This window comes from Cimex lectularius, unplaced genomic scaffold, assembly GCF_000648675.2.
Source record: "Cimex lectularius strain Harlan isolate CLEC.00 unplaced genomic scaffold, Clec_2.1 scaffold43, whole genome shotgun sequence".
NCBI classification, from domain to species: Eukaryota; Metazoa; Arthropoda; class Insecta; order Hemiptera; family Cimicidae; genus Cimex; species Cimex lectularius.
The window spans coordinates 956,595-1,028,683 of NW_019392661.1; the positions used below are offsets into that span (position 1 = coordinate 956,595).

Genomic DNA, 72,089 nt, shown 5'->3' on the forward strand with positions numbered 1-72,089 from the left:
GCAACTGACATTGTTTCAATTTAACGAATATATGTAGGATGTGGAAAAAGTGAATTTATGCAATGCAAAATATATTTTTTTTATGTTCAATCAAAGTATTTCTACTCCCAGCCCCTGAAGATGATCTGAATAAAGATCGAAACGTTGGCACGATAAAGAAAATGTTTTTCTGAAACCTACATCACACCAGACCGCATCTCACGATTTGTAAATAAATATCGATTAACGGTCACTAATCACCATACAAATATCAAAATATTTTCGAATAATTATTTTTATATTAATATTTCTTAATTGGAGTCTCACTTAACACAGATTCTCCCACAGTTGTTATACCCTTCACGATTTCTTCAATTGACTCAGCTTACTCAGTTTGCCCCGTTGGAAGTAAATCGCCTGAAATGAGAAAACGCGTGTCTGTGATGAACAGTGACAAATTTCCAATTGCCCTGAACCCAAGTCGGGTAGGGGAAGGCGAATATCTAGCCGATTGGATTTTATCTCTGGTTTTGTCATTCAAGGCAGAGCAACCGGGTCGTACGAACCGTCAACGAATCACTGAGTGAGTAGATTTTATTTTGACGACAATCGACATACACATGACAATGTTCCATATCCGACATGGCCTACGTGTTTCCTCGGTAGCTTGGAAGTTTCCGGTATATCCTCGATATTTGTTAGGAAGTCTGTGCAGTATTTAACTGTCTCGATTTTGATTTATTCCACTGATAATCGAGAAGGACTGACCGGCAGGTTCATCACCCAGTAGACCTGAAAAACAAATATCACAATTTTTTCCGATCAAAATTTTAATTTAAAAATTTATAAATTGCGATGGTGAGTGCCAGTTATGACGAAATTAGTCGATTTTATTTTCACTACATACATAACAATGTTCCACTGAGGTAAAATCTGACAGGTCGATTTCTCGGTAGTTCCAGCTTCCGATCTTCTGGTCCGTATATCCTCGCTGTTTTTGGCGTATCAGGTCAATATTTTGTCAGTATGTCTCGACTTTGATTTATTGTGGGAACAAGGATAGGCGGATCGGGATGATTCGGCTCAGCATCACTCAGCTCACTTGAAAAAAGAATCTCTCACATTCCTATCAAAAGTTTTATTTAAAAAAAAATGAATAAATTGTGTTACCCCAATGGTGGCGAAATTAGTCGATTTTATTTTCACTACATACATATAACAATGTTACACTGAGGTCATATCTGACAGCATGTGTTTTTCTTTAGTAATTTGGCGGTTTCTGGTCAATCTGGTCCGTATATCCTTGCTTTTTTTGACCTGTCAGGTCTATACAGTATTTTGTCAGTCGATAGAAGGATACACAGAGCAAACAGTTCGCTTTGTTAAGACTAAATTATATGCAATCGGGTAAGAGTGTGTTTATTTATTTATTTTTAATAGATTCTATCGTAAATTTACAATCTATTTGTTTCCAGACAATTTCGATCTAATTTGCATTAACAAAAAAAAAGTAATACTAGGTGAAAGTCATGCTTAAGAATCCTCATGCTATTCAACCCTCTCGGGAAAGATTTAAGAATACAATAGTTTTCGGACATACATTATTTTCTCATCCCAAAATTTATCTATTCTAATTTAGTTTCAACACATTTTATTCAATAATGTCAATAAAACTCGAATAATCTGGATCTCGGTACGGTCTGGATGAAAAAAACAAGTTCAACTGTTATCAGCCAAGATTTCCTCCTATGTGAAGGTCATCGTCAGGGTGAATCAATCTTAAAGATGTTTACAAATTGACAAAATGAAGTTTTTAACGGATGGTTTCCAATTTCTTTGGGGATAGACTTAGTCCCTATATTACCAAGGACTGTAATATTGGTTGAAAGCTTTGCATATAACATTTTCTTTTATCCAGACCATACGAGATCAGATTATTCGTGAGTAAAACAGTGATCGATATATTTAACAATTTAAACAATAAAACTGGTCAAAAACAATTGATTCACAATTCAAGATCTTTATCGAATAGTTTAGAGAAAAAATTCTGTTTACAAATACGCTTAAATTTAATTAACTTGATAACGTATAATTATTTTTGTTGTTATATTGATATCAAATTTTTCTCCCCTGATCCAATTCTCTGACACATTTACAGGACTGGCAGGATGTTTCCTGTTTTCCGACCCGGTGAATACAATTGTTCCTTTGAAAGAAATGTCACTGGTCGTTTTGTAATTTTGAAAAGAACGGATCGTTTTCATGAATGAGAGGACTTTATACACTTTTGTCCACTGTTTCAATAAAAAGCACAAAGCCTATTGAAACGAGGTGTTCAAATTTTTGTACCTCCTCCTACTATTTATCGGAAATTACTTAGAATAGCCTGAATTTTCTATTTGAATTTACCGCATACTTTACTAGTAATTGTCTCTCTTTTAAATTTATCTAGGCACGATGAAATTTTTTAACTTTTAAATAAATAATTCGTGCAAATATATAAAATATAATTTGACGCTTGGGATCCCCCTGGTCGTGTCAGAGTTCGTAGGAATTTTCAACAAATACAAACTTGCATAACAGACCTGAAAATGATGTCATAACATTAAACATCGTGTTTATGAGATGAAATCATTTAAAAACAACAGAATAATAGTTAAGAGCAAACAAAAGGACAAAAATCATCCGTTATTTTATAATCCTGATTTAGAAAATTGAAGAAATGAGAAAAGGAGTAGCTTCTGTACAAATTTCAATTAATTGAGGTTTTTAGTTGAGATAAAAAAGTCAGTGACACGAGCGGGATTCGAACCCACGTTCGAAATTCAAAATTCAAAAGGTGGGGTTGAGATGGGAAGTTAGTGTCGGAGTGGATCGAAGTCACGATAGCTCAAGTGGTTGAGCTGCGGCGTATCTAGCCGAAGGTCGTGGGTTCGAATCCCGCTCGAGACACTGACTTTTTTAACTCAACTAAAAACCTTAATTAATTGAAAGATATTAATTGGTCAAGCGGACCACGAAAACTAGTGAATTTAATTGTGTACATCGTTGTATAAATTCTTATTCACATCTTACATGTATTTGTATATGTTTATAAATCTCCAGCCCTGAAGATGATCTCAAGAAAGTTCGAAACGCTGGCACGAAAAAGAAAGTGTTTTTCTAAACGTACATCATACCAGAGTAAGGGATGGTTAGGACACCATCTCACGATCTCTAAAAAATGGTAACTGGTTTTAATTTTCGTTCCACAAGTTATCTAGCAATTAATTAAGGTTTTTATTTGAGATCAAAAAGTCAGTGTCACGAGCGGGATTCGAACCCACGATCTTCGGCTGATACGCCGCTGCTCTAATACTTGAGCTATCGTGACCTCGATCCACTCGGACACTAACCTCCCATCTCAAAATTCAAAAGGTGAGGTTGAGATGGGAAGTTAGTGTCCGAGTGGATCGAGGTCACGATAGCTCAAGTGGTAGAGCAGCGGCGTATCTAGCCGAAGATCGTGGGTTCGAATCCCACCCGTGACACTGACTTTTTTACCTCAATTAAAAACCTTAATTAATTGAAATATATTAATTGGTCAAGCGGACCACGAAAAGAGTGAATTTAACAGTTATCTAGTTTGTCAGTAATCGAGTAAAACTGCTTTTTTATTTTTATTTTTTTTACGTGTTCGGAACGAAAAACCTGCCCTCGCTCGGGTGAGCGGCCACTTATCCTTGATTATTCAGGCTGTTAAGGTTAGTGATTAGTACAACAAAATACAATAAAAAAAGCATAAAATAATTATAGCAATATAATACAATAGAACAGTTATGCGATTATTCACTACAACTGAGTAATACAATAAAAAATACAATGCACGATTAAAAAATATTATATCAAAAAATACATATTACACAATATTAACCCCAATAAAACAACATTAGTACTGAAAAGTACTATAACTGTAACTGCAAGGCGGAGAGTACACAACGACCGATTTCCAGCGCCGGCCCTCATCCATCATATTTTAATTACTTGTTTATCGCTAGTTTGATAATTTTCCGATAAATTTGAGCTAAAGGCTTTCGTTTAAGACAGCAAAAACGAAAATCCGTAGCTCGGTCCGGCCTTTAATTTCGACCAGCTTTTCGGGCATTCACAATTTTTTGTAAAGATATGGTACGTATACGTATTGTTTTCTTCTGGTCTCAACATTGACACTATGGCCAACATTGCTCCTGGAAGACGCGGGTTAATAGAATCCATCTGACACTTAATATGACGAATGGAGGAGTGAAGGGGGTCTCGGGGTCGTAGGTTTTCAGGATGGGAATGTGTTCATAAGATTTGGGCAGTAGTGTTATGAATTAATCAAAAAGTTTGGTTTGGAACTTTTGCAAGCTAGAACGGATCAGTCCTTGACAATTGTTTTGACAATTTGTCTGACGACTGTTGTTTGGAAGGGCAGCGGCGTACCTAGCCGAAGATCGTGGGTTCGAATCCCGCTCGTGACACTGACATTTTTATCTCAACTAAAAACCTTAATTAATTGAAAGATATTAATTGGACAAGCGGACCACGAAATTAATGAATTCAATTAGGGTTAGCGTTAAAATCGGGTTAAGTTTATTTTCTTCCATTTCAGCCTCTGTCTGAAGTACCGTTTTGACGTTCTATAATTTTTCTTGGTTCATTTATTAACGTACTAGTGTTCAACGTTTTCAACTTTAAGGTGTTTGTTGTTTGACCTTTGTTTTAAATGATCAATTATGATAGAAATCGACAATACGTTTCAACAAATAAAAGACAAAACCAACATAAAAACATCCGTCGGAGCGAGAAAGCGAACATCGCAGAACACAAAGAAGATGGAAAGTACTACGCACTGATATCCACTTTTTAACGAAAGACTCTCGAGTAAATGGTACCTCGATTCCGCATGTAAAAGACACATCGAATGATTCTTGGATGGAAGACGTGGTCCAAGAAATAAAAAAATAAACGTGGTTGAAGAACGAAGACACCTCATGTCTCAAGGAAGCGGAACAGTCAGAGTTCAAACCAAACTGGACCCGAATACATCGGTGAAACTGAAGCTTGAAGACGATCCTCGTACCGAAGATATGCGACAATTTACTTTCAATACCAAGGCTAGTAAACAAAGGAAATACAGTGATTTTGGATATATCAGGTGCACAAGTGCACTCTGTGTGTGGCCAATTAATATGCAGAGGTGGATAGGAGGACAATTTGTTTTCAATGACAATGACAAAAGACCAAACGAAGAAAAGAAAGAAAAATTGAAACTTCAGATGAAGAAAAAATACGATAAAGGCAGATCCAGAACCCACTAATAGTTATGATACTTGGACTATTCGAGGTAAATAAAGGATTGAGAATAAATGATTCTAATGACCAGAATGAGACATCGATAGAAGGGGAAACAACAAATGAAGAAGAACAAGAACTATGAGAAGAAGAAGGTGGGGAATTTATATCCATCGAATGAACCATATACCAACAACCTCAATCAAGGCCAAAGCGTCCACGGCAAAAAGACTACATGTCTACTGTGAAAGATATGCCTGCTCAAGAGTCGAAGAATTGGGACAATGCAATGTTTTAAGAGATGAAGAACGTGGAGGCAATGAAAGTTTGGCAAGATGTACCGAGACGAGTAGGACAAAAAACAATGGGCATAGAGGTTAAGAAAAATAGAAGGGTAACCAATACAAGCTCGACTTGTTGCTGTTGGTTGCGGTCAGAAGCCAGGAATTACAATCTTTCATACAGCCCAGTGATAAAATATGCGTTCTTAAGAATGCTATTGGCAATGGCAATTAAAAGAAAATGAACGAGACATCATTACGATGTAAAATTACCTGAACTCATCTCGACAATCCGGTTTACTGAATTTGATAAAGTTAAAAACAATAAAGTTTTGAAAGAAGAAAAAGGTCTACCGCAATCAGGGAGATGTTGTTATGCAAAACAGCCAAATTTTGGAACAAAATGGTTTTGAGAAATTGAAATCTGATCATGTATTTTCATCAAAAGGGAAAACATCTTAATTATGGTTTATTTGGATGATTTCATACTGGGAAGCACAGATGTGGAAAATTAATTGAAATTGTGAAAAAGCCTGATAATTCTTTTATAGCAATCACCTGTGATTAAAATATCGTTGGCTTTTTTTGTCCTTACCGTTTTGTATGAGTGTTTTATCTGTGAACAAACAAGTTGCACGCACGTTAGTTCAAATTACTCTTGATAACAAAATTATCTCCTTGATTTCTGACTGTTTGAAAGCTATTTTACAACCTAAGCCAGGCGCTTTACAAGGCAAAGTTTGCCATCTAAGCAAATTTGTCAAATAATTAAAAAAAGAATAAAGAAACCTAGCAAGATTGTAAAAACTGTCATTAGAAATGCATCCAAGGCAAAGATTTTTATTTTAAGTATGAAGATCAAGCTTTTGAATAAAGTCAAAATCATATTTTTTCAGGTTAGAAGTAACAACCACTTTTTCACTCACGTACGCTCTGGATCAAGGTATAATCTTGAAGAAAAAAGCAAATTCAGTTAGTTGTTACTGCCAAGCTTTCAACCTATTTTAAGGTCATCATCAGTGCAAAACAATTTTAGATATGTACAGATTGACATAAGTTTTTTTAAGAAATCTCTTAGGGAAATTTGAGATCGCCTGTAGAAAAAAAAATTCTTCAAGACCATAAATTGATCCAGTGTTCGTGAAAATCATCTTTGCTTAGTAATTTTGTTTCTTTATACAAGAAACTTTTAATAAATCCCATAAACTGATAAAAACGTGGTCTTGTGTTGAACTTAAAAACGTTTACCCAAGATCGATAACGTTAAATTTTATTTTTCATTAAACAACCATTAGAACGGTTATCGTGTCTTTTAGGAAAGACCTTGCATCAGATTTTCCCGATATTAAATTAAATTAAGCAATCCGTGATTCGAGTAACATTGCTTCTTTTATGGGGAAAAAACAATTAAAAAATTTAATTTAACATTTACACTTTATCTGCGAGTTGTGATTACTTTTATGATTATATTTTTTCCTGCGTAAAAGAACAGATATGTTATATAAGGAACTATACCAGATAGATTTCTTTTTCCTTTTTTTAAAGAAACAGAACAAAAAAATAGTCGAGAGGATAAAATTACAGATCATCTAATAATTAAAAGACACAGAATCTCAAATTGAGGAAACCAACAAAAGAAAGAGTAAATTTAGCTGTACACAGTAATGAAGACGAAGAAGGAGAAAACATTTTAAAAAATTCGTATTTGTCACACTGAGGATACAGAAAATTTAATGGACTCTTATTACAAATAAAATTTACTAATATGAATTGAATGAATGAACGAATAACTAACTATTGACTTCATCAGCAATCGGGCTATAAAGGGAAACAATCCCTGAGTTAAAATGGTTAAATTTGTTCCTCAAAAATGAAAAAAAAAGTTCTTAAAAATACACCAGGATAAGGAATCCGCAAAGATTTTCCAAAGGAGGTTTTCAAATAGGGGAAAGAACTTAGCCAACAGAAGTTGACAGAAAGATTTTAAAGGTCCCATAATTGCAAAAAAGATAGAATCATCAGACTCAAATAAAACACCAACCATTGAAATGAATGGTTTAATACGTAAAACAAAACCATGGAAAATAATAAACTGATTGCAGGACGAGAAACACCAACAGCGTAATAGAACAATACAAACAAGAATCAGAGAACAATTTCAACGACCTTAAAGTGTAAAAAAATTGAACACTAGAACATTAAAAACTTAATTCGGAGGTACCAACGAAGGAAAACAGAAAGCACAGAGCAACAAAAACATCGACTTTAAAGTGGGAAACAATGAACCCTAGAACATTAATACTCTAGAGAATCTAGATGAGGAAATAAAATGGAATTATGGATTGTTTAGGAAAATTTCAAATTGGGACATTAGAATTATTATATTTTTTATGGAATAAAAACTGTTGGGATCAAGGGTGACTTGACAAAGATCATGTCGCACAGTTTACATTCGTTTATTAACAGAAGATTAGACAAGATTTACACGTGTTCAACCATAAGACTAAATTCACTAATATTTCGTGGTCCGCTTGACCAATTAATATCTTTCAATTAATTAAGGTTTTTAGTTGAGATAAAAAAGTCAATGGCACGAGCGGGATTCGAACCCAAGACATTCGGCCAGATACGCCGCTGCTCTACCACTTGAACTATCGTGACCTCAATCCCCTCGGACACTAACTTCCCATCTCAACTCCACCTTTTGAATTTTCCCTCCTTTTTGCCATTTTTCATCGAAGTCACGATAGCTCAAGTGGTAGAGAACTCTAATGGATTTAATAAGCAAAATGAAGTACACTTCACTAAAGCTCTCCGTGGCCATTTCATTTGTTGCCGAAAATCAAATAGATTACACGACATTTGAAAAATGGCAAAAAGGAGGGAAAACTTAAAAGGTGGGGTTGAGATAGAAAGTTAGTGTCCGAGTGGATCGAAGTCACAATAGCTCAAATGGTTGAGCTGCGGCGTATCTGGCCGAAGGTCGTGGGTTCGAATCCCGCTCGTGACACTGACTTTTTTATCTCAACTAAAAACCTTAATTAATTGAAAGATATTAATTGGTCAAGCGGACCATGAAACCTAATAGATTGTAATTAATAATTATTGCTTACCGAAGCGCAAGCCTCATAGGTTTTGCCCAATTACTTCCTAAATTCTCCAACAACTCCCCAAAAAGCTATTATTTTCCTCAACTATCTTTATAATTGTATATTCCACACTACCCATTCTCCTTTACTCTGGAAATATACGACACAATCCTGTTCCTGAGACCAGGCAAACCAGTTCAAAAAGTTTCATCGTATCGTCGAATTAAACATATCAAAATTATTTGAAAAAATTCTTCTTAAAAGACTGCTATCAAAATTAAATTCCTCTAACTTCTTTCAAATTATCAGTTTGGCTTTCAGTCTCAGCCATTCCACAGCCCAAGTTTTGCGTTGTAGACCGCATATCTTTCTTCTTTTCGTACAAAGAATATTGTATGGGAACCATTCTTGATGTGGCTCAAGCCGACTGCATTCCAAAGTTTCCAAATACCCTGTACTTAATCCTCCGCTCTTATGTGTCAGAACTGTTCTTTCGGGTCCGACAAGGATCAATTACTCGGACTATGCTCTTTGGCTGCAGGAGTACCGCAGGGCAGAGTGCTTGGTCCAATCGTTTATACCGACTATCCACCACTCGACATGCATCCTTTGCCGATGGCACAGGTTGCTTCGGAAGATCTTTTCGTGCTGGAGATCAATGAATCAATGCGTCCATGTCACATTTACTACGAAGCAAATCTCTTATAATCTACTACGACAATGTTCCTATTCACAAATCTGACTACGTGGGGTTCCTAGTCTCACGCTTGCCATATAGTACAGTCTGCTCTACAAATTTATTGGACAAATCCACGCTATCGTAAAAAAAAAACTCGCAACGCGCCAATACAACAGATTTGGGCATACAGTATAGAACCGCTAACATCCTTCAACGTCTCCAGTTCTTTCGGTTTAAAGATTTTGTAAATGCTCCTTATTGCGTCTCCACAACGATCTTAAAATCTGATTTAACCAAAAATTTCTCAAGTTCCACAACTCTCCCTTCACCGCAAGTCCAGCCCAAATCTTGTCCAACAGACCCCATACCTACAATCCATAAGGCGTCTCAAGAAGAAATGGCCCCGCGTCCTTCTTTCTGAAGAATAGGTAGTGAAGCTCTATTAGAGAAGTAAATGGAAGAGTATATTTATACATATGTCTAAGTATCCTCAAATTACATATTGTACTTAGAAATTTTCAGATTATAATGAAATATGTATAGAAAATCTTTTTTCATTCATCCATTCAATATAAACCAGAATTGAGAATGAGTTTCCTCTATCGGTATATTTGGGTATAATGATGGTAATGATCAATGCGATGAAAAGTGTACAGAAAAATGCAAGCATTAGATTAATTAAGTTAATTAATTAATTAAAAAATAATTAATTTTTTAAATGAGTTTATAGGGGACCTTTTTTTGTTTGACTGACGTTTTCCCAACAAAATAGCACTTTATATATTATTTCTTTGGTGAAAAATTGATTTTGAACAGGAAACAGTTGGACAAAGTTGGTCAGTCAATAAGTCAATAGTGGCTAAAGCCCGCCGCGAATGCAACCTCCCATAGAAGGCGGTCGTTATCAGTGGATCATTAGTGGTCAATTCTTTTCCGTCTCCCTTTGTTGCTGATCTGTTTGTTTACATTTGCTAAGTCTCTGTTTTGAAAATGACTCTCAATGTCGCCAATTATTTCGCTGGGTCTTTATCATCTTCAGTAGGTTTTCACTGAATTTTTTCCTCGATTCTATTACTGACAATTTAAATTCCAGGGCGAAGACGAGAGACCACTGCTGGAAAGTATGTCCCAAGGGGCGAGCACGGCTAATTTGGTGGAAGGAGGCACCAAATACCCCCAGTTTCTAGCTACATTTATAGGTATCTTGGACTTTACTTTAAAATGGATCTTAGCGAATAATCATCGCATATTACAGCCACGATTGGAGGTTTTTCGATGGGAACAATGCTTGCCTGGTCTTCTCCTGTTCAAGAGTGCATCGAAAGTGGAAAGTATGGATTTCCTACTTCAGTGCTTGAGTTCTCCCTTATTGGCGCTTTTCTCAGCATCGGTGCGATGGTGGGTGCTCTGGGCTGCAGTTCTGTGTGTAATTACATTGGAAGGAAGAAAACTATGATTTCGCTGGTGTGCCCTGCTGTTGTCGGTTCCGGGCTGATACTCTGGGCACAAAATGTATGTAATCGCTTTATCAGTTTGAAAGATTGCGTGACCGATTTTGAACTTTTAAGCCGCCGATGATGATGGCCGGACGTGTAATTGTAGGCATACCTGTCGGAGCTTACTCCATGGTGTGCCCTCTCTACACCAATGAAATCAGCCAGATTTCCATCCGAGGCATTTTGGGAATATTCTTTCAGCTCCAAGTCACAATTGGAATTTTATTCGTGTACATTTTAGGTTTGATTGTGAGTATTTTTATTTAAACCATTAGTCTATTAATTTTTTTGCTTAATTAAAATATGTCATTCAGCATGCTGGAAATATAGAAAAATTGAAAAACACTGTTTAGAAGATGTCCATGTAAGTCAAAGATGCCAAAGTCTTTTACGAATTAAACAATTTCCAAGTGGTGTCAGTTGTTCAGATGCTTTAATGTATTCATGTAGAGTATTACAAACCAACTCATTATTCTGCTAATTGTAGGTATGTTATTTTTTATTTTCTTCTAGAAAAACCCATTTCTACTTACATTAATCATCTCAGCATTTCCCATACTGCTGGCAGTTCTCATGTGTTTCATGCCAGAAACTCCTTACTATCTGTTAATGACAGGCAGGGAAAACGCTGCAAGAAACTCATTGCAATGGCTCCGTGGTGCAGACTACAATATCAACAGTGAATTGACTATGATGAAAGAGAATATTGACAAGGTTAGCTATAACATGTCTCCAACGCCAAGGTGGAACAAAATCAAATTTGTTTTTTTAACATCCTAGGCGAAGCAGGAAAGATCGAGTTTTAGAAAAGCATTTATGACACGAGCAGCCAAAAGAGGACTAATTATTGGTATTGGTGTTATGTTTCTGCAGCAGTTCAGCGGTATCAATGCTGTCATATTTTATACCAATAGCATTTTCAAGGTAAGGTTTTTTGAAGGTATTTTTAACGACGTGCAAAGAATTCAATATTCATTCTCATTCCTAAACCTCACAACCTCCTAACTGCATATACTCCAACATACCCATCAGCTATTCTTCCTATGATGTCTATAATTCTCTAAAGACTCCTTTTAAAACATTTAAAACCATCTCAGATTTACATAAAATCATTTCTTCTCACTCATTCAGCTTCTGTCTCCATCATTGCAAGATTCAGCAAGGTTTCCGAGTTGTTGGCACTCTTTCACTCTAGAGAACGATTGGGTGATTTCTTGCATATAGCACAAACTTTCGATAGGGCACCCAGACATCCTTTACAACAGTGGTTCTCAAAGTGGTCCCTCCGGACCCCCAGGGTCCCTGGTATCATTCAGGGGGTTCGTGGAAAATTAAAATTGATTTGGAAATCGTGAGATGTGATCTGGTGTGACATAGGTTTTAGAAAAACTTTTCTTTATCGTTCCAACATTTTGACCTTTAAATTCACTAATTTCGTGGTCCGCTTGACCAATTAATACATTACAATTAATTAAGGTTTTTAGTTGAGATAAAAAAGTCAGTGGCACGATAGCTCAGGTGGTAGAGCAGCGGCGTATCTAGCCGAAGATCGTGGGTTCGAATCCCGCTCGTGCCATTGACTTTTTTATCTCAACTAAATTAATTGTTTTGACCTTTATTGAGATCATCTTCAGGGCCTGGGATTTATAAATATTGTTTAAATTTTACATATAGGATGTGAAAAAGAAATGAATTTATATAGTGCTAAAATTTTTAGATTCAATCAAAGTATTTGTACTTACTCAAAGTGTTTGTTTTCTGTTTAGATGTGTAAACTTGTGTGTTGTGTTGAGAGTGCCAGTGAGATATTGATGTTTTAGGTTTATATATGAACCAAAGATTTGAAGACATTCTGCACTTGGATATTCCCAACTGGGTGTTGAACCCTTTTGCGCATGGACAAACTCAGTTCCCAAACAGATGAATCCATACTAATACAGTAGCAGCTTATTGAAATATCCACAAATTAGGAACTTAAACCAATGTTTGAACAAGGATACCACAAATTCTGGTTACAAAAACAGATCCCAATTTTATATCCTGGGTTATTGTGCAGAAATTGTTGACTGCTTTTCCATCTTCCTATTTGGTATTCAGTGCCGTTATGAATCACAAAAAATGAAATGAAACCAACTAGAAATTAGTGCTTGTGGAAATTTGCGGTTGCTACTCACATACATTGAGCTGGAAATATATACACTCATAATAACTCATCATTAAATTCACTAATTTTGTGGTCCGCTTGACCAATTAATATATTACAATTAATTAAGGTTTTTAAATTCACTAATTTTGTGGTCCGCTTGACCAATTAATATATTACAATTAATTAAGGTTTTTAGTTGAGATAAAAAAGTCATTGGCATGAGCAGGATTCGAACCCACGATCTTCGGCTAGATACGCCGCTGCTCTACCACTTGAGCTAACGTCCCATCTCAACCCCACCTTTTGAATTTTCCCTCCTTTTTTTGTGGGTTCTAATCCCGCTCGTGCCATTGACTTTTTTATCTCAACTAAAAACCTTAATTAATTGTAATATATTAATTGGTCAAGCGGACCACGAAATTAGTGAATTTAATGATTTAAACTGAAGTATACTTCACTAAAGCTCTCCGTGGCTATTTCATTTGTCGTCGAGAATCCAATCCGATTACACGTCATTCGAAAAATGGCAAAAAGGAGGGAAAATTCAAAAGGTGGGGTTGAGATGGGAAGTTAGCTCAAGTGGTAGAACAGCGGCGTATCTAGCCGAAGATCATGGGTTCGAATCCCGCTCGTGCCGTTCAGTTTTTTATCTCAACTAAAAACCTTAATTAATTGTAATAACTCATCATGTTCATCCAAGTCATTAATTTTTATATATTTTATTTTAAACAAAAGTAATTATTGTAATTATATAAATATTATAATAAATATAATTTATATATATTTATAATTTCAATAAATACTTCTTCACCAAAATGTTTTTTTTTTTAATTTGTAATTTTTATACTATGTATTTGTGATGCTTTTTCAATTGGGGGGTCTATGGGCAATTTTTGACTATAAAAAAGGGTCCACGGGTCCAAAAAGTTTGGGAACCACTGCTTTAGAAACTTAACACAGCAACTAACTGCTGCTAAATTCAGAGTGAGGTGCAGCAACAAATAGATATCAGACCAATACAATCGTGTCCCACAAGGGAACATTCTTGGTCCCGTACAATTTATACTGTTAACTTTATACATCTCATTACCAGCTTTGCAGATGGCCGCAATTCCTTCTTTTAGTCTCGCCCTCCACTTTACACCAACACATTCCACTTTCAGATATTTAGGACTATACCTAGAGAACAGACTGACTGGGAATCCTACACATATAACCACTTAATAGAAGACTGGTCAACTATGAAGACTTTTATAATCAAAATCTGTTTTAATTGTCAAAACCCAACTAACACTGCACAAATCATTATTGTGACCACTTTGGATGTATAGAGTGTGGTTTGACAGACCTCCAATATCCAGCATTTCTAATCATTCATCAAAGCTCCTTCACTATCCACAACGACCTCAACAAAACTTTTGTCGATGAACTGATCCGTTCAAGCTGTCAAAAGTACCATAACAAGCTTTCGATTCACTATTGTCGAAGACTTATTTACATTTCTCATCCAGAAAAGACACTATGTCGTCTTAAATGACACTACGCTTGAGACCTCCCCACCTATCAATTTCATTGAATTGATCCTCTGACGCTTCTAAAAGTTCAACATCGAGCTTACAATCCATTTTAACCCTACTGCCGAAGCCCTATATACACTTTCATCCCGAGAAACCACCGTTATTCAAAAATTCTTAAGGCCATAATTACAATATTTTGTATTTAGATTTTTAATACTAATAGTACTTTTATTTTAGCAAATGGTTATTTATTTATTGTGTAATTATTGTTTTTGTTTTAGTCTGCTGGTTCAACATTAGATGATTCGATCTCTTCAATTATTGTGGGATTCATGAGTGTTGTCGCGACAGCAATTGCAACTTTATTTATTGAAAGACTGGGAAGAAAACCTCTTATGTTTATATCATGTCTTGTAATGGCATTGTCATCCGCTGTACTCGGAATCTATTTCTACATTCAGACAGTAAATCACGAGCTGGCTGAAAAGATTTCGTTTATCCCCTTGATCATCGTGTGCGTATTCATAATCGTGTTTTCGCTCGGTCTTGGGCCAATACCGTGGGTGATACTCGCTGAAATCTTCCCTTCAAACATCAAAGGGATAGCATCGTCGATTTCATGTCTGACAAACTGGATGTTCGCGTTTATTGTAATCCTGTCGTTCCAGTCAGTCAAGGTGGCCATTGGTGAAGATTGGACTTTTTGGATTTTTTCCTCCATCATGATCCTCGGCTGCATCTTTGTCATTTTCGTAATTCCAGAAACAAAAGGAAAAAGTATAGATGTGGTTCAGAAGGAACTCGGTGGCGCTGATATTTCTACGAACCACTCACAGAACAACAGAACGGATTCTGGAAGGAGAAAATTCTAAAGTGACAGCAATAAAGTCAAAACTGCTGTGCAAACAATTTTTTTCTCTAAAAAAACTTTCTTATGCTATTTATTTTGAATGAGGAAACTTAGTGCCAAAAATGTGTAATAAGGATGTTTATATGCTCATTGTTATCATATCGTGTAAAGTGTTAACTGGATGTTTTCAATTGTGAAGCTCGGTATAGGTTTTAAGCATTTTTTAATTGTCAATTAAGTAAATAATAATTGTCACAATTAAGATTTTAAATTTAATACTGAATTGACTGCAATTTTTAGCTTATTGATATTTAATTTATAAATATAGTCCAACATTAAAAATTTAAATTAATTTTAAAATATTGACAAAAATAACTGTTTGCAATGAATTTTTTTTTCATTAATTTTGTTATGACTTGCAATGAGACAAAATCTTGTGATATTTTGGTATTTATTTTGTTCATTCATGATTCATAATTGTTATATTTTTTATTTTGGATTAAACTGTATATTTTGTAATATGTGCGTTAAAATATCCAAACGCAACAATTTTAATAATTTTACAATCATTATTGATACAATTTAAATTGTAAATAACTAAATAAATATCGGTTAACATTACAATTGAATAAACTCTTTCCCAGAAAAATTATTTTAGTTTATTTACATGAATGTTATTCTGTCATAAAAACTAGAGATTGTGATATTGTTTTGGTGTATTGTCAAATTGATTGTCATTAATAATTATTATATTTTAAATTATGTAAATCTTTTATAAATTTATTTATTTATTTTTTCCAATTTTAAACAAAAAGGAAGGGATGGATAAAAATTTAATTTGTAAATGAAAAAAATAAAAAATGGTAATGAATTAACTTTATTTCAGAAATGAATATCCGGTTTTTGTTAAATGGATATTTTTATGATTAAAACAATGTGATATTATTTTCTTGTATATATTGTTTATTTATTTATGTTTATTTATATAAATAAATTGGTTTATTTAATTTGAATTATTTTTGTCAAATTTGGTTTTCGATGTTTTTTTTTTCAAGAAAAATGCAAAAAACCCCAAAAAATCTAAAAACATTTTATTGTCTTTTTTGATGGAAAAGGCTCGTAGGAAAAGGGTTTTTTTTAAAGAAAAACGCAAAAAATCGAAAAAAATTGTATTGTCTTTTTCGATGTAAAAGGCTCATAGTACTTTTTTTTTTTCAAGAAAAACGCAAAAAAAAACCCAAAAAATGGAAAAATTTGTCATTGTCTTTTTTGATGTAAAAGGCTCGTAGGGCACACTTTTTTTTCCAAGAAAAACCCCCAAAAATAGAAAAAAAATGTATTGTCTTTTTTGATGTAAAATTTATACTCACTTTTTTTTCAAGAAAACCCCCCCAAAAAATTGACATTTTTATAATTATTCGATGAAAAAGGCTTGTAGGACTTTTTTTTTCCAAGAAAACCCCCAAAAAAATTTTTTATTTTTTCGATGTAAAAGGCTCATAGGACACGTTTTTTTCAAGAAAAATGCAACCCCCCCCCCAAAAAAAAATGTATTGTCTTTTTTTATGTAAAATTTACACTCATAGGACACGTTTTTTAATGTTTTTTTCAAGGAAAACCCCCAAAAAATTGAATTTTTTAATTATTCAATGAAAAAGGCTTGTAGGACACTTTTTTCCCAAGAAAACCCCCCAAAAAAATTTTTTATTTTTTCGATGTAAAAGGCTCATAGGACAAGTTTTTTTCAAGAAAAATGCAAACCCCCCCTAAAATATATATATATATATATCACTTTAAATCAACTTTCATACTTAAATCATTAAATCTAAAATANTATATATATATTGCCTTTTTTGATGTAAAATTTACACTTGGACATGTTTTTTCAAGAAAAACGCAAAAAAAACCAAAAAATTGTTATTGTCTTTTTCGATGTAAAAGGCTTGTAGGACACTTTTTTTTCAAGAAAAACAAAAAAAAAAAAACTCCAAAAAATTGAAATTTTTTTTATTGTCTTTCGATGTAAAAGGCTCCGTAGGACACATTTTTTTAAAAAGTAAAACGCAAAAAACCCCAAACAATCGGAAAAAATTTTATTGTCTTTTTCGATGTAAAAGGCTCATAGGACACGTAAATTTGCCCATACATGATTTTTTAAATAACTATATTTCGTAACATAACAATAAGGATGTTTACTGAAAAAAATGACACAATTAAATAAAATGAAAATATTTTGCTTTACATCAAGCTACAATGGCCTCTGTAGTATTTTGTAACATTATGCCCATGGTAATGCGGTTCCATGAGTGCCAGGGGTTATCGAGGTGGTGTATAGATTCCAAAAATAAATAAATAAAAATAAAATTGGTTGGAATTACTTAAACTCAAACAATATTCTGAAACTACATAAATTCATACATTTTTTAAACTGCCTACTACCATTAACTCATCCTCCTTATGCCATTTGGCTATGTTACATTTTAGCAACATCTTTTTAAACCTACCTTGACATACCTTCTTTTTTTTTATCTACCTACTTCGGCACAGTTCAATCATTTGTTTTCTTCCCCTTCAGACCAGCTGTTGCCATTAATAATGCGATATAACGAGAATGTCAGAAGAGAGAATGAGTCAATATGGGCTGTAATTTTAAAGATTCAGATCAGTCAATGGATTAAAGACCAATAGAAATAGTATTGGAAGGCATACAAGGGTTTTAAAAATAAATAAGAAATTGAAAACTTGAAAATGGTCATTTTTATTGACTCATCCCAATAGATTAATCTTTATTTGATAAATATTAAATAATTTCTTTTTGCCAAATGTTCACATTGCCTGTAGAAAATTATCTAGAATTATTCACAGATGAACCGATGTGTTTTAGAAGAAAATCCCCCTCATTCTTCTCCCCATTCCTTGTCTATCGTATAAAAGATTAAATTTGTTAACTAATTGGTTCATATCGTTACATCCTTTTGTTATCGTCCCGAGGTAGGTCATAAGTCCTACATCATTACATTGCTGAAATATCAAAAACGGTTATTACACTCAGAATAAGACAACACGTATTAATGATAATTACATTGTAGAAATCTGTGTGGAATCGTGGGCTCTGGACAACGGGCAGTCTATGACTCAACGAGTAGGCTTCTCTAAGTACGTCATGGTTTCTAGGCAGCTGTCCTGACTCGACTGCTCTAAGGTATTCAAGGACAAGTTTGACTCGAGAGTGTAGCATTTTTATGGCTGAATGTTGGGCACTCAAATGTTCAGCAACTACAAAATAATTCATTTTCTATTTAAATTATAATAATCCATATTTGATAATTAGAAAATTCAAAGGGATTGTTAACATATTGACTAATGTTCACTTCTTGTGATACGAGAACTTGTAGTTTGATAATTCCATTGGTCTATCAGAAACATTTCACCTCATTGCCATATTCAATGCATGGCATCAAGGATATAAGGCAAGGAGAGGTAAGCACAAAAACCCACCATAGAAAATGGCAAGTAGCTGAAATCCGCCTGATTGACCAAAATTATCAAACACAAATAAAGCCTTTTATAATATATGGTTAGGGATGGTATATATATTAACAAGGGCATAAAAGTCAATTTTTAATTTATTCTCATACTAACAATAAATAAGTTGTAAGTGTATTACCTAAAGAGCTTTCACTAGCATCATTGCTCGACATTCTTGCTACATGGTCGACTCCAATTCTCTCGGCTTCTTCAGTCGCCAATGTGTAATGCAGCTCGACAAAGAGCATGGTAGCCTCGCCATCAACCAAATCGATAACCGATTCGTATAGGGTAACTGGTAGATCTGAATGCCTTGCCTGGGGGTTGAGCTTTAAGAAAACTGGACTTTCGTTTATTTCACAGATTTGCTTATGCACTTTGATATCGCTGTCTTCCGGGCCTTCGCCAGTTGTGTACCAACCCAGGAAGTCCAGTTCGGAAAAAACTTGTTTAACTAGAAAATAATAAAATAAATATTATTTTCATACTAAAGTATATTATATTTTAAAGTAGTTAAGAAAACTTACATTGTTCTTCTTTTGTGTTGTAGTATTCTCTGTCTATTATTATATCATTTCCAATTTTTGAAAACATGAGTTCAAATGAATTCATTAATTCTATATTCCTTCCCTTCTGTTTTCCAATTAGAGCTCCAATTACTAGAAAGGAAACTTGATTATTAAAATAAAATATTAATAATTACCAACTGCAAAACCAATTGCAATTGTACAGTATGTTTAAGTTTTAAATTTTTAACAAATTAATAATGGTATTACAGTGTCTGCAATATTTTATAGGTGGCATTGATTCTGAATTTAGCCCAAAGATTAATTTACTTCTAGTTAGAGACCTGTGACTTACGTTGAGCAGATCAGCATTTGCCTTCCCATCACTGAAATTCCTCTGTTACCCTCCTTCCATCCACCACCAGTTGGTCCATGTTAATACAGCATCTAGCTTGGTTATTTTTTCTTATGTCAACATAGAAACAACATTCTCCTTCTTTCTAAGGGTAGGTCATGTTTACAAAATATCCAGATCCTTTAAGTTTATTTTTACTGCTCAAAACCTCTCTTACTGAGCCTTTGACTTTTTTCTGATGTAAAAACTTTAATTTTTCCTTGCACATTAATGCCTAACACCTCTGTACATAACTGTTCCACATCTTGAGATGTATTTATTCTATTTGGCCATCTTTAATATTATTTTTTCTAACGTGACATTCTAAAAGATCGAGCCTCCTGTTTTTTTTAAATTTTTTTTTTAAATTATATTTTGGTTCTCCTTTTTTAGAACTTTCCATTTTTTTGGTTTCATCTCTGATTTTTTTCTCTTTTTAAGTCTTTAATATAGTTCTTTAGTTTGTTAATGTTCTCCTTTTTTAGACAAGTTCATTGGTTCAATAGCTCCATTTTTTGGTCAAATCCTGATTCTCCATTACTTTCTCAATTTTTTTTTTGGCAGTGTTTTGGCAAGACTAAGATATGATCTCGTTAGTTTAGGTATAGGTTTTCTGCTTTCTTGTGTGTAAGAGCTTTTAAATTAGTACATCTCTCATTGATTTTAACATTAAACGTCGATACAAAAATAAACAAGTAATAATTTAAGTAGACAGGATTTGCGACCCCTCTGCTAAAGTTCAACGTGAAAATCAACATTTATACCATGTTTTAACAGTTACAGACACAGACACTATCTTAACTCAGTCACTTCATTAATCAAAACTAATTGTATGCAATATTTTTAAATAAATTATTGCATAGAAAAGAGGAAAAACTAGTTTTCATGCAAATTTTAATGACAAATTGTTTCTGTTCCCTTTTGTTATTAACATTAAGCACAAACTGACTTATACTAAGTCTCATATCAGTCCTACTCCGTTTAATTGCTGTGTCGTGCATAAATAAAAAAAAAGTGATAAGGCATATGAACACCATCATCATCCCTGTTAATGTGACCACCACTTCAACTTGTCAATCAATGACTTAAAACACTGGTAGTGTACTTATCTATGTACACTTTCCATTTAAACTGGAAGTGTTATATTTTAACTTCTTTTTCTTTCTGAGCGTTGTTGTTAATATCGAAAGTTACACATAAGTAGCAATGTCACGGGCCACAAAACCAGATTCCTCTCTGTTAAAAGGGGATTTTTATCACCTAAAAATTTCAAGAAAACACAGGAACCAAAAATTAAATAAAAGAAAACAAGAAAGCCCTCACCATAAATTTATTAAGAAAAATAAAACCAACAAAAATAAAACTCTCTCCTTTCTATAAAAATCAAACTCAAAATTAATAAAAATTGAAAATAATTTGACCAGCCTTATTAGATGATTTCAGCTGTTGTTTGCCCAACCATGTCTTGATTACATCTGCCTCTCGGGGCTTATTGTTTTTCTTACCGCCCCCACAACCACGCCTCAGCCTCCCGGCACAGAACGTTTCATCCTGTCGCCCAAAAGTGCATTTTCGTACATAGCATACATAGAAAAACACCTCTTATATGTCAATTCATTTATTCTTACGAACTAATTGCACTAATTAAAATTTAAAAATTTTAGTTGAAGTTATCCTATTAATAACAGATCTAATCATACAAACGCAAATATTCAAGGAATAATAATGTTAACCATTAATTATTAAAAAAAATAAAAGTAAATAAAACCTCAAGGAATCATTGCAAGCACATTACAAACTATGGTAATCAATGCATTAAATTTACCCAATACTAACAGGAATAAGAGTAAGAATGTGAAGAAAATCTAAAACCCAGGACTTGGTTTATTTCAAATTGTAAGAGCCGGTGTAAAAATCCAGTGAGCTAATCATTATTTTAGCATGAGTAGAAATAAAATGTAATAAAACAAAAATGACCATTTATTATTTTTTTTCCGCTTAAGGAATGAGGTTGTTCCAAAAGGTTAAAAGTCTGTAAAGGTTGAGTCTATCCATTTTAAAAATACTTTGATTTGGTTTGTCGATTCAAAACTTTTTTTTCTTTTAACAAAGCCTGGTTCTGCTGAGAGACTAATCCTTGGATTTTTCTTGATCAAGAGCACTGTTGATAGGTGGCCCTCGATAAACCAGACTTATAGAAGAAGGGTCATCCTCATCCCATTAAGAATAGGCCATGCGAGGTTTACACAGAGACATTTATTTGGGTCAAAGCCTGTGTATGTTTCCGGCATGTATTGAAAGGTTGCTCGAGTGCAATTCCTTGGCTACATACAGTGCATAGGAATGCCACCCATCATTAGAATCATGCTTGAGCACGGCAGTGAGTGAATATGGAAATAAGTTAGAATGTATTTTAGAGTGAGTGAGAGTGTGAATAGTTTAGGAACTGATTGTGTTGGGGGCCGAAATGATCTAGTTGATAGCCCCTAGAGTCCAACATTGGTGGTTGGACACACAAGACCGAATTGTAAACACTCGGGGTGGCTAGAAATAGTTAGGGGTGGGTGATTCTTGAGGCCTGCCAGTAATTTATTGTAAATTACAAAAGCAATTGCCGGTGGGCTGTGAGAAAGGATACGCTCAACTCTGTACTCGTATATGTGTATACATGTGTGTGCAGATTTGATATAAATCAGTAATCAGTAAGCTCACTGGATAACAGGAGCAGGTTGTCACATTAGTCATAAAACCAATAAATCTGATTTTTCAGACAATGAACTAATCAATTTTTATATCTTTGATTTTCTTAAATATTTAAAATTTTATTACACAATTCCAGTTCCATTTTCACTAATAACACCTCCTTCCAGCAACTCCATTCACTCTAATTACATAATCCATACTCAAACTCCATCTCTTGACCTAATGTCTGCTCCAAGATTTTTAAATATATTTTAATTTGTATCCACTGTTTTTGGTTTGTCATCCAGTGCCTCCAATGTTTTGCATTTGGTAGATCATATTTTTTTCTTTTAAAAATGATGACCATTGTGTTATATCGCAGAGGTACTCCATCATGCGTCAAATATCTATGTGTTAGGTGAGTGTGCTAGCACTATGTTTCTAATTATCATGCTGATGCCCTTGTCTAATTCTTTTGATGCGTCAGGCTCTTACGCCTTTAGCTTTGTCAACAATTTCTCATATAAGTAGTATCTCTAATTAAATGATCACTCCTTGCTTTTTACATGCCTGAGACATGGTTCTGATCTTACAACTCAGGCATGATATGCTCTTCGATAGCTTGATTTCGCCTTTGGTATTACATGATGAACAAAAACAAAAAAAAAAAGCTGCAAACAAATACAAAAACTGAGAGTTTCTGCTTTCAATTAAACTGAATAATAGTGCAGGTGACAGATGAGCCCCAAAAACAAATTCCGGTGTAGACAACTGTGCAGTTTAAAAAAAATTGAATTTCGATCTGGTCTAGGTTACCTGAACAGCTTGTAATACCTGTGCTTTTACCTGATGTTGGCACTCTTGTTCTGGTTTATCAGTTCAGGTAAACCTCTCTGGAAGGCACAATGTATATGACCAGTCTGTATGACTTTTCCAAATTATGTAAGCCACTATACGCACTTCATTATGACAAACCTTTTTTGTTTGACATCGATTGTTGTATGATCGACACTGATAGCATCTAGTAAAGCGACATGTATAGGGTCTAGCCATCTTAAACCTTGCTTCTTATCTGTGCATGCATTGATTAAACTATCATCATGTGATAGGACCATCAACTTGAATGTATAGTATAACGTGTAAATTTGAATACATGTGAATGGAACTATTGGAAGTGATCTTGTCAATCAATTAGCAATTGTTCATATTTGAACTGTTAAATAGGACAAAAAATCAAAATTGACGATGCTTTCCTTATAAAAAAGTTATTAAATTTCGCCTGCCCTCAAGGTCACATTGTTGGAATAAAACAATATAAAACTATCAAGGACTTTGCCAATATAATATTAATATTTATAATAATTAAGAAATGTTTATAACCTTGCTGAGCTGAACCTTCCTGAGCTCTGATCCGGGTCCAATGTTCTGATATGTTCATGAGAACAAGGGGATGGAGCGAGAGCGAGACGCTGCCCATCGTCCCGGACGAAGCCATCACGTTTTTACCATTCTCGTCCACTTCCATTTGAGCGGACATTTCACGAATTGGCCAGACAAATCGTAATTTTTAAAATTAAAAGTTCTTCACTGTTCGGGATTTGTAAAAACAAACCGGTTTTGTTTACGAGTCGGGTTGCCGGATCAAAAATGTATAACCTTGCGTTTGCAACCTTCCGGTACGGTTACAATTTTGAAGGACAGTGTTGTCCGAAGGAATTGAGACCTGATAGGGGGAGGTGGATGATAAAATAAGTCCGTATCTTATCTGATGAAATTTTCTGAAATTGAATTGAATTGAATGAAAATTCAATGAAAATTTCAAGTATCTATTAACAAATTTAATCAACAGTAAGCAAACCATTTTTTACCACCTGTGGCCATATTTCATGCAATTCTGTAATTCTCGTTTCCCAGAACTTCTCAGGTTTTTGAGCAATGAACTCCTCGATTTGTTTTCAGTAGTCCTCAACTGAACTAAAGTTTTTCCCATTGATATTGTCTTGCACAGCCCGGATTTTGTGCAGTATACACTAGAGTAACAGTTCGGTTACGGTGGAAAAAGCTTATAAATAATAAAGCACCCCTTCCAATAGCTTCAGAAGGAAGGTCAACCAAAGGGGAACAAGAAGGGAGACCTCCACAAGCTCAGGCCTCAGGTAGCAAACCTAGCGGGAAAATCAACCTGCACAAATGAAGGGGGAACGTTCAAGTAGTAAGTCAGCTCCAAGAAGACCCCTTTTCAAATCAAGGAAGAAACGAAAGAGCATCAAACTTACAATATAGCCAAAAATAGGCGAGTCTAATGGTAAAGATGATTCCATTCAGGAAAGGAATAAGCGGAATAATTGAGGAAAACATCAGAAAAAAATCCGGAAGAATCAAGGAAAATGGTTGATGAGAGGAAAGCCATCCAATCCAAAGCACTGGAGGCAGAAACATCCTCCAGGAAACTGGACAGAGAACAATCTCTAACTTCGAAAGAACTTAGGCGGGATTAGAAAATCAAAATCACATCCGCCCATTCACGCCAGAACACGTGTGACAATCATAACATGTCTTCAGAAGACCTAACTCATTTAGAAGAAACCCGTAAAGATGGAATTGGAAAAGGATGGGAAGGCAAACTTCAAATTGAATTCACTTTAGACCAGTTGGTAATCGATTGTCAAAATGGTAAAACTGTTGACTGGCTTAAAGAATCCTTATCTAAAAATAAACGATTATAAGAAACTATTGAGTGTTAATTGTTGAATGGCTTGTTCGACTGAAGAAGCTCCTAATTCCTCCCTCTTGTAATGTTATCTAATGGACTCCCCACACCACGAACAATTTTTAATTTGTTTAAAGATGTGAAAATTGAACGGGAAAACTTTTTTTAAAATTGTTATTTGCGAGTTTGAGTTTCTATGTATTCGACTATTTCTACTAGATCTCAGATAACGTTCGCTCCAGAAATTATAGCCAAAATGCAAAACTACTTTCTAAAAGTGGTGAAACATCTAAAATATAGAAAAACTGTGAAAAAGTAGGTGTTTTAAATGGTTTTTAGTTTTCGAGCTACCGGTGGAGGTGTTGCGAGTTTACGTTTGATGTATTCGACTATTTCTATTAAATCTAAGATACCGTTCGCTCCAGAAATTGTACCCAATTGAAGTTCAATTAAAGATCTCACACGCGTTAACAGGCTTTGGTGAAAAGAAAACAAGTTGTGATTCGACAAGACAAAGCACAATCTTTACAAAATTGCTTGAATTCTTTGACAAGTCTGTTTTTTGTCTGGTTTTTGACTGTTAGTCTCTAACTTCGGGGACCTATTAAATGACTAAGCTGGCAGGCTCCTCAGCAATAAATCTCACTTTTAAATAATTAGATAAACTTATAGTTTAAATGGAAACAGTGAGAGAAATGGAATGGCAATGCTAAATAAGTAAAAAATATTGATATGAACCTTTCCAAAACAGTTTATTTCAAGAAAATACCAAAAAAATTGACACCCTCTTCTTAAAAACAACATATTAATAAATGCATTATAAAATCTCACAAAATATGATTGCCCGAAATAAACCAAAAAAGCTTATTTTTTCGTATACGATTTAAAGGTATAAACATGATAAAATGGAATATAAGTAATTGGAGCTTTTGAAACGTTTAAAGCGAATTTCCAATTACAATTCTTTCTGTTTTCATTCCTCTCCGATGTTCTCCTAATGTGATGGAAATATTGCAAAACTCGTGTGATAAAATATAAAATACTCTAAATATCACTTGGATTAATTTTTTTATTTGTGTTTTTATTTGAGATAATATAATTTTAGGTTTTTCTTCCAAAGTCATTTTTTTCGTTTTTCCCGTTGAACACGAATTTTCAGTTCTTGCGTGGATCGATGTGTTTTACTTTGGCTTAGTTCACGAGCTTGCAGGTTTAAATTAGTTTGACTTACGTTTGAATGTCGTTGACAAATGTACAAACCTCCGAGAAGAGGAAAGTTTCGCATAAGACAAAGTCCGCTTTTCCAGGTTCTTGTTCATCATTGGAAGAAATTAGTTTTAAAAGTTGTCAATTTTTTGATTCTCTACCTTTTTTCTTAAACAGAAATCCTCAAAACCCTTCAAAAGGCCGAAACGTGAGTGGTCAAAAAATCTCTAATAAAATTTATTTATTGCTATCTGTGCAAAAAATGTGTTTATGCAATTCATACATATGTACATATAAAATCCGACAGGCCTGACAGACCATGAGGCAGTGGGTACAGAAGCCAGTTAGTTCTCTGTTATTTAGTTGGGATTAGTACAGGGTACAGTCGTGATCAGGAGGGCACGAGGCCATCACCGTTTAAGACAGTATGGAGTAAGTATAAAGATGGGACGGTGAAGAAATTCCTTTGGCTAGTGTGATAGGGTGGAGGCATCACATCCTCTACGATTGAGATATTTTGCTCTCCGTAGTTTGGAGGGGACAGTATTGAAGTAAACGTGAGAGGAAGGATTTTTTTGACGAGAGAAAAGTTATGTAGATTTTTGTGTTAAATTTTATTCATGTCTTTTCACTCCAATATTGATGTAGTGTAAGGTATTGTTTGTTTCGAGTGGAAACGACACGATCAGAGTTGAGAGTACAGTCTGCAAAGGTTCAGGATGGTGGTTTGTGGGTGGCATGGGATGTCACCTGGGCACCCCTCGTTATGTCGAAGTCAGAACGCCACCCTGAGGAAAACCAGCGTGGATACGAAATATGCGGAGTAGGAATTACCTTATCCGCTTAGAAGTAAGTGGATTATCCCTCTTGAAAATCAAGCCCGGGTGCCAAACTCGATCAAAAGCTTGGCTTACGACAAGAAAGGCCTTAGGGCAGTACTGCCTCAACTTAACGGAGGAAATGTCTACGACGCGATGAATGTTGTATAGTAGAGTGGCAGTTACCAAAACCAACTATATGGTCAGGATATTTTAAAAATTTAGGTGGAAAAATTCTTTTTAGTAGGAGCTTTTCGAAAGATTTTCACAAAATGTTTAATAGACTTAAGGCCTTTATGAGGTAATAAAATGTGTTCTTTTTTTGGTTTAGGGAACATTCAGCTATAGGAGTATTTCCAATATTTCAAACAAAATGCTTTACGATATTAAATGTAAATAAACTCATTCCTACCCACTTCCATGAAAAATATTGCACAAACCCTGTAGATAAAACCAAAATTTTCCGAATATCTGCCGTTTTCTAATGTTACAATAGTGTTTAAATAAATTTCAAGGAAGTTGGTCAGCCAGAAGAAAATATTTCCAGGTTCAGAGGATCACAGTGGTGCATAAACTATTTCTCTCGAGTTTTACTTTAAATGATGCAAAATAAACAAAAAAATAACGAGGATTGATGTTGAACTGTTGAACCCTTAAAAAACACTCACTCGTCAAAAACCAGCCTTGCTATTTATTTATTATTTATTCTTTAGCGAGTGTATTTATAGTTCAACATTTTAACACCAACACTGGTTATAAAAAGGAGAAAAAACAAAGGATTTGAAAGTCGGTAATGAGGGGGTGACTGATTTTTGGCTAAAGTAAACAATGAAAACATGTAGGTAGTTATAAGCTAAAAAGGTTCACTAGTTTTCGTGGTCCGCTTGACTAATTAATATCTTTCAATTAATTAAGGTTTTTAGTTGAGATAAAAAAGTCAGTGTTACGAGCGGGATTCGAACCCACGATCTTCGGCTTGAAACGCCGCTACTCCACCACTTGAGCTATCGTGACTTCGATCCATTTGGACACTAATTTCCCATCTCAACCTTTTGATTTTTCCCTCCTTTTTGCTATTTTTCAAATGTCGTGTAATCGGTTTGGATTCTCGACGACAAATGAAATGGCCACGGAGAACTTTAGTGAAGATATACTTCATTTTACTTATTAAATCCATTAGAGTTCGTGATCCGATTGAGCAAAGTCCGCCGCTGAAGTGACCTCGATGGCTGAAGTGGTAGAGCAGCGGCGTATCTAGCCGAAGATCGTGGGTTCGAATCCCGCTCGTGATACTGACTTTTTTTATCTCAACTTAAAACCTTAATTAATTGAAAGTTAAAAAGATTATTGAACGCCCACGCACTTGATATAGTTATGCAAAAATGTAGCAAATACTCTCTATCTCTCTGTTGGTGAATAATGTCAATTTATGGTATTTGGTCAGATAAAACCATACATGTAGATCTAGAAAGTAAAAGAGACCATTTCTACCAGCTTTTCTTTATCAATTTTCAAACACCTTGGTTTTTTCTTTTTTTTAATAAAAAAATTAATATAATTTTGTTAACGTTTTCCGACGGCAAATAGTTGTTGAAATGTGCGAGTGCTAACGGGAATTTTAACATGTGAAACAGGGCGTTTTACTTCCTATCCTACTTAAGCCCCGTGTGATATTTCCTAACGTTGAAACCTGCCATTATGTCACTGACAGGAAAATTATTAATTGGAGAACTGAATAAAATAACAATATAATGTACAAAGAAGTTATTTAGGAGTAGACGTTCGACGTTTATAAAGTCCGTAAAGTTGACATTCAAAGAATATCAACGCTCAACGCACAATCGATACATTGAGCTCTTGGGCTCATTTCCAAAACTGACATCGGAGTCTTGATTGCTTCCTGTCGCGGATAGATTCCATCCCCTTACCCCGATTCGATATTTTTCTAAGATTTTCAACCGGCTTCGCTCTAGGTTTTTCCTGTCCGCGGAAGATTTTTTTTTACAACACTCGCGTTTTGATAAACTAGGATCATCAATCTCTTTCACGGGGGCGTCCACCCTTGTCGGCCACGTGTCAAACTCCAAAGACTTTATCTAATCCCCGAGATATCTCTTAGCCTGCATCCTCTTGACAATTTCATCATAAGATGAAGGGTGCAAGAAAAATAACAAGAAAAATCACAATATGCGAACCTATTATCAGTTTAAGTACTTTCTAAAATTGATTTTAACTAACTCGCTTCAGCTTTGATTATTATGTGACCGTTAATGAAGACCGATAATGATTGTTCGGAAATCGTGAGATGCGGTCTGGTGTGAGGTAGGTTTTAGAAAAACATTTTCGTGCCAACGTTTCGATCTTTATTGAGATCATCTTCAGGGCTCAAAGTGTTTGTTTTCTATGTAGATTTGTCATTATTGTGTGTCGTGACACACGCATCTCACTATCTCCAAATAATATTTGATTATTATGACTTTATGAGATTCGACAAGATATTAAGAAAGTTTTTTTTATTGTTGCGCAATAATCGGCACGTTTAACAAAAATGTTTACATCCCCCAAAATTATTTTTTAAACGTCTAGCTGCGATGAGCACGAAGTTGTAAATGTCAAATCGTTCCACGGAGTCTTCATACCATGAAAAATTATCAATTTATTTACAGATGTAAAAACCGAAGGGGAACAATTTTTATTAAAATTGTAGGTCAATTAGAGATACTTTAAGACGCAAAACCAGGCTTTGAAGAATATAAAACGGGTTTTGAAGTTTTGATTCGACGTAATCTTTAGAAAACGGCTGAAATAGCGTCTTTCACAATCTGGCTTTATTTTTGGCTATTTTTCTATACTTTCGGGTATGCATTAAATGACACTGAAAATATGCCGAACGGATTATCAATTTATGTACTTTCTAAAAATGATTTTAACCAACTCTATTGGTTCGTTTAATATGACTTTATGAGTATCTACAAGGCTGAAGACGACACAAGAACTTTTTATTGTGCAATAATCTGATGTTATTTAAGTTCCACATTTAAAAAAATTCTCGATTGTGTCCTAGGCCTCCCAGGCTCGGGGTTTCCAGCGCTTTGAAACAATTGAATCCCTACAACGCTATTTTATCCGTAAAATGTATCACCTCCCTTCTTTTATTCCTAACTCCATCTACCTCGAGACCTCAGCTGAACTTTTGTTTCAATTTACATTAAAATAAAAACTTCTATAAAAACTATAAACTTACTATGTCTGTAGAGTGCTAAACCTTCCTAGCTACCGCCTTCCTAAGAATACAGCGATGGAAATCATAAGGTCCAAGATTTCACGGTTCTCTTCCTGGAACAACTTGAACAATTTCAGCTGAATGACAATTTTTCCCTGGACAATTTTAAAGAGTGGCCACTTTTACATTCAAAATTGATTAACAATATCCGCACCTCTCACACAGTGAAATGTCTCCTTCATGCTCAAAATACCTCTAGGTTTTTGCTGTATAAGGACCTTAATATCGATCAACCTTTCTTGAACATAGCGTAAATTTCTAAAATTCCGTCTATTCCGCTAGCTCGCTGGTTTTTCAAAATTTGGTGCGAGTTACTTTATCTTAATTATAACCCCACAAGAGTCAATAGTTCCGATAAGTGCTCTCTCTGCAACAGGCAGGCTCGAGAAGATTGTTTTCATTTTCTAGCAGAATGCCCAGTTTTAGCGTTGATAAGAGAGCACCTAATCTCTTTATTAAATAACCCCGAGTCCTTAAATCTAGTAAAGTTTGCAATGGAAGCCTGGAACTACAGGAAAATGCTTTTTTTTTAAATTTCAATTATTAAATGTTTATTGCATATATCAGAGACACCCTGGTTATTTATAAATATGTGCATAAATAGATATGTTGTTATTTTAGTCTACTTATATATTTTTTTCTCTGTTTTGTTTATTCCTTAAGAAGAAATATGTTCTTTGTTTATTAAAAATTTATAGTCCGACTCCGGCAGACGGTTGATAACCATGTGCTTTTTGGTTATGTACAATTTTTTTACTCTCTTTTGTTTATCTAATAAAGTACTTTTTTAATTCATTTACAAAAATTCAAATTCAAAGGCCAGGTATAAAAACGATATTATTGAACTACAATAAAAGAGATTAATAAGAAAAAATTTATTTTTTCACAAGGTTCCAAAACAAATTTCTTCTGTTCGTCGTTTATGTGATAGGTTAATCATTCGATGTACCAACTTGAACTTTTCCTATAACTTTTCACTCTTGTTTTATCAATTTGTTTACTGATGGATAATTTTATAAATTGTAAATTTATATTAGCTCAAAAATAACATGAGTAACTTTATCGAAAATCTATATTTTACAAGACATTACACTTTACAACAATCGAGACACATAAGTAAATACAATAATGATAAACAGCGTTCCATTTATATCATAATTTAATAATGACAATTATAAAATATGTGTTAATCGTTGGGAGGAAAACCAGTGTAATTTACATTTTATTAACAAAAAAAATCAAAGAATGATTTTATTATTATTAAATATCCATGCAATTTTGTCAAACTTAATAAATTTTCTCGTTTTAATGTTTTTTAAATTATCAGACATGATTTACAATTGATTCCTTTTAATAGATAGCATATCACATAAAAGTTTCCTGTTCAAGCTAAGCATCAAATGTTTTGATGATCGTAAGTAAGTCTTGGGATTTTTAAAAGCAGGATACCGCGTTGAAGTAACACCTCCAGTATGTCCGTCCTCCTTTCTGCTGCCCTCTTCTTTGCAAGTCCATCTGAAATTTGTTATTTTTACCAATTGCCCATTAATTTGGGATGCAGTTTAAAATGGCTGTACCTTATCGCTCAATGGTATTCTATTTACGCTGTCCTCGAGGTGGTCTGAATCGACTGCTTTTTGCAACGCAACCATTAGTCTATCCAACAAAACGGCTGCCCTTTTAGGAACTACGACCTGAAAAATAATTTAAGTTCAGATCAATGTAAACTTGGCTATTCAGACATTTAACTTTGTCGGGGGATAAAAACAGACTAAATTCATTTTTAACCTCTGAAGCAAATAAGCCTCGCAAATGAACTAACCCTCTGGGATCGGATTACATTTTTCATCAGGAATTATTTGTCGCACTAATGGATCATAATTTGCGAGATTCAGAGGCTGAATCAGGCAAACTTTTTATTTTATTTTATTTTTAGTAAATCTGGTTTTTATAAAGCTATATGGAGAAGTATACGAAAAGGTTGTCTTATTTAATTTAAATTTCATTCGGTTTTTCAAGGTTTTTTCTTAAAAAGGGCTAGCTTAAAAATTAAATCGTTTAAATCGTTAAAAATGAAATTAGGTTACTAAACACAACGCCTTTCTTACATTACATAACGATTTCATTTTATTTTTTATACAATTAATTAAGGTTTTTAGTTGAGATAAAAAGGTCAATGGATTCGAACCCACGATCTTCGCTTGATACGCCGCTGCTCTACCACTTGAGCTATCGTGACCTCGATCCACTCGAATTTCCCACCTCAATCACACTTTTTGAATTTTCCGTCCTTTTTGCCATTTTTCAAATGTCGTGTATCAATTTGATTCTCGACGACAAATAAAATGACCACGGAGAGCTTTAATGAAGGATACTTCATTTTAAACTTATTAAATTCACTATTTTCGTGGTCCACTTTTTATCTCAACTAAAAACCTTAATTAATTGTATGATATTAATTGGTCAAGCGGACCACGAAACTAGTGATTTATTTTTTATTATTTTAAATATATTTTATTATGCCAAACGAACAATAAAATTTGTTTTACATGCTTTTACATATTAAGAGGAGGGGATAGCCGATTTTTATGAAATAGATCAAAAAATAATAGACTCCTGTCCTAGCTTAAAGTAATTTAAATTATTTTAAATTTGGTTTTCTGCCTTTGTTGTACATATATTTCAAGATTATTATATACGTTAATTATTATTTTAAGATTATTGTATATGTTAACCTATTCGTTTTTTCACAGGATACGAAAATTGAAAGAGTGTAAAAAATGTAAAAAATTAGACATTAATAAAAGGTGACAAATACGAAAAGACAGTTCCAAATAAAGTACGCCGAACATATATATGAGGTAAAGTTGGGATTTAAGTACCATTTAAATCTCTTAAATACGCATCATATCAATAAAACAGAGTTTTTGGGTTGGATTTGTCTGGAGCATTTTTTCAACGATATTCCGCGTTCACTTAAAAATTGCACCTCTGGGTGTTATTAAAATTCAACTTTATTACAAAACTTTATTACAAGATTACACTCTTCTTACGGCCTTTGTCAAGAAAAGGCGTTGATTTTATGTCATTTGAGTGAGAAAAATAATAATGAAATCGAGTAGAACCTCTCAAACGTTTTCATAACTTTGAAACACCATCGATGTACAGGAAACTTTATAGTAGGTGGAGTAACTTTATCTTAAAGCCTTATCGGCAAGTTTTTGTGATTACAAATTAAAACAATTACGATCAAATCAACAAACCTCTTCAAACGATTATTTTATTTCTCCGATTCTAACCTATTTATAGAGGTCAGGTTTTTGCCATTACTATAGTTTGTAGGTTTTTGTGTTCTAAACTCTATTTTCTTATAGTAGATAAAAAACTGAGTTGCTTGATATGTAATAATACAGAAATAAATGTTCATCGTAGAAAGAAAAAAAATTTGTTAAAAGTTATACATTACTTTAAATATTTATTTATCAGCTCCTAGTGGCCATTTACAAGAAACTAGAAACGAAAAATGTAAATAAATTCAAAACAAGTGTATGGAAGCACAGATTATTTTTTTAAGTTGAACGCTAATATTTAAGAATGTTTTGCTATTTTATTTATCCATTGAATTAGTCCTAACAGGAACCCCTTCGCCAGGGTAGGAAGTCAATTCCATAATTCATAGTGGCTATTATAATTTTTTTAAAAATAATTACAAAAATGCTGTAAGTTAATGAAAATTTTAAATTCCGACTATAACAAAATAAAACTAAATACATATAAATAAGACAATAACATACAAAATAAATAATATGAAATGATTATTCGGAAATCGTGAGATGCGGTCTGGTATGACGGAGGTTTTAGAAAAACATTTTCTTTATCGTGTCAACGTTTCGATCTTTATTGAGATCATCTTCAGGGCCTAGGATTTACAAACATTGTTTAAATTTAACAAATACATGTAGGATGTGGAAAAAAGTGAATTTATACGAAAATATTTTTTTATTCAAACAAAGTATTAGAGAAAAGTAGAAATACTTTGATTGAATATAAAAATATTTTTTGCAATGTATAAATTCACTTTTTTCCATACATCCTACATGTATTTGTTAAATTTAAACAATGTTTGTAAATCCCAGGCCCTGAAGATGATCTCAATAAAGACCGAAACGTTGGCACGATAAAGAAAATGTTTTTCTGAAACCTACGTCACACCAGACCGCACTTCACGATTTCCGAATAATCATTTTTGGATTGTTGAAGTCGAAATTGTGTTTGTGTTCAAAATGGTGGGTAGCGAGTGCTGTAGTAATTTTGCTTGGCTTTTTGCAAAAAATATGAAATTACAGATCAAAATTTAAAGTAAAAGTAAATAAGTTAAAATAATAACACATTCTCCCTTAGTTTTTCCAACATTTATAAAGTTACCATTTGAAAACTCGCAGACGATCGCCAAATGGATCACAATTTTTAAACTTATTTAATAGACCGGTTATTCCGGCGACATATTTAGTCGAAGACAAATCTGTTCTGCAAGTTGAAACATAAAACAGCCCATAAAGTTAAGGAGTGTAAAACAAAACTGAAAGAACTTCTGGGGCATTGAAAAGTACGTTAAAAAGCATGCATGCAAATATCAGTAAAGCAACCGATCGGCGTGAATCCAACGAAACTAAATTCAAAACTTTAAGGTCAGCATCATATGATGAGAAATTAAGTCCAGATTTAACGAAAAGATATTTACGAACTTTAAATTTATTAGTTTCATGTCAGCAAATCTTGTACAAGGGGGACCACTACCTAGTATACTCCAGAACACTTCTGACCAAGAACTGGTTTAGAGTTTTAATTGCGAAGATATTTGTAAAGACAGATGTCATTATTTTTGCAAATCCAAGATTCCTATTTATTCTATAATTTAAAAAAAAATTAAAAATTTCTTCTATTCTAATAATGTAAAACTAGTGGTCCTTAAAGGTGCAATTATTGTTTAAGACAACCCCTAGAACTAGAATCGTATCTACCTAGAAGAGTATCTTCATTGGAATAAGACAAAGGATGCAGACACGAAAAAGAACCTGCTTAGAGAGGAGAAACAAATGTAGTGGCATTTATCTATGTTAGTCGTCGTGAGCTTATTAAGACTGCGCCAATCGCAGAAAGCACGGTGTCCTTCTGCAATAAAAATCATCTTCAAACGTCGTCTATTAATAATGTAGGAATAGTGGTTTTCGAAGGTGTAATTGTTGTTAAAGACAACTCCTAGATATAGAATTGTAATATCCCCATCCATTTGAATCTTTAACTGCCGGCACTTTTCCTAAGGTCGTATTAGTTAAAATTCCCTGACACCTTTTAAACTTCTTTTTACCTAAACTAAATATTAATCTTATTAAATCCCTTCAATTTTTTTAAATTGTCATATTGGAAAACGTCAGTGGTTATTAATGTACCGACTTGTGGACAGTATTCCGAAACTGTGGCAAAGGTCGTTCCACTCGACTTAATTAAGTAAGCGGAGACTTGACCTATAGCCGATCATACATCACAATATAGCGGGTCACGTTCTACTCCACAGAATTCCATTCTAAAGATCGATTAAGTTTAATGGCCAGCTGAAAACTGTTACGGCCGATTTTTGTAAATTTTCGACTTTTTGATCATTTTTTGTACTCTATTTTTTTTATAATTTGATCTTTTTACAACTACATGTAAAAATGTTGGACATACATTCACAAACACTAAAAGCATACAAACTTGACTTTAGATGCCCTTATTTTTCTTAGCAATTGTAAATTGTCTCTAACAATTCTGTGGGATCACGATCGCCTAGAAGTTGACAATCTTAGGCTCTTCTATCAGCCATGATGAGGCTTAAGATGACTTAAAGTTAATCTCGTGATAAGCTCATAAGTGTGAAGTCAACGTCAGATCACAAGAGTGCCGACAATTACACGTACAGTTAGTTGCGTGGCCATATGCTCCTCAGTATCCCATAAAGGTATAGTCCTTCAGGATTTTGTACCTGACGTTACAGTCAGTCCTTTTCGTCTCGTATGTGGGTTCTGTATAAGCCTTTTGTCCAGATGTAACATGATAATTGGAATCTATTGTAGCTGGGCTAGGTTTGTGACCTATGTTTAGGTATGGGTGGATGTGGGTGAGAGTACTATAGTGGGACTAGGGTTTTATCGGGTTGTCCGGAAAATAATGCAGGATTTTAAGTTTTCATTAAAAAAAATCTATATAAAATATTCTGTTTACGTTTACAGGATTACTCATTNGTATGGGAAATTATTTTGATTAAAGAACATTGCTTTAAAGTAACTAGTTTCTTTTTTTTTGTTTAATACCAAAATCCTGCATTATTTTCCGGACAACCCAATAGATGCCCATTTGGAAAAGATTGTAGTTCATGATATCGTACTATATTCGCTGAATGTCTGGGGTGCGGCAGTGAAAGTAAGGAGCTCATGAGGTTAAGATTTGATTATTTGAATAGTGGATCTTGATTTTCCATTCCTCGGAGCCAGGGTTTTAGGATGTGACAATCGTACTAGACTGGGCTGATAGGTACAAGTGACAATAACGGAATTATGTGTTGGTAATGAAACAAGATAAGGACACCCAAAATAACTCCAGCTAAAATTAATATAAGTAGAAATGTCTTGGATGATTTGGAACCATCTTTTGTGGGATAGGATTGAGGATAAGTTTTGCAAAACTAGAGATACATAAATTTCCAGGGCAAGCCTTATCTGAATTTTGTTTAAGTAGAAGTGAGGTTCAAAATTGACACGAAAATGTTGATTAATTTAGCAGTCTTAACTTGCTACTGGCATAAATCCGTTATTGTGAAATCGGCAAGCTGAAGCATCAGAAATGGTTAATTTATTATTCCATCGTTTTGTCGGAATGAATTGAATTCGACATGTGAACGAAAGCCGCGATCTTCTGCCAAGCCCGGAGGATCTGCATAAACCGAAATAATTGACAAAGTTTCTGAGGGTGATAATACCTCTTCCATCAACAGGGACAATGTCTCTATCCGAGGCAAAGTACAATTGCTCTGTTTGTCGCTATTAGATCCTTTCTAATTCCGTCATATCCGACGCCCAACTTCCTGGGCGAACGTCAGTATTTGTTTTTCTTTTCATTAGCCCAACTTGTTTATATTCCGTTTTCCCGTTGGTGGACTTATTGAAGCCCGCCGGTAAGTCACGTACAGGAGTGATTTGTCTTCCGGCCATCTTTAACGGAGTTAATGATTGTAACGAGTGCCAGTTTCAGTAAATAAGCGACACGTGATTCGACACTCAATGGACAAATTGTGCTCTTTTAATAGGTCTACGTTTATAAGTTGTACGCTTTTAGACTTTACAACAATCTCAGTGTAATCGTCTCTTTACTGAAGCGAGTCAACAAGTTGTTTTGTTAAAACAACAGGTAGAAAATGCTAAGCTATGCCTTGTCTAATTGTTCTTAGTATTTTTCTCGAAAAAAGTTATGTTCATGTTAACTGAGTATTTCAGGAATCTGATGAAAATGGTTGTGAATTTATAATTTAATGTACGCAGTGTTTTGCCGATAACTATAATTATACCTATTTAAATTTTATTGGCTATTCACAAAAGGAGGTCGGGCATAATATCTTACAACACATTTTTATTAATTTCTTACCATTAAATTGGAATTTTTTTAAAAGTCCATCTTCCTCTCTGTTATATAAAAAACAATTCATTACAGTTCGTAGTTCGATTGACCAATTAACATTTTTCAATTAATTAATATTTATGAAAGGTATTGGTTGAGATGGCAAGTTGGTGTCCGAGCGGATCGAAGTCACGAGAGCTCAAGTGGTATAGTAGCGGCGTATTTAGTCGAAGGTCGTGGGTTCGAATCCCGCCGTGACACTGACTTTTTTATCTCAACCAATACCTTTCATAAATATTAATTAATTGGAAAATGTTAATTGGTCAATCGGACCACGAACTGTAAAGGATTTAATAATTAAACTGAAGTATATCTTCACGAAAGCTCTCCGTGGCCATTTCATTTTCGCCGAGAATCAAATCCAATCACACGACATTTGAAAAATGGCAAAAAGGAGGGAAAATTCGAGAGGTGAGGTTGAGATGGGAAGTTGGTGTCGGAGCGGATCGAAGTCACGATACCTCAAGTGGTAGAGTAGCGGCGAATTTAACCGAAGGTCGTGGGTTCGAATCCCGCCGTGACACTGACTTTTTTATCTCAACCAATACCTTTCACAAATATTAATTAATTGATAAAAAACAATATCGTTTTATTCTTTTATCATTCCTGTTAATGATCAAAAATGACAAAAATGAAATGCGTTTTTTCTAACTTTTTGCTATAAGTTTGTCATTTTTTGACCAATTTAAAATCAGATTGCACCATTGTTTCTAGAGTAAAAAATCCGTTAAAATCATGCATCAAAATGTATAGGGCCTTATTTCAAATGTTGAAGTTGAACTAGGCCTGATGTATCCCATAAAATTTTTCTCCAAAAAAAAAAAAAGGTAAAAATTCTAAACAAGACTAAACAATATTAAACACGTATTTTTTATTTTTTTGATAGCGTCATTGGTTCATGAGAAATTCGGCCATCTAAAATGAACACGTATTTTATTTTATAATAATCATAGGTACGTGAAAACAGGTATTAATATTATTTATTTAGAAATCGTGAGATGCGGTCTGGTGTGATGTAGGTTTCAGAAAAACATTTTCTTTATCGTGCCAACGTTTCGATCTTTATTGAGATCATCTNAAAGAAAATGTTTTTCTGAAACCTACATCACACCAGACCGCATCTCACGATTTCTAAATAAATATCGATTAACGGTCACTAATCACCACACATTAATATTATTCTTATGATTCTTCCTTCTTGAAGGTGGGATAATAGGTCATCTCAGAGATGACCTATTATCCCACCTTCAAGAAGGAAGAATCATAAGATTAACTGTTGAGGTCAAAATATAAGAAAACATCATTAATATTATTGTTTATTGAAAGGGTGTTTTTGTACTTACAGGGTACTCGTCGTATGAAACTCCCATTTGTTGGTAGTCGGTGTACTTAGGAGCAGGGCTCGCAGAGGCTGGCACGAGCACTGTAAGCACCATCACCAGCCACCAACAAATCAAACAACTGAAAACAAAAATCAACGTTAATTTGAGTCGATTCGTAATTTTAGATGTCGTGGAATAAAGTCATAAAACCTCGAAAGATCAAACCGTCTAAGTAACCTACGAGAGAATTAAATCCCTTTGTGAGCCATTTTTGTCTAATGAAAATGAAGCCAACTAAAAGTTCAAAGCTGAATTTGCGGGTTAGAACCATTCTGGTTTCTATTGTGGCAATACCATACTAAAACGTAAAAAAACTCCCTCTTCCGAGTAAATTATTATAAGAGAACAGTAAATTTGATAAGTAATAATTCGTTGATATATGTTATCCCTTAACAGATGAAAATATAAACATAAGTTATCAGCAGCTATTTAGTATTTCATACGGTACCATTTACCTTCTATTGGAAGATCGCCCTAATTTTTGATATGATTGGAATAGTTAATCGTACAGGATATGATTGTAATTAAAGGTCATCAATGGTGTACCTTTCCTAATAATAAATATGATACGATAATGATTTATGTAATAACAGTCAATCTCATGGGGCGTTTGTGACCGCACTGTAAGGTAAAGGTCCCGGGTTCGAATCCAGCGGCTTACTTATACTTTCAAATGTTTTTTTTTTCAAAAACACCGGCACCCTGAGGGTTTATATGACCTCTGCTGTTGCGAACCCTCGTTACAAAAAAAAAAAAAAAAAAAAAAAAACCAGTGTCAATCTCGTCGTCGATACATCAAAGGTAGTTGGGCATCTTATTACCTGGACCAGGTCATAAAAATGATAAAAAGCATGTGAGAAAAAATAGTAAAATAACGACAAGAAATATAAATTGTTCGATAAAGCAAATTATGCGCTGTTATAGAAAAAAAACTGTTAGTGGGCTAGTGGAGAAAAAATCGAAATAGATAAAACTAATAATAATTATGAAAACCAATGCACGTATGTACGTCATATATGAAACAATAAGTAGCTAACAAATGGAAAATAATTAAATTAAATTACGTCAAACTTGATTCATACAATTGAAATATTTATTAAATTTCTCTATTCTCGCTTCATCATAATTTACCTTAATAAAAGGTTTTTGGTTAAAAAGTCAAAACTTTTCACAAAATGTTTTAGGAAGTGGCTTCCTTCTAAGAAAGCGGACTGGGCGAATGGCTTTGATTTATTATGATGCTAAGAAAGGAAAAACTTTCTCGGAAGAGGGTGTGGATCATACAAGGCCTTTTGTTCTACACCCACCTTTCATGGTAGAGGTTTAGTATGTTAATGTTTTATGATGTGCCAATAGATGTCGGGTTATTTCTCGTTAGCGGAAATTTTTTATTTCTGGATATGAAAATAAGTAGACTGATTAATAACGTTAGCGGAAATTGTTTATTTCTGGATATGAAAATAAGTAGACTGATTAATAACGTTAGCGGAAATCGTTTATTTCTGGATATGAAAATAAGCAGACTGCTTAATTGCAATTGTCGTACGTTTGGTTGTTTGTCCTTACTCCCCATCGGAAACAAAATAAAATTAATTAAAAAACGATTAAATATTGTTTTATATATGTACACAATTATTCTCTCTCTCTTTATCTGTCTATCTATCTTTCTATTTGTCTATACCTATCTATCTGTTTATCTAAAATCTCTCTTTCTCTCTCTGTCCTCTCTCTTTCTGTACTCTCTCACACTCATTCTTTTTCCTTCCTTTTTGTCATTTCTATCTTTCGCTTCCTGCACTACCTCCCTCCTCCCAACTCACTCACACATACACTCTCACTTTCTCCCTCTATCCTTAAAACTCTCTCTGCTTACTCTTTTCCTATCTTTCAATCACTGCTCTCTCTCTCTCTCTCTCACTCTCTATTCTCTATTTAACTAAAATCTATCTCTAATTACTCTTTTCCAATCTTTCATTCTCTTCTCTCTCTCTCTCTCTCTCTCTCTCTATTTTTCTGTCTCTATCTTACTATTTACCATATTTTCCTCTTCCCTCACCTCTTCTTTTTCTCTCAGTATTCTCTAACTAGCTTTTTTTTTTCTATTTCTCCTTTCGCTCTATTTATCACCGGCACTATCTTTATAATTTTGCCATTGTCTCTATCTTACTATTTACCATCTTTTCCTCTTCCCTCACCTCTTCTCTTTCTCTCAGTATTCTCTAACTATCTTTTTTTTCTATTTCTCCTTTCGCTCTATTTATCACTGGCACTATCTTTATAATTTTGCCATTGTCTCTATCTTTATCTTTTCTCTCCTCCACTATCTCTCACCCTTCGCGTTCTCTCTCCCTCTCATACACTCATTACATCTCTTATAAACTTTATAAAACGCTTTATACCAAGTAAATCCTCGTAAAGTTTTAATAACCTTTCCATCGAGATCAAGCATTTACCTCTTTTGTTCGGAATCATTCATTAACAGAAATTTGCCAACGGAAATAAATAATTAAAACGACAGCCGTCGTAAAAAAAGAATAAATTTTCTTCTTGTATATGATGCCGTTGATTAGCTTTCCTTCCGGTGTAAAAGCTGTTTATTTTCAAAGCACCGCTGTGAATCTGGCCCTAAATGAGTTACGGAAGTTAACGTTCATCTTAGTAAGGTCTGGTGGTAGATTTTCATCATAATATAACAGGAAACAGTTTAATTATATCAAAAGTCCTAAACCAGGAAAACAAAGGCTCACGACACTGAAAGCCAGTTGTCCACTGGTATGACTCAATGAGATGTAGACATTTTGCTTGAAAGAATACACAAAATGGCAAAATCAAGAAAGTGAATAACATGTGATGGTCGAAAGGTAAGGGTTAACTTACAAACGGGCTTTTTTTTGTCAAAAACAGACCTGAGATGTGACGTGGCATTTTTTTTATCGTTTAATAAACACATTCATTCTAAACCAATCAGAGTATTTCAGTTTCAATATTTTTGTATTATTATTGTAACATGGTTTTATATGACAGAACTTTTTACGAGACAATTTGAGTTGGTTTTGTTGGATGATTGGTACAAAACTAACTTCGAAAAATGGGAACACCAAGCATTTTATATTCATTATCGAAAGGCAAATGGCATTAATAAAGAAGGGCACAGTGGAAAAACGATGAGGGTCCATTTTTTGTCAGAATCGAGATTTCACCGGCATCTGTTAGCTTGTGACATTAACTATTAACTCGCCATATGTGGCTAAGGAAAACCAATTAGATTCCACTAAAAATCGCTTGAAAATGGGCGGCACAGTGGAAGAACGATGAGGATCCATCCCTCCGACATTTAAAAATTCTTCAGCAGTCAGAACGCTTATAATTTTTTGTGACTCATGTGCAGAGCAAAATAAAAATTATACAGTTCTGCGATTCCTTCACCATCTCGCAACAGAAAAAGGGAAAATGTATTGTATGAAAGTTTTCTTTCCCATAGGTCATAGCTATCTGGAGTGCGATAGAGATATGAGCATGATTAATCAAAAATCCTATGTAGATATGCATCAAGAATGGAGGGATGTGATTGGTCCGAGCAGATGCAAACCCTAACCGTTCACTGTTATCGATTGTATGAGGGAATTTTTCAAATCGTGGACGAATTACTTAGTACCGATGTACAAACCGAAATGACCCATACCCACAAGAGCGATGTTTGAAGTTATCTCTTACACACCACAGTATATACACCACCGCACTTCATTCTGTGGAGCTTATAATAAAACCAACGTGTTGTGGGTGCCACAATGGCAAAAAAGGGGAAGAACCCCGCACCAAAACAGCAGCTTGGTAACTCCTACGATGGGCCCCTTATTAATTTGGATAAATATAATGACTTGCAACACTTTACAACGTTCCTCACTAACGAAGTTGCCAGGATGTTTTACAATAATTTGGTCACAGATAGAACTGCCACAGAAACTCAGGGTGATGTTTATTTTGATTATGAGATAGATGATAAGTAACGTAAAACTTTTTAGCTTAGAGCTTTTTAATTATTTTCAGTTTTGTTTTTATAATAATTAATCTAAAATTTTGACCATAGATATCATTTCAGAATTTTCGTTTCACTTGTCTGTTCATCTTTTAAATTAATAATAACATTTCGTAATCATGATATTTTCTTATTCGTTCCTGGTTTCGAAATGAGGGTTTAATGGTTTTTGGATCATGAGAATTACTCAGAAAGAACTCTAAATGTTATTACAATTATTGAATCAAACATCAAAAAAGAAACTATTTCACCAGTAGTCTGAAACTTTAAATTTAGTGTTTCTAAAATGTTGAAAAAATGGAACCTCATCATTGTTCCACTGGACTCTTCTTATCTTGTTATATTTTTTATGTTACGTATATCTTAATAGCATAAAGCTCTTTGTTTTATATTTCCATTTTCTTTAACCTTGCTTAATGGAGGTTTGTATATTTTCTTGTGTCGAGAAGTTAGTACCTATTTTTTAAAGTTACGCGTTACGTAATAATACCAAAAATCCTGGAAGTGTACGTGGAGTTGTTCTATATTATATTGTATTATATTAACTCCCCATTATATATATATATATATATATATATATATATATATATACATATGTATTGTAAAATTACTGAAAATTATCTATCTATTCAATATCGAGAATTTGATTTGATTGACAAGTGGGATGGGATTTTTGATGGTTTATCTTGAAAACTCAATATGGATGAGATCAAAGGGAGCGGGTAGAAGTTAAGGTGTTGGAATGTAATGGATAATCAGCTGTAAAGGAGGAGAAAAGTAAGGGAGAAAACGTGGTTCCCTGAGGGACTAAAATGCCAGCTAAAATGGAATAAATAAAATACTCAATGATGAACTGGTATATTGCCTATTTTGTAGTATTTACTTTCCGTAGCATATTTATTTTATTTTTATTATAAATTGCGCTTATGTCTCGCTTGTGGCACTAACTTTTCCATTTCAACCAAGACCATAAAAAGAATAATTAATTGAAATAATTATAAATTGCATTAAAATTTATTAGAAATTACTATATTTTTTTCTGCAGTTTAGAAAAGGAAGAGCCTTAGATTGATTGGAAATATCGATTTGGATTACAAGCCCTAGGTACCATACCGGATCAGACATGACAACGAAAACTACTGGGCAGTATAGTATAGCAGTGTGCTAATCGCGGAATACAAATTGGTTATTGGAGATACAAATTTAGGGGTTCGATGATGGCGTGTAGGCGAAGCAGTGTATTTTCAAGAACAATAATGGTTACTCTAAATAGAAAATAATGCCATTTATCATCTTAGTTCCTTGTAAATTATAACCGTCGTAGTGAAACTAATTAAAAATATAAAACTAAAAGGTTTTATAAAATTGAAGCTCCGGGTTTAGGCTTAAAAATATTTATAAAAGCCTACAAAAACAGACAAAAAAAGGGCCAAATGTTAATAAAACATTAGTTGAAGATATGAATGAATAAATTATCACTTTTGTCAAATTGTACGTTGGATTTTTAATCATTTCGACGACATGTATAGTTAGCAGTATCTAAACAGTTTTCTTTAAACAGTTTAACTTTTCTTTATTGTGCTTTAATCACGAGTTTTTATTTTATAAACACTCTTTTAAAATTTGATCGCTTTTCTTGTAAATTTCCTCATGTTGTTTCTGTTTTCTGTCCAATAGATTCACAGTAAATATGTAAAACGATTTAACAACTTATTATCTCTATTTTATATTTACTTGTTAAAAGTAAAATATTTTGTTTAAAAAATGTCCATTTATCTTGAGCACTTTTTTACCGCAAAATGAGCCATTATCATTTTTAAATGACAATTGTAATGTGTTATTTTTTTAATAAATAAATCGACTTTAATTATGTTTGTGAAATGTGTTAAGTTCATTTTGTGTGGCGAACAATGCGGGCCAGATGTCAACTTCGTTAAACCAATTGATTCAAATCAATTAGATATTCAAAACTAATAGGGATTAAAAGTTATTATTCAAAAGTAAAATTTAAAGCTTAGCTATAAGAGAAATTCACTAGTTTTCGTGGGTCGTTTGACCAATTAATATCTTTTAATTAATTAAGGTTTTTAGTTGAGATAAAAAAGTCAGTGTCTCGAGCGGGATTCGAACCCACGACCTTTGAAAAATGGCAAAAAGGAGGGAAATTTCAAAAGGTGGGTTGAGATGGGAAGTTAGTGTTCGAGTGGATCGAAGTCACGACAGCTCAAATGGTAGAGCAGCGGCGTATTTAGCGGAAGGTCACAAGGTGACACTGACTTTTTTATCTCAACTAAAAACTTTAATTAATTATAAGAGAAATCTTTCTTTCTGTTGACAATGTCTAAAATTTTTCATTTTGAACTGTCTTTGTGTTACGATTTAGCTCGAGATTGTAATGAAACTGTTGATTTTAATAAAAGTGAACCTTACTGGCGCAGATTTCTTTGGGTTTGAGACTTTTCTTCTCTAACTAGACGTCAGTACGATTTTGCAAAAGACAGTCAAAAAGTTTCTAGTTAGAATTAGTTACAATTCTGAATAAGATTATTATGAAATTTTGGTTTTGCTACAACTAAATACTTACTTTGAGTTTACAAGGAGCTTTGATCGCCTCTAACCCGCCACAAATGAAACTTCACAATATAAAATGTGCAATATTATGACAATGTTTAACCACGTGTATAAGTATCAATAAAAATTTATTCTGGCAAATTTCTTTTGATATGATCATCTCTAACTAGCCACTAGTGAAATTTTGCAGTAGATATTATCAACAGGTTTCCATTTAGAATTATTTACAATTTGGGATGTGATTACTAAGAAAATGTTGATTTTGATACTAGAAAATTTTATTTAGGCGGATTTCTTTGGCTTTGAGGGCAGCTTTGATCATCTCTAACTAGCCACTAGTGAAATTTCGCAATAACATTGTCAAGACGTTTTCATTTAGAACTCTTTACAATTTCATGTGATCACTACGAAAATGTTGTTTTAATACTAGAAAATTATTATTTTGGCAGATTTCTTTGGATTTGAGGCCAGGCTTGATCNGCTTTGTATATTAAAGCTTTGATCGTTTAACTAGCCACTGGTCAAATTTCGCAATAGACATCATCAAGAAGTTTCCACTTGAACTCTATACAATTTGGGATGAGATATTACGAAAATGTTGATTTTGATACCAGAAAATCCTTACTCTCGCAGATTTCTCTGGCTTCGAGACCACCTTTTGATCGTTTCTAACTAGCCATCAGTGAAATTTTACAAACTGAAACGTTTCTGAGATCACGAGTAGCTTTAACTTACCTTAACCAACCTAACTAACTGCTTTATTCAGTCACAGCCACTTTTGATAATAATTAAGAAGTTTATTATTGTTACGTGTAACCCGTTTTTGATGTGTTGGGTTTCGATCGTTTCAGGCTAAAAGGTCAATTATTATTACGCTTAAACTTTATGCGTTAGTCTTTATATTTTTCTTCATACCTTACAAAAGAGAAAAAATCAATATATCCTGTCTTCAACAGTTCATTAAATTTTCAGAAAACCAATTTTTCTCATTTGCATTATTGAAATAAAATCGAGAGTGTGAAAAGGACGAATGCGGGTTTTGAAGAACCGAAGATTCGCATTATTATTATTGTTATTATTATTAATACATATAATGACCCGCATAACATTATTTGACAAGCTTTAATGACTGCTGGACTGTAAAATTCGAGAATATTCTGAATTGACTTTTAAGAATGTAAATCTACACCGTCGATTTTACTGTTAATCAGCAATTATTTATTACCATATTTATTACCATATTGTATATTACCATATATAATAATATTACCATACATAACAGTCCTGATCCCTCAACTTGCTTTTTCAGACTACCAACTCTGCCGAGCAATGGCGGAATTCAGTGATACAAAAAGAGTCCATACATTGAAATATGTTTAGGTTTTAAACATTTATAAGATTTAATGAAAATTAAAATTAATTTAACAATTTGTACTTTTCGAGTTTTATTAATGTGTGTGTGGGCTTGAAATGGGGTAATATAATTAATAAAAGACAAGTAAACAATTGCACACAACAAAGTCACTGACGTATTACAACAGAATGTGGATTGTAAATCAATAAAACCGGTTGTAAAACAATATTCGATAACTGTGGTAAATACAAGCCCATTGAAAGAAATATTTAAAAATTAGAAATCACTTATCTCGCGTCCCCCTTACGTTAGGCAAAGGTTTACAAAAGGCTTGTGTTCTAATCCGTTGACCGTAAATATTATACACTTGATAACAATGGATAAAATGGTTGATTAAATTTATTGTATTCTACGTCTAACCCAATGTAAAATTTGTGATCTGTTAATAAACACGCTCGTTGCTTGTCGCGCATCTGACATGTCTCAAACATGCATAAAATCAATCACGGTTGATGAAGGATCGCTTAAATAAGAATTTTATTATAAATATAAACCCATTATGTTGAAACTTTTACAATCCAATACTTTGTAGGTTATTAACTTCGTTCTTGCAAGCTGTAACATTTCCCCTACAACTTTAATCCGGATAAGTTTTTTTTCCAAACTTGTTAGAAGAAATGGAATTTAGTGCAAAGTAAGTTTGGTTCAAAGATGAATACCTACTGAGCAATTATGTTGGGTTCAATACACCTTCTCCACGTGTCTAATTCAACCTTTTCCAACTCAAATCAAACCTTTCCTAAATAATGTTAAAATATTCTCCAAACAAATGAGCCTTTTTCGATTCCGAACCCATTCAACCTTTTATTAATCACTTTTTCTTTTGTTAACTCAAATTTTTTCGTAACTTTTTTCGGTATTGATTAACTTTGGTCTGCCTATTCTCGCTGTGTCTATCAGACGCGTTTCAACATTTCACCTTTTCAGTGTTGGGTCTGTCCAATAGAATAATAATGTTTTAAAATCATATTTAGATCTTCATGTATACATATTAATAATATGTAATACACTTTCTATACAAGTTCACTATTTTTCGTGGTCCGCTTGACTAATTAATATCATAGAATTAATTAAGGTTTTAAGTTGAGATAAAAAAGTCAGAGTTACGAGTGGGATTCGAACCCACGATCTTCGGCAACATACGCCGCTGTTCTACCACTTGAGATATCGTGACCTGATCCACTCGGACATTAACTTCCCATGTCAACCCCACATTTTGAATTTTCCCTCCTTTTTGCCATTTTTCAAATGTCGTGTAATCTATTTGATTCTCGGCGACAAGTGAAATGGCCACGGAGAGCTTTAGTGAAGTATACTTCATTTTAATTCATTAAATTCACTAATTTCGTGGTCCGTTTGACAATTAATATATTACAATTAATTAAGGTTTTTAGTTGAGATAAAAAAAAGTCAATCTCTGGTAGAGCAGCGGCGTATCTAGCCGAAGATCGTGGGCTCGAATCCCGCTCGTGCCAATGACTTTTTTATCTCAACTAAAAAGGAGGGAAAATTCAAAAGATGCGGTCGAGATGGGAAGTTGGTGTTCGAGTGGATCGAGGTCACGATAGCTCAAGTGGTAGAGTAGCGGCGTATCAAGCCGAAGGTCGTGGGTTCGAATCCCACTCGTGACACTCACGTTTTTATCTCAACTTAAAACCTTACTTAATTGTATTTCAATACAAGTTTAATTTAAATAAATTTTGTCAAACAAAGGCTCTGCGTTTAACTGACTACGAAATTTCAGTCAACGTATGGTCAGCAAAAACAAAGGAAAAACGATCTCAACTATTAAAATGTATTAAACGAACAAACTAAAAATTAATGAGGTTGTTCAGTCAAGTTCCGATCTTTACATGCTGGAGCAGAATTTGTTTTACCGATCCATGTCTGAACATAATAAAGGATCTGGTGTTATCCTTTTTTGGATTTTGAATATATCGTTTACACCTGCTGATTTTGAGTATATAGTTTCACTGCTGAACCCGTAGCCATACTCAAAGCTATTTACGTCATTTACGTCGCCCGTGCCACCTTAACAATCTGTTCCGACTCTCTTTCAGCACACACCTCACTAAAATCTCTCTAAATCCAGATATCTAGGATATTCTTATATAGTTAAAACAAGATCAAGACCAAGGCGTAACAAACTTATTTAAATAGATTTTTGACCAAGCTGGCATAATTGAGAAGAACTCAAATTTCCTTGAAGACCGACTCAGTCCTAACATTGCCAAGGACTGTAATTTATATTACAGAGTTTCAGTCCTTGGCAATGTTAGGACTAAATCGTTCTTCAAGGAAATTTGAGATCGCCTGTAGACATATTTAAGATTGCTTTGCCCTGATGATGACCTTCAAATAGATTGAAAGCTATAGCAGTAACTACTGAATTTGGTTTCTTCTTCATGACCATACTTTGATCCAGAGTGTTCGTGAGTGAAAAAGTGGTCGATTCTACTAACATTGAAAACAGATAATTGAGACGGAAAATACATACAGAATTGCAAAAGAGGACGTTGAGCGCCAATGCCGTTATTTTAGCTCGCCTGGGAGGCCTGGGGCATGAATGGCGTGTCTGCACACGAAATGAAAACCCTCCTATAAACATTCCCGTAAACAAATCCTTTGTTGTTGGCTTCGAATCGGTCACACCCGGCTCACTCATAGCTTATCGAAAGAACACTTAAACCAACTTGTATATCTCGAATTTATCGTATCTATTTCCCGCACAATAATTGATTGTCCTGTATTTATATCGGAATACCACCAAATTTTCAACGACCACCACTCTATACTAGACAAAAATTCTATATCAGTAAAAATTTTGGGGCGTCAGTGGCCGCAACGGTTTAGCCGTTCACTGTAAGGTGAAGGTCCCGGATTCGATTACAGCGGCCCTGCATTCGAATCCGACATACTTACAAATGGGCTTTTTTTCAAAGACACCGGCACTCTGAGGGTTGATATGACCTTTGCTGATGCAAACCCTCGTAAAAAAAAATTAAATAAATAAAATAAATTAAAAAGTTTTTTCAATTTCTCAGCAGACATCCAACTTACAGATAAATTGTAGTATCATATCTCCTCAAACCTTGTTTCCATTTGGGGCGTTGCACAGAAAGAGGAAAAGCGGACACCCTGAAAATCTTCCGAATCCTTACGAATTTGTATAAGTTGGCCAGAAATGTTCTTGAAATGTCTAACCAGTAATATACAAACCGTAACTGTAACCTACTGCCGCTGTACACTGGAGTGGATAGAGGTAATAATAATTCATAAAATTATTTTTTGGAGATCAGGAGATGCGGTCTGGTGTAACGTAGGTTTACAAAAACATTTTCTTTATCGTGTTTGGCACGATATATTATATTAAAATAAATTAAAATATGGGTTTTATTAAAGAAAGGTACAATGTGCTAGGTTTGACAGGTTTCATCGCGTATCGGCTTAAAATAGATAATGTGGGGCTTAAAATTAAATATATAGATATTTAAAGGGGAGCGTTAAAATATTAGTGAGTCTGTTTTAAATTAAATGATTATTTGAGTAAGGATTGTTTACCAATAATTAATCGAAAATGAAAAAGTCACGGGGCTACGGATGTCCCTTGATTGAGAATGCCTCTCAGGACCCTGAGATCAAAGTATCTCCAGTGAGCTGAGAAGTTGTCGATGGTTACTTGAGATCAACCCCTCCACGATAAAGCTCAGCGCAAATTGAAATGTTTAAAAGGTTTAGTCGCGAGAGATCCATGGGGTTTTGCCTGGAGCTGCCTTTGTACCATCGAATTCAGGGCTTGGCTATGATGGAGTCCAGGCTGTGCTGATGACTCGCTTATTATTGACCAGTAAGATGACTCTAACTGTTTTACCAAAACAACCGAATATATTTTTTAATTCATTATTAGTGCATGTTTTTGTGTGGTTGTGAATAGTAACATACTTAAAAACCATAACGTAGATCGACAGAGAAGAATCTAGGAAGAGTATGAGTAAACAACACCCAGCATAATTCGTTGGAAGACTGACTTGACACGTCTGGGGGCAACGAATTTTATATCAGAAGGGGGTCAAAAACCCTAACAAATGTCTTTTATATCCCGTGTTTATGTTTATTTTAAAACAAAATCAGTATAATCCAAAATTGCCAAAACTATTTTTTTAAAAGAAAGAACGGCAAAATCAATCTTTAAATCTATCAAAATTCTCAAGACGAAGAACGAAATATTGACGACGAGTGTAAAATGAAAAGCAGTTTACGTTCAATTCTAATGATTTCAGTGAACTCATTGTAGGTTTGATGAATGACAATTGAAAAGGCAAATTTACCCCCTTCCCACTTAGTGGAGACAGACAGAAAACCAATACAAAGTGCTGAAGATAAATCCTTAAAAACGGGTCACACAGAGTTCCTGACCTAGTTTTCTTGTCAGAAATTGTTTTTCACTTTTCTTGAGAGGTTTGGCATACCTAGACGACAAAAACAAACATTTTCTCTCCTTATATTCCTTCTTTCGAGATTGCCGTTCAATCATAAAGTAATTATTTTATTAAGCATAACATGCAAGAAAGATATAGTAAAGTAATAAAAGCAAGCCTGTTGGGTGGTTTCAAACGAATATAAGTTTTAGACACATTTACACTGACATTACCTGAGCAAATCAAAATAAAAAGACTAATAAATTGTTTTAATTGGCTTTCAAATTGTAAATTTAGGAGTGTACTTTTAGACGAGGTCGGTTAAATAGGCTGTAAATTCTTTCTAAGCTGACTGGAAAAACTTTATGGATTAATTTGGACATGGACGCAAAGACGTAAATCGGCCTTATAAAGAAAGAACTTAAAACCAAACGAAACGCCGAGGATGTAAGTCTTCTCGTGAAAAAAGAAAAGAATCTTTTTTACAATAACATCTTAATACAAGATAAACCTAGTCATGCGACAAATCCGTCGTTTGTGATGTTTCTTTTGCTCCTCCCTAAAGTACCCGTGACATACTCATACTTTGTGCGCCGAGAGATGAAAATATTATCTTTTTGTTCGTAATTCATCATTCATCGGGATCGTTTATTTACGCTTTTCGCACCCCTGGTTTTCATACCTTTTTATTATGATCTCTATAAGAGGGGAAAATATCAAAACTACGTCACCTTGCCTTTCCGAAAAAAAAAAGATTCTGGAATGTTTTCTACCCGGGTGAACATGTTTTATCGGAAAGCGATGCCCTACGGACACGGATTGCCGCTTTTATATACACAATTTGCAAAATTTAATTACACTAATATATACATTTAAAAAATTATATAACAAATAGTTGAAAAACTATCAGCGTCGTTGATTTAAAAGTGTTCCATTAGTAAAAATATCATTCTTAAAAATTCATTTTATGTTAAAAGAAAATATATGTAAAGGCTCGAATTGTGAAATATTCTGATGCAAACATAAACACATAATAAAACATAATCTTTGCAAAGCTTTACATTTTGTTCGATGACCAATAACATCTTTAAAAAAATTAATTACAATTAAAATAAATTTGTGGTGTATTGTAAGAATAAATACGTGCACTTTTGACTGAAATTTTAAAAAAATAAATTTAATCTTTTTTAACGTTGTATAGTATATCTTATACTTTATTGGATATTAGGAACAGGAATTTCATTTGAACTCCTATCGTCATCACTTTAAAATAAGTCAATTTAATTATAATTTAAATTTACCTTTTTTGCTGAGAACGTATGGCCTTCTGTATTTTTTCTGGTTAATACGTTATACTATTTTACAAATAAGAATTTCACATTAACTTCTAAATGTAGAAGTTAAAAAATGCTAATTTACGGATTACCTATTTATATAAGCTTTTAATAATTTTTAATAAGCATTTAATAAGCTCAATTCTGTATACGTATGTACATGCCATACACACGAGTAAAAAATAAAACTTAGGACTTTTCAAGGCTTGCCGAAAAACCTACATTGGGTTTTTAGTAGTCCAGGGTCACAAGTCACAGTTCCGGAAGCTAGAATCTAGGGGCTGTCAACAGCTAGGTCATTTCAGCCTCAAATGCAGTTTTTAAAACTACTCCACTTATAAATGCGTTCTTTTTTATTTATATAACATTCACACAATTAGGGTAGTATTCGATATCCTCCATCACTCATTACACGTACCTACTGTCTATAACTAGTCAATTTGGGACTCAATGGTGTATTCAATATTAGACCCTCTCAAAACAATCACACTAATAAATACATTCACTCTCAATATACACTCACAAAAACATAAGACGTGATAACTATCAAGTACTCAATCCTAATTTGTTGAGAATTCTGAAAAATCTAATTAGGATTAAAAGTAAAATATGTAAAAATATTAGCAGCCTAGTTTAAACAGTTTAAGAGTTTTATAAATCCTTGGATAGCAGGAAAAGGAGTTTCATATCAACTCCTTCCAACCTAGAGGAGATTGAGACAATAGAGTTTATTCGGTGAAACTGCCCTGCAATATCTAGGACAAGCTATGGTACTTACGAAAGCTATTGCTGAACAATGAAGAGTTTGTACCCTGAGAAAAATTCCGTTCTTTATTTAATAAACGAATATCTTTCCGGAAAGCAGAGTTCTGAATTATTAGATGATAGATTAAGAACTAAACAGTGATAGTTCTACAAAATCCAAAAAAGACTATCAACACAACTTAAAACAAAAATAACAATAATTGAAACAATTGGTTAAGGTGGATGAGAAATATAATTATAATTGAATAATTGAATTTAAATGTGTGAATTTTCAATGTGTTCAGCGTATTCGTTTACAACGCTATAAACTAAATTTTATAAACTCTAGGATTTAAACAAGTCTTCCCAATACAACCATAAAACAAATACTTTTCTAAAAGCACATAAATACAGGGTGTCCAAGTTCGTTCTGACGAAACTCAGGGAATCGATTCTACTCTTCGTTTGGAGCGAAAAATGCTCAGGAGAAAATTTTCGGAAAGCTCTCTATTTTGATTCGTCAATTTAGGATTTTTCAACTTTTCACTACCTTACCACATAAAATCGCTTACAACTTCCAAAATGTTGAGACTACAACAAATCCAATTACACCATTTGAAAGAACGCTAAATTTGCTGTAAGGTACTTCTATTTGCAATAATCTGAATGACATAAAATGTTAGCCAATGTCAGTTGGAACATGTCAAAATTACAAAATTTAAAATTTTGGTCATGATTGCACGTTCTACTGAGGTTACAAAAAAAATACCTACAACTTGTCAAATTTCACAAAAACGTCTTCATCTAATATGCTTTACGTTGATATATCCAGGTTTTTAAATAACGTTCTAGTAGAGTTGAAAAATAACCTAAATAAAATAAGAGTTGTAACCTCAGTAGAACGTGCAATCATGACCAAAATTTAAAATTTTGTAATTTTGACATGTTCCAACTGATATTGGCTAACATTTTATGTCATTCAGATTATTGTAAATGGAAGTTTCTTACAGCAAATTTAGCGTTCGTTGTAGTCTCAACATTTTGGAAGTTGTAAGCGTTTTTATGTGGTAAGGTAGTGAAAAGTTGAAAAAACCTAAATTGACGAATATCTTCAAAAAAGAGAACTTTCCGAAAATTTTCTCCTGAGCATTTTTTGCTCCAAACGAAGAGTAGAATCGATTCCCTGAGTTTCGTCAGAAGGAACTGGGACACCCTGTATAAGGATTATTGGTTTTGGTCCAGTCCTATTCGATGAGTGTAAATATCTTTGACTCAAATTGAATAACTAGAGTCAAAATTAGTTCATACGATGTCCAGTAGTGTTAATTGTGTTATTCCAACAAAATAAGATTCAACAAAGTATTAAAATGTTTATACGTGCATATATATACTCACAGACAAACACATCGACTATAGTATTTTGTTGTTTATTTCAGGCTGTATGTACTTTTATCGTTCTATTAATTACGACATACTTATTTTAATATAAACCAAATTAAACGAGATCAGTAAAATTTACGAGTTTTAAGTAAAATCAACAAAAAGAAAAAATTTAAATTATTTAGATGTAATGGTTAGAAAGAAAATTCACCAAAACCATGGAAAATAATTTAATGATAGAATAAATTTAACTAATGATTTAATACATAGTTTTCCTACGAAGTTTTAGTTTGCTTGATAATATATATTTTTTACTTTATAATATACAATAAAATATTGTTTATTTAAAAAAATACCATTCAAGTTTCAAAGAAAAAATTAAAATTATTTAGTTGTAATGGTTAGAAAGAAAATTCACCAAAACCCTGGAAAATAATTTAATGATAGAATAAATTTAACTAATGCTGTAATACATAGTTTTTGCTCTCAATAACACATTAAGAATAAATTGATCCAAAAGTAAAAAGTTAGTGTATATGCATATGTTTGCTGTTAACTTGTAAACTGAAAACTTTTCAAAATCATTTGTGTTACCAATTTTATTGAATTTTCGTAAAGTTATACCAAAATGATGTTTTCAATTTTTAAATTATAAAATTATTCCTTAACGTTCTTTGTAAATATCCTAAAACAATTCTTACCTTAATATTAATATAAAATCAGAATGTACTTTAGTTAGACACTATGTGAAAAGACATTTTCTAAGATGAAGCATGTATAATTCCAATACAAGTCTTTATTAACTGATGATCATTTGAGAGCAACAATTTGTTTTAAGTATGATGAACATGCTAATAAATATAATGAAAGTAGGAATACCACCTCGAAATAAAAAAAAATATTTTGCTTTATGATATATATTGTTTTACTTTATAATATATAATGAAATATTGCTTTTTTTTAAATACCTACTAAAGTTTCAACCTGGCTCACCAAACCCGATTTGGTTTACGGTTTCTTACCTTTTCTAACAAAGTTTGCCGAATTGCCCAATTACAACTCTGCAAAATTTTTGATACAATGTCATGACCACAGAGAAAGAAATCATAATTGGTTGAGAATAACCTAAATAAAATAAAATAATTGGACAGTGTGTAAGTGTTTTTATAAATCAGCTTCATCCTTAAACAATAAACGAAGTATGCTTTATGATTACTTTAATGTAGAAAATATGAATTTCATTCCAACCTCAGAATTCAAACATTCATACCAATAAAACATTAAAAAATCTGTGTTGTACTCGTTAACTGCACTATTAATAATATTTATAATAATCAGCTTTCTTTTTCTTGTTTCTTTTAACTGGAAATGCAGTTCGAGTCACGTTGCAGAGTCTCCTCAGCATATTTAAAAACCTCTCGAATGTGACTTTAGAATAAAAGGAATAGAGAAAAATATGCTTTCTTACTTCAAATAAGACCTCACACAATTTACAATTTGATGTAAATTTTTCAAAAGCCGATTAGAATTAAATAATTGGATTAGTTGGAATTTACAATATTTATTTTGAATTATGACAAATCCAATTGGAATTAAATAATTCGACTTATGTGATTATGTTTTTATCTTTATTTGATCATTGAGAATGGATATTACGTATTAATAATTTCTTGGAGGTAGCAAATAAGAGTTTCAGTTCCTATGAATAAAATTTAAACAACTAATTTTATAGTTTTCTGTAAATGTTATTTTTATTTCAAATCACTAGATCTCTAACAGAATTAACTTTATTGGAATTAGGATTAAATAATTAGACTTATGTGTCGTAGTTTTGTTATCAGACTAATCGGTCACAGAGCTATAAATGGAAATGTACAAATTGTTGGATTTAAAAAAAAAGTTATTTCAGCGCCTAACAATTTTTATATTAATTTAATAATTTTTGGTTTTTCAATTTTTGTCTATTAAGTTTTATCGGCATGATCGAATAAAAATGTTTTTCTCGAATTTTAATATCAGGTACATTGTGCGTTTTTTAGATGACTAAACTTACACCGAAGATGGTGAAATGCCGAAACTCGTCTGAATTAACAAAAATCAGCGAGGATAGGCAGACCATGATGACAGGTAACTAAAAAACAATAGGTTTATTAACCCCCAGACCGCAGGAGGAAATCTCACAATTGTCCGGTTTGACTCGTTCGGACAATGAGACACTGCGGAAATTTTAAACGAAAGATATATGTGATAAGAAGAAAACACCATTTCATTTCTGTGCAAGCGTAAAATAGGAAATATATTAAACATTTTCTTAGCAGTAAATATTGCAAATTTTCAGTCATAAGGATAATTGGTAATAATATTTTGGAAAGTATAATTTTAAATAAAACAGTGTTACTGATAATCAAAATAAATTTAAAATATTTTTTTTTTCAAGCCAGCCACGATATCTTTAACAGTAAAATTATTTATTTTGCAAAGCTGTTTCTCCCTGAAGCGTCTCTTCTGGAGAGAAATGATACGTTGTGTTGTTGCCTCTTACCTGATTTGGTTCCGGTGGCACATCGCACTTGGCTGTCGGTCCTTTTCTGCCAGTTTCATATGGGAGCACATACCCCGAGTGTAACAGGTGGGGTGGGGGCGAGCCGACAGGCGCATCGATGTCCTTCCACTCCTTCGGCTGTGCCCTTCTCAAGGACTCGTTTGCTCTGGAAATGCTACGATGAAGAACGCGATGAAGAAATTGTCTTCGATGTTGCAGAAATGACAAAGACACGTTTTCCATTTTAGGAAAGTTGAGTTTTGGAACTAAACAAAATTCAAGCACGGATAGGCATCGATTTGGAAGCCAATGTTCCAAAAGATTGCTTATTTCTATTAAGCTTAATCAATACGTTTGTAAAACAAAAACTTGTTGTCCCCATGGTAAGGCATCTTTTACAGCCGAAGAATATTTCCTTATGCAGTGAAATCAATTCCAAGGGACAATCATGGTGTTACTACATTTGTCATCTTTCTGTAGGTGTCCTCTAAAGAGAGACTTTTATCATATGATAACACACAACAACTTAGTAGTCTTTATATGTAGATATGCAGATGGTAATTTAGATTTAGATTTTAATGGCTTTACGATCTTTTAAAATTTTCTCTCCTAGAGTTTTGCTAAACTTGAATTTAGCAGTTAATGTTCTTACATTATTTCTCCTAACCTTTCCTAATAATTATGCCCATCTATTCTTTCTTTTAAATTTAATCAGCGGGTTGAAATAAATAATAAACACTAAAAATTGGGGACCGCGGTAGCCGAGTGGTTAGCATGAGAGACTCTCACGCCGCGGTCGTGGGTTCGATTCCCACCGTCGCCTCTGGCCCTTTTTTCCCGATAACCCCCAATTTGAACAGCATATATAAGAATTCGTCATGGCTAATATGCAAAGATCATAAGGCAAAAAAAAAAAAAAAACTACAAATTTAGAACTTAAGTGAAATCACTTAAAACAACATTGGAAATGATGATTTGATGATTTGATTAAGGGGTGATGATTAAGCAGTTAACAAAACACTCCAATCCTATTACTCAATAATTTTAAACATAATTAGAAGTTGTTTTAACACTCGGAGATCGTTTATGCTATCTAAAAAAAAGAAACACTGATCTGGCTCACAGACTTTCTGTACTGTTACCGTCTGTAAAATGTATTAGTCATACCTCATGATTGAATTAATTATGATTAAATCATATAATGATTAATTTACTCATGAATAATTCAACCATGATCAAACTTCAATCAAAATTCTTAATCATGATTGAATTAGTTAGATTTTGCCCAACTCTGACTGGTTGTTACTGGTGTGGGATCTTTAATTTTGGAAAAAAGTGGGTGAATTGTTTTATAGTTTTTAAAGGCTATTTTAAAATTATCAGATGAGAGAAATGTGTTTAATTTGTGATAGGCCGTGAATGAATGGCATGGATATGTATATTGGTGTGTCTGTATTTGATAGAATGGCTGTAGTTTTATAGTAATAGTAAATGGTGTTAGTGTTAAGTTGAAGTTGCTGAATATTCTGTTGATTATGTGTTTAGGGTAATGATTGTTATGGAGGATATGTTTGTATATCCTTATGTTCTTGTAGTGAAATGATTCATGGCTTAGGTTAGTAATTCTGTGATGTAGCCCTTTGGCCGTGTTTGATATTGCATGAAGTGGATGGTGTGATGTAAAGTCGAGGTAGCGACTTGCGTTTCTTGGTTTTTGATACCAACCTGTGATTAATGTGCCATCTGGTTGTTTTATTACGAGTGTATCTAAAAATGGTATTTTTGTTGTTTTCGATTTTATGTGTAAATTTTAGATTTTTTGCAAATCATTCATATGTTGTTTTACGAACTCTCTTATTTATGTGTATTGAACATTGTTTTCTGAAATTATTTAAAGAATAATAATGAAAAATGATTATTAATAAATGTGTGAAGTTAAAAGTGTTTGAAACATAGGGTTTTTTTCCCATCCACCGCCCCGCCGTACCTGAGGGAGACCCCATACCGGCGGACCTCGGCCACTAGACTGACTTATTTTCTTGTATGGGGGAAAATGGAAGCATAACGCCTTCCTTATGCCTCGCTCTAAACGAGGGGCACGAGGAAGGTTAGGGGTATATAAATTTTTCCTCTCTGTATTACTTAAATTGACCTAATCTAATAGGTCTCGTCCTTGCTGGTTACTCCTTTTCGCACAGTAATATCATACAATCATTACATAAAATTTCAAAATTAAAATTATAAAAACTATATAAAATTACAAAACAATATAAATATACTAATTTTAGCAATAAAGAACAATCACAGTTTTAGGTACTATATAACAATGTTAACTTATTTTTAAAGAAGTAACCAGCCCGGAATTATCTGTACTAAGGTTACACACTTAAATATATCACAGTTTAATCACAGGTGGTTTAGAAAGTTTTTTTTTCAGGTACTTGGTTTACTACCCGCTAGGATGCTCTGTGTAAGCTGTTTGAACACATGATACGTTTGCTCGCTTTTCACAAGTTCCTTCAATTCTGGAGGCCATATATTCTGAAAACTGTTCCGCAGGTCCTGACGAAGTTGTACAAAGCTTGGGCAGAAGAATAGCTTGTGTCGTACGTCTTCACGAACATTGCATAACAGACAGTTTGGGGTATTAACTCTCTTGAATTTGTGCAGATAAACTGCAAAATTTCCATGCCCCGTAAGCATTTGTGTGGACCGAAAATCTGGTTGCACCCAAATCTGCTTTTTTCTTTCTTTAATGATGGGAAAGAACTCATAAGTAAGCCTGCCCTTGATACTACTTTCCCATCTGCTTTGCCAGGTGTCGGTACCCATTCGTTCAGAAAAGTTTGGCGCTGGCTGTTGGGTGCATTTCTTAACCAATTCGCTTCATGTTCCTCTAAGCCGGGTAGTCTTGGTAGCAATCCCTTCTTCAGCTCTCTCTTTGCATTAAGTCAATAGGTGTTGCTATCATTAACACTTGGAGAGCGTGAGTGGAAGCCGTTCTGTACCCCTTCGATGTCCTCAGTAAAGCAATTCGCTGGGTTTGTTCTATTACCTGTTTGGTTTTACCTTGCAGTTTTCTTCCCCGTTGCTATAGGGATATATACGCTCTTATAGATAGTTGAAAGTGCCTTTGAGCTGTGCCCCCATGTTGATTTGGCTATCCTGCTTAATTTTGCAAAGGTACAGCGTGTGGATTCCCGGATTTTTAGAGCGTGTGGAAAAGAATTCAATCTCTCTCCTATAACAACGCCAACGTATTTGACTTCATGGCTTGGTTTGATGTTATTACCGTCTATTTTCACTCTAAGGGGGTGCCCATTGTCCCTTTCAATACGAGTATTTCACATTTGTCAGGAGCTACCTTTAGGTTTTTTGTTTGTTACCAGGTATTGACTATAAATGAAACATAGGGTTCAAATAATGTCATTCTTTTAAGTAACAAACATTTTATTATACTATAACTATAGCCTCTATTAATCTTAACTGTATATTATTTAAAAATAATTTACACAATAATTATTTATTCCCAAGAAAAATATACAAAATATACACATGGAAGACTGTAATAGTGTTGTTAAGGCACTTTTGTAAAGCTATCAGTCATTTGAAAACAAAATCTAGTTTTTATACGAAAGAATAATACATGAGATCTATTCGTACATGAGGTGCTACACGATTACAAACAGCCAAAGGGTTTACATCTCACCATTCTTTTCACACAATAATAAACATGGCCATAGTGTTTATTATTGTGAAAAGAATGGTGGGGTGTAAAGTTGAGATAGTGATCTGTGTTTCTTGTTTTTGATACCAATCTGTGATTAATGTGCTATCTGGTGTTTCTAAAAATTGTATTGTTTTGTTGTTTTCGATTTCATGTGTGAATTGAAAGCGTGGGTGAAAGCTGTTAAATGTATTTGATGTAGTTTGAATTTGATCTGTGGGAACTGCTGTAAACATATCATCTACGTATTAGGGAGGAAGGGTAATGTGAAAGGAAGTTGTGGTATGTGTTTAATAGATGTGTCATAATTATATCTGCTAGCATCGGACCTAGGCTGCTGCCCATGCCTATGCCAAATAGTTGTTTGTAAAATTGAAGATGATCTCAATAAAGACCGAAACGTTGGCACGATAAAGAAAATGTTTTTCTAAAACCTACGTCACACCAGACCGCATCTCACGATCTCCAAATAATTATCATGAAAATGTTTACGTCATAACATGGTTGTAATCGTAAATCTTAAATAAACGTTTAAAAAATAAATAAAATGTCAGAAATGGCAATAAAAACAACTATCATGGATTTATTGTTGCCTCTGTCCTAAAATTTATTAGAAAAAGATAAGGGTAACAAACCTCATTTTTGATCAAATACGTAAACCTTTCATTGTTTTATCAACTTTTCAATGCAAACTTCATTCACTATGTTTCTATTTTATCAACTTTTCAATGCAAACTTCATTCACTATGTTTCTACACCTAACAGTGGTTATTTTTTTATATATTTTTTTACGAGGGTTCGCAACAGCAAAGGTTATATCAACCCTCGGGGTGCCAGTGTTTTTTAAAAAAAAGCACATTTGTAAGTATGTAGGATTCGAATGCACAGCTACTGGATTCGAACCCGGGATCTTTACTTTACAGTGATGAGCGCCGTGTCAACGCCTAAACCGTTGCGGCCACCGACGCCCCCGACTATGGTTATTTAATCTGGTTACCTGAATCTTTAACGAAACTATTAAGCCAAGTTTTTGTTAAATATTTAATCAATTGTTTAAAAAATTGTGTAGGAAGTGTAAAATATTTGTGTTAAGTGTAGAATCAAACACTTCTTTATTATTCGTCATAAGAAAAAAAAACTAAATCGATTTTTTAATTAACTTCGAATCTTATCGATCAGATGAAAAATGAAATAAAATTGTTCCTGCAAGGAGCTTTGAAGTAGGAGAACCTTTCAATCGCTAGGGAGGTCGAACGTTTGTCTGGAAAATTGCTAGGTCCGACAAAATAACTTATCTGACTTCGACGTCAGAGGGAGAACACTATTGTCCGAATACATCTGGGACAATCTTGAAAGTTGTTTTCGTTTTTATAAAATTTTTAACTTTATACCTTGAGTTTTTCCTTCTTAATTAACAAATGTGATAATCCATTTTTGAAAAAGGGAAAACTCATAGACAATACTATTACTTCTAACGATAATCAATAAAACGTAAAATCATTTGTCATAAAAACATTCTTTATTCGTTTATATAAAAATAAATTACTATATAATTGTGGAAATTCTTAAAACAAGTTATACTTTATTAATACGTACGTGATATATTTAAAACACCGTCTACGAAATATGAAATTTTTAAAATTAATATTCCTTTGCCAATACAATTTTATTGCCATATACTTTGCTAATTGTTTCCAAAGCGGTTTTTCCAATAAATATTAATTTTTTTGTTTTTTGAACTATGCTTTGTTTTTTCCCCTTGCTTTACGAAGGTGGAAATTAAAATACCCTTTCTGTATACACGTTGAGAGGATATATTATTTTAATGTTGATATTTTAGGGCTTTATTTTACAATCTTAATCTGTTACTTATTCCAACCACATCATTAAACTATGTTTCTTCACGATTGAGAACAGTTCAAGAACAAACGTCCTTTGAATATGGATTTAATTTTCAACATGATTTAATTAATATTTAGAATTTCACAATTGCAAGGAGCTTAAAAAAAATTGATTTGCATTCCCAAATAGAAAAATAATATTTTGTAATTCCTTTTGATAAAATGATTATTTGTCTGCACTTCGCGTCATCATTTCCTTCAAAGAAGATACCATTACTGTATTGCTTTTCTTAAAACTGTTTCAACATTTTGACCACTTGCAATTAATTTGAAACGAACACTTACATGTAACTTGGCAATTCTCGAGGTCTGAAACAAAAATAAAAATAAGTTTTTATAAATAAAATTTAAAATGCCCAAATGTCACCTTAAAAAAACGAGTTATTGTTTCCCTCATTCATCGCCGTACCCTAGGAGACCCTACTGGCCAAATTATTTGTATTTAAAACAATGAAGTTGTAAAGGGAAATATATTATGCAGGGTGGGCGACCAAGACCCGAGGGGTTAAATGCCTGGGTAGACTCGTACCCCATCCCGAAAAGGTCCGGGACTTGGTCGGCTCACGTGTCCTGCATAAACCTCTTGGACCTGTTCACAAACCCCAAGATTTTGGACCCTTCTATCTCGGAGAGTGATTTGATGATGTCCTCTCCTTCAAAGATTTCAAATCTAAACCTAGCATACCTATCACATTCTGCGAGGTAGTGCTTCGCCGTTTCTTCTTTAATTTCGCAGAAGCGGCAAAAGGGATCTGGTAGGATACCCATTATGAAGAGGTTTCTTCTCAGTGGACAGTGGCCCGTCAGAATACCTATCAGCCTCCTAATTCCCTTCCTTGAGTTGGAGAATAGCCATTTCGATTCTGCTGGTTTGATCGTCTTAACAAACTCTTTCGATTGCCGTTGTCCGGGGGAAAATTCCACTCCACAAGGAATTGTTTCATGCCCCATTTATTGATACTCTCTTTCGCTGTGATCATAGAGTGAGGTAATACCGGCTGTGGTCCAACAAACGCAGTATTATAACCTTCTTTGGCTAGGCCATCCGACTTTTCATTGCCATGGTGTCCTTTATGTGCTGGTATCCAAATAAGGGTTACCTTGTTCTCAAACCTGAAAGAGATCCTATTGATAAGATCAATAGTTTCCTCCACCAGTCGTGAGGTTGACAAATCATTTTGTAATGCCCTGAGACTAGTTTTCCCTTATTTTTATTTTTCATAAGTGTTCTACAACACTCATTGATGGCCCAGATTTCCGCCTGAAAAACGGAGGTGTCATTGCCAAGAGGGAAGGAGATGCTGATTCCTAATTTTGGTATGTAGATTCCTGAAACCACTCCCTCGACCTTTGTGATCCATCTGTGTAGCAGTCTATGTTATGATGGTCATCATCCAGTCTATAGTTGTAAAGGGAACTCATATTAGCATTTATTTGTTAACAAAGCGCGTGTTAATACAAAATTGTTAACACGAGTTTCGCTTGAAATTTCTATTAAAATCAAATCTTCCGACATACACCGTCTACTCTTTGGTTAAAATCAAGGCCAACGGTCTTGGGTTTGAATCCTGCTCGTGACATTAGTTTTTCATCTCAACCAAGAACTTAGATTAAAAGTATAATTTAATAAAAATAATTAATAGGTCAATTATGACTATTAACTACATGTGTGGATTATTTAATAACAATAATTATTATTATATTACTATCGACTCATAGTTGAAAAAAAAATTCCAGTTGCTTGTCAGTACTGTTTTTTATTACGAAAAAAAATTCGTTATGATAATATGACAAACTTTATTTAAAAAGTATTTTTTGCCATGTTGTCATTTTTATTCAAGCCTACATTATAACATAACCACTCTCGTGGTCCATACAAAAATTAAAAAATTTCTAAACGGAGTCTTAAAAATTAATATGTCAACGTAAATTTTATAAAAAAAAGCAAATTTTATAAAGCTATACACAAATGTAAAACAAGAAGTTGAAAAGAAAATGGAAAAATATTTCAAGTAGAATTTAAAAACCATTATTGACTAGCAAACGAGCCGTTGGTAATTTTGTCAAATGAATATTGTATAAAAATATGTATAAAAAAACTTTAATCTATTTATATTGTGATATTTAAAGCCTTAAGTTTAGAAATACACAACAAGAATGAAACAACATGGGAAAAAACACATTTTTGAATCGAATGTGCGATTAATTTATTTTTAATTACTTCTCATCCGTATAATTGAACAAACAATTCATTAAAAATGCAGAAAAAAAGTGCATTTTGAATTAAGACGAAAAAAGAGTTAATACGACCCACATGTTTCTTTTAATCCTTAATGTTTCAACAGTAGAAACAAGCGAAATATTAATGTTATTATCAAAAGCTGGATGAATTCCCAATCCTCGACTTCATTAGCATTATTAACATAGTTCGAATTTGATTTGAGATGGATTTAATAAAAGTTCGATGAAAAAGTGTACAATTTGTTGTTTGGTTATAATTCTGGCTCAAGACAAATGCTTCCTTCTTATTTTATAGACTTTTATAATTATAATCATATTGTGTATAATTTTAAAATAGGCAAACTCGGGCAAATTGGGTAAGAGGCCCATCCTTCACGCTAATAAATTACATTCACACACCAGATTTATCCACGCTGTCCAGCGTACTAGATATCCCTCAAGTAAATTGGGAAAGAGGCTCGTCTATTCACGCTAATAAATTACTTACAGTTAATTAAGTCTGAATTGAGATAAAAAAGTCAATGGCATTTCAAATCGCTCTTATTGAAGAATGGGTTTCTGTTTTAAAAAATGAAAGCCGATTGTGTATTTACTAAATTCACAGGAGAGTTATGGCCCTACGCAATGCCAGGGGAGATGATAGGCGTTATTAAGTGCAAAACAAAATAATAAATCGTTAATTAAATTTTAATTTAACAATAAATGATTTTCCGGTGTTTTGGTCAATTTTCTTTCAAACCATCATAATTAAATATTTTTTATAACTTCATTATATTTAGTGGTCTCATTGACCAAATTACTTCTTTTATTTAATTAATGTTTTTAAGTAAGGTTTTAGTCGAATGAAAAAGCTAATGTCACGAGCGGGATTCGATCTTGGTTAGATACGCCGCTGCTCTTCCACTTGAGCTATCGTGACCTCGATCCACTCGGACACTAACTTCCCATCTCAACCCCACCTTTTGAATTTTCCCTCCTTTTTGCTATTTTTCAAATGTCGTGTAATCTATTTTATTCTCGGCGACAAATGAAATGGCCACGGAGAGCTTTTGTGAAGGTATACTTCATTTTAAACTTATTAAATTCACTAATTTCGTGGTCCGCTTGACCTATTAATATCTTACAATTAATTAAGGTTTTTAGTTGAGATAAATGGCAAAAAGGAGGGGTTGAGATGGGAAGTTAGTGTCCGAGTGGATCGAGGTCACGATAGTTCAAGTGGTAGAGCAGCGGCGTATCTAGCCGAAGATCGTGGGTTCAAATTCCGCTCGTGCCATTGACTTTTTTATCTCAACTAAAAACCTTAATTAATTGGAACATATTAATTGGTCAAGCGGACCACGAAATTAGTGAATTTAATGATTTAAAATGAAGTATACTTCACTAAAGCTCTCCGTGGCCATTGGATTTGTCGTCGAGAATAAAATAGATTACACGACATTTGAAAAATAGCAAAAAGGAGGGAAAATTCAAAAGGTGGGGTTGAGATGGGAAGTTAGTGTCCGAGTGGATCGAGGTCACGATAGCTCAAGTGGTAGAGCAGCGGCGTATCAAGCCGAAGATCGTGGGTTCGAATCCCGCTCGTGCCATTGACTTTTTTATCTCAACCAAAAACCTTAATTAATTGTAATATATTAATTGGTCAAGCGGACCACGAAATTAGTGAATTTAATGAAATATTGTACAACCTGGAAAATATTGCACCGTCTGTTGGCATTATTGCGCAATATCAGTCAGTTTGTGAAGTACAACAAGTAGTAACAAAATATTGCACAAACTTCAATATCGTCTTCAAACTATTCAAGTTCATTGCACAAACAAAATTTTGTATAATATTATTAACGTTAAGGGGCAACCGTCAAATTATTGTGCAATCTATATTGTACAATAATATTGACCGCCTATGGGCCACGTTAGATTAAGATACAAGTTTCGGTGGTATTTTTTTATATTTGGATATTTATATTTCCAATATTATGTGCCTAAAATTCTCTGGTTTTATAAGCTTCGCATTACTTTATTCTCACAAATTGATAAATCGCTGGACAAAAATGTAAATACCAACCGACGAATAAAGGAAAGATTTTGTCCGTAATTTGCTCTTGAAAAACACGGGTCGCTTTGAAGGCGAAAACGCAAAAGTTGAGTTAGGGGCAGACTAATGAACTCAAGTGATAACAGGATTGCCATCTAAGCTCGAGTCCAGTAACAATGATAAAAATTTGAAGTTTAACGTAGTAAATGAGGCCAATCCTATAAAGGATCGTTTGACCTCAAATACAGATCATGATGGCAATTTGCTCTTTGCCAAAAACAATTTAATTTCGACAATATCTCTCTATTTCTTATAATCGTTGTTAAACGGACAATAGAAAAAACCCCAAAAATCTCATCTTAAATAATCCTAAAAAATTGAAACATTGAGTTTTCAGTTTTATTTTAGAAAATTTTCATTAGTTTCAATAATTGTTAATTGTACAGTGTGATTTACTTGTTAAATTATCAATTATTTCATTCACTTGAAATGTAAATAAGGCTGAAAACGTGTTGTATTTACGGCTTAGAAAATGTTATTAGTTTACATTTAATTTAATTTTACAATGTGCTTTATTTTTCAATTAGAATTCCATGTCTTTAATGAAAAATAGATCATCTAATACCTTGAAATTAAACTATACGACTCTAGTGAGTTACTTTTGCCAAATCGATGTTGTTAGAACTGGAGTTTCCTTTCCTGGAAAAAGAAATGAAAAGCCAACAAAGGCTGGGGCGTGCCTCGGACCTAACACCTCTGATCTGGCCCTCAGACGCTAAAAATTAGATTAAAAACGTGATTACAAGGAAATGTAAGTCGATTGGGAAGTTCCACGTATCAAGTAGCTCGGTCGATAGGTGGCCTTCTGAGGATATGAATCGAAGAAGAGAGATCATACTCACCTGAATAACAATAGGCCACGCGAGGTTGACGAAAGGACATTAAATTAAACTATTACTAAAGCTAGCGTATATGCGCAGCAAGTGCGAAGTCCTGGGAAAAAATTTTGACTGTAAAAAATGTTATCCTGTTCTCCTAGCAAAAAAATCCTCTCACCTTGCTGTTCAAATTAACGTATAAAGTTTACTAATTTCGTGGTCCGCTTGACCAATTAATACATTACAATTAATTAAGGTTTTTAGTTGAGATGAAAAAAAGTTAATGGCACGAGCGGGATTCGAACCCACGATCTTCGGCTAGATACGCCGCTGCTCTACCANTCCTATTAAGGTTTTAAAGTAAGATATCCAATTATTGTTGTAATTATTGTTTTTTCATGTTTTAATTGTTTGTTTATATGATAATAAAACAGGCCCTGAAGATGACAGTATAAAACTGTCGAAAGCTCGGCGAAAACCGTAAGGAAGTTTTCTCTGTTTTGACCTCTTCCGAAGATCCTCTGAAAAGACTTCTTGAACTCAAAATATGTTACAAAATACTTTACGGCATGGACAACAGTCCGTCAGCCGGAGTTGATGTGAGCAAACACAGAATAATAATAATAACAATAATAAAAATACATGAAATAATTAAATTAAATTAATCTATGAACATACTATAAAATACTGTGATTAAATTAAACAAAATTAAAAAAATAAATAAATGAATAAATCAAAAACAATAAAAATAAAGCAATACTAGAGAAGAAAATCGAAGAAATAGTAATAATAAAAGCTAACAAAATAAAGAGATATTTTCAAACATTAATAATTAAAGTGTTGGACTAGCTCGAATCTGTAAGTCCAAGCATGGCGAGCAAATCTGATGAGAGGACGACACAGACGGCCAGAATCGAATCTCTGCCAGAATCGAACATTCGGCGACAAAATGAAATGTATTTTCCACCGCTCTGGAATTACATAGAGGGCACAATTCAACTACTTTTTCCGTCCATGGAGTGTAATTTAAGAATAGCAACTCGCACCTCAATTTAAATAGCCAGCGGAGCTCTCGAAGCGATAGACCACACGACCGGTCCGCAATCAGGCTGCATATGCCTGCACAAAGATCAAGTTCCGGATATAATGTGAAACGGGACGGGACTACAGCTTTTTTCTGAAGCTCCTCATGGTGTGAAGATTTCATTTTACTCAATAAGGTGGCCAACTGGCCACTCCATAATGACATGTCTTCCACAGTCAATTCACAATCATATCTCTCAGCCATATCGATCCAATTCCTAGACCAGAAAGTTTTGGCTTTTATTATTTCCAAGGCAGAGATTCTTGGCAATCTATGAGGAGGTAACCTCAACATCCTTAGGCAGTAATCAAAGTGTAACTTCAAGGTGAACACTTCAAGTAGATCAACCTCCGTTTCGAGATAAACCATATGGTTTGGAGCTACCGATGGAATACGAAATAATTTTTTAATAAAAAAACAACAAAAAAACGCTGGAATTTCTGAATAACTTCGAATCGTTGCGAACCCCAAGCCTGAGCTCCATAACAGACTACGGAAAGACAAACAGACTTAAAGAGACCGAACTTAAATGGCACTAGTTCCTGGGAAAGGAAAGCAGGCCAAACTCTATTAATAGCATGTTTAGCTATCCCTATCAAGAAGGTGCGTGTTCAATGATAATCTCGGAGTTAAGGACACACCCAAATACTTATACTGAGATACTGTCTCTATTGGTTTCCCATTAAAAAACCACTTTTCATTGGATGCAAGCCGACCGCCCGAACGAAAAACTAGACATTTGGTTTTATTTAAATTAACAGAAAGATTCCAAAGGTCACAATAAGCCACCAGTTTGTCAATATTTTTTTGGAGCGTTACAGGATTTGTAGACAGAAAAACCACATCGTCATACATTAGTATACTGACTGACACATCACCTATGCGAACGGGAAACGGAACTATAGTATATACTTAATGTGAAGGTGAAGGTTAAAAGGAGTCAGCCTTTTTACAACTTTATGCACTTACCTAAACTCTTCGTTAAGGTTAGGGTTCTTCGATAACAGCTGTTATCGAATAAATCTAATGAAACAGTTCGTGGTTTTTTCCCCTTCTCTGCTTTATATTATGAGTTTCGGAACCATTGTTAAGGACTTTCGTGTGTGTCTTTCAGCCCTGGGGTTTTCTTCCCCCAGGAGTAGGAATTTCAGCCTGCGTAAGCTTTCAATTTTTTAAGAAATGGTTATATGTACCCTCATACGCCTTCAATCTAATAATAGTAATAATTTTAATAATAATAATGCTTTATTAATATAAAGTGTTTACAAAACAAAAATGTATGGCATAACATAAAATAACGGCATGGGTAAAAACCGTCTAGGGTCGTAGAGGTTGAAGCCAGAATCATCAAAAATTATAGATAAAAATAAAATAATAATACAATAATACTAATTTAAAAAGGAAAAGGACTAATGATAATAATTGAATTCCCTAATTAGATCACGACGACCAAGCCTGTCGTACGAATCTGATCAATTGCAAACTGTTCCTGCCATTAAGGAATTCAATTATCTGAGTTCTGCTGAGTCTGCTGTAACCTGTATGGGGACATCTAAAATCCGACTGTCGAGCCGATCGCACACACTCTTCCCGGTAACATTCGTCCTTTGACGTATGACCATCAACTGGGCACACCATTTATCCCGATTTTGGGAGGTAGAGTCAAAAGGACATGAGTACTTTTCCGCCAAATTAACCCAGTGCTTGAATCAGAATGGTTTTTTTCTTGATAACCTCAAGGGCTAAATAACGAGAAATTCAGCCTTCAATTTAATTAGTTAGATATAGACTGTATGTACATGGATGTTTAAGGAATGTTGAGCATTTCACATCCCTGATTATGTGAACGGTATGTAGTGTTGGTATAATAAGATATGGTATATAATGGTATGTAATAATGGTATTTAAGAAAGAGTGGGCATTTAAAACATGCACGCGTTGAAAGTGAAATGTGAGGCTGAAATGGCTGATATTCACAGCCTCTGGAGTCTAATTTTCACGATTTCTGGGCCTCACCTCACAAAATCTGATGGCGATTCTCGCGGCTTAACGAGGTAGTTAATACAACTGCATTATTGTTGTATTTTTTATTTATTAATTTATCCAATAAATTCTACTCGTTTCCTTCATCACGCAAAAGGTAAGGGCTAACGGCTTGAAGTATTAATGTGCTCAACCGTAACATTTTGAAATATTCTTTTCAAGTGCAGGC

General features: G+C 33.8%; 3 protein-coding genes and 1 non-coding gene across 5 annotated transcripts; 2 read left to right on the forward strand and 2 right to left on the reverse strand.

Moving 5' to 3' along the window:
* Positions 1–466: 466 nt before the first annotated feature.
* Positions 467–15,376, forward strand: LOC106662609 (facilitated trehalose transporter Tret1-like). 2 transcript variants are annotated; one of them, XM_014386810.2, is made up of 7 exons: positions 467–562; positions 10,438–10,543; positions 10,600–10,856; positions 10,913–11,089; positions 11,354–11,554; positions 11,621–11,764; positions 14,785–15,376. In XM_014386810.2, exons 2-7 carry the CDS (start codon positions 10,468–10,470, stop codon positions 15,373–15,375), a joined length of 1,446 nt encoding a protein of 481 aa, XP_014242296.1. In that variant the 5' UTR covers positions 467–562; positions 10,438–10,467; the 3' UTR covers position 15,376. The 2 variants fall into 2 exon arrangements, with proteins under 2 accessions (XP_014242296.1, XP_014242295.1); XM_014386809.2 differs by lacking the exon at positions 467–562 and adding an exon at positions 10,222–10,382.
* A 2,711-nt stretch (positions 15,377–18,087) lies between these two features.
* On the reverse strand, positions 18,088–24,146 carry LOC106662646 (COP9 signalosome complex subunit 6). Its single transcript, XM_014386871.2, has 5 exons — positions 23,844–24,146; positions 19,409–19,540; positions 19,021–19,335; positions 18,436–18,629; positions 18,088–18,374 (listed from the first exon to the last, which is right to left on the reverse strand). The coding sequence occupies exons 1-5, from the start codon at positions 23,998–24,000 to the stop codon at positions 18,234–18,236; spliced, it is 939 nt and encodes a 312-aa protein (XP_014242357.1). The 5' UTR covers positions 24,001–24,146; the 3' UTR covers positions 18,088–18,233.
* Positions 24,147–31,311: 7,165 nt separating this feature from the next.
* LOC106662452 lies at positions 31,312–58,090 on the reverse strand. Its single transcript, XM_014386551.2, has 4 exons — positions 58,012–58,090; positions 39,534–39,651; positions 32,058–32,174; positions 31,312–31,995 (listed from the first exon to the last, which is right to left on the reverse strand). The coding sequence occupies exons 1-4, from the start codon at positions 58,080–58,082 to the stop codon at positions 31,915–31,917; spliced, it is 387 nt and encodes a 128-aa protein (XP_014242037.2). The 5' UTR covers positions 58,083–58,090; the 3' UTR covers positions 31,312–31,914.
* On the forward strand, positions 49,152–49,224 carry Trnad-auc. The gene has a single exon. It is a non-coding gene; the product is annotated as a tRNA-Asp (tRNA).
* Positions 58,091–72,089: the final 13,999 nt, after the last annotated feature.

Coding starts and splice junctions, on each gene's coding strand:
- LOC106662609 (XM_014386809.2), top strand. CDS start 10,335: ATGACTCTCAATGTCGCCAATTATTTCGCTGGGTCTTTATCATCTTCA. Junction 10,857..10,912: donor TGATACTCTGGGCACAAAAT/GTATGTAATCGC, acceptor TGAACTTTTAAG/CCGCCGATGATGATGGCCGG. Junction 11,090..11,353: donor TGTACATTTTAGGTTTGATT/GTGAGTATTTTT, acceptor ATTTTCTTCTAG/AAAAACCCATTTCTACTTAC.
- LOC106662646 (XM_014386871.2), bottom strand. CDS start 24,000: ATGTCCGCTCAAATGGAAGTGGACGAGAATGGTAAAAACGTGATGGCT. Junction 19,336..19,408: donor CAACACAAAAGAAGAACAAT/GTAAGTTTTCTT, acceptor ATTATTTTCTAG/TTAAACAAGTTTTTTCCGAA. Junction 18,630..19,020: donor TGCTAGTGAAAGCTCTTTAG/GTAATACACTTA, acceptor ATTATTTTGTAG/TTGCTGAACATTTGAGTGCC.
- LOC106662452 (XM_014386551.2), bottom strand. CDS start 58,082: ATGTGCTCCCATATGAAACTGGCAGAAAAGGACCGACAGCCAAGTGCG. Junction 32,175..39,533: donor TTTCATACGACGAGTACCCT/GTAAGTACAAAA, acceptor ATTATTTTTCAG/GTCGTAGTTCCTAAAAGGGC. Junction 31,996..32,057: donor GAATACCATTGAGCGATAAG/GTACAGCCATTT, acceptor AACAAATTTCAG/ATGGACTTGCAAAGAAGAGG.